Source organism: Cupressus sempervirens, chromosome 3 (assembly GCF_028749045.1).
Source record: "Cupressus sempervirens isolate cs-2001-9-10 chromosome 3, ASM2874904v1, whole genome shotgun sequence".
NCBI classification, from domain to species: domain Eukaryota; kingdom Viridiplantae; phylum Streptophyta; class Pinopsida; order Cupressales; family Cupressaceae; genus Cupressus; species Cupressus sempervirens.
The window spans coordinates 971,491,809-971,563,897 of record NC_143120.1 but is presented as its reverse complement, the minus strand read 5'-3'; the positions used below and the strand labels follow the sequence as shown (position 1 = coordinate 971,563,897).

At 37.0% G+C, this 72,089-nt stretch overlaps 1 protein-coding gene and 1 pseudogene across 2 annotated transcripts; both read right to left on the bottom strand.

Moving 5' to 3' along the window:
* Window positions 1–44,629: 44,629 nt before the first annotated feature.
* On the bottom strand, window positions 44,630–55,262 carry LOC149569982 (putative carboxylesterase 18). 2 transcript variants are annotated; one of them, XM_089822640.1, is made up of 3 exons: window positions 55,072–55,262; window positions 54,364–54,990; window positions 44,630–45,268 (listed from the first exon to the last, which is right to left on the bottom strand). In XM_089822640.1, exons 2-3 carry the CDS (start codon window positions 54,960–54,962, stop codon window positions 44,821–44,823), a joined length of 1,047 nt encoding a protein of 348 aa, XP_089678766.1. In that variant the 5' UTR covers window positions 54,963–54,990; window positions 55,072–55,262; the 3' UTR covers window positions 44,630–44,820. The 2 variants fall into 2 exon arrangements, with proteins under 2 accessions (XP_089678766.1, XP_089678765.1); XM_089822639.1 differs by having other exon boundaries at window positions 54,364–55,133.
* Window positions 55,263–68,045: 12,783 nt separating this feature from the next.
* LOC149569981 (dehydrodolichyl diphosphate synthase CPT3 pseudogene) lies at window positions 68,046–68,725 on the bottom strand (annotated as a pseudogene).
* Between the last annotated feature and the right edge of the window lie 3,364 nt (window positions 68,726–72,089).

Sequence of the window (72,089 nt, the reverse complement as noted above, 5' to 3'; positions counted from 1 at the left end):
TCAATGGTTCATTGATAGCCCTCATGAGCTCTGAGTTATGACCCTTGAAATATCGACCTCAAAATGCACTTAGAGCACCTTGGAGACTCGTTGGTACGAGGTGGCCGCGAACGATGGATGGTCTCCATGGCCAAAACAAGGGTGTCACTAAGGTTCACCCGCCCACCCGAAGCTAATGGCATTGGCAATTTGATGCCAAGATCAACGATTTCAAAGTTACGATGTGGTGCACCTATGAACTGAGGCACACTACGAGTTTTGGCACCGAGCGAGATCGATGTACCGAATGTAAACAGAATGTGATCTCTCAAAAATGAGATAGATTATTTTAGGCCTTAGCATCACCATCCTATAGCATTCGACAATTCATCGATAGCCCTCACGAGCTCCGAGTTATGACCCTCGAAAGATCGACCTTGAAAGACACTTAGAGCACCTTGGAGACTTCATGGTATGGGGTGGCTGGGGATGATGGATGGTCTCTGTGGCTAAAACAAGGGTGTGACTAGGGTTCACCCACCCACCCAAATCTAATGACACTGATGATTCAATGCCAAGATTAGCAGTTTCAAAGTTACGTTGTGGTGCAGCTATGAACTGAGGCACACTGCGAGTTTTGGCATCGAGCGAGATCGCTGTGCCGAATGCAAATGGAATGTGATCTCTCAAAAATGAGATAGGTTATTTTAGGCCTCAACATCACCATCTTGTAGCATTTGATAGTTCATTGATATCCCTCACGAGCTCTAATTTATGACCCTTGGAATATCGACCTCGAAAGGCACTTAGAGCACCTTGGAGACTCCTCGGTACGGGGTGGCCATGGATGATAGATGGTCTTCGTGGCTGGAACAAGGATGTGACTAGGGTTCACCCAACCACACAAAGCTAATGATGCTGATGATTCGATGCCAAGATCAGCGATTTTAAAGTTATGTTGTGGTGCACCTATGAACTGAGGCACACTGCGAGTTTTGGCATCGATCAAGATCACTGTGCCAAATGTAAATGGAATGTGATCTCTCAAAATGAGATAGTTTATTTTAGGCCTTAGCATCATCGTCTTGTAGCATTTGACAGTTCATCGATAGCCCTCATAAGCTCCAAGTTATGATCCTCGAAATATCAACCTCGAAAGGCACTTAGAGCACCTTGGAGACTCCTCGGTACGGGGTGGCCGCAAATGATGGATGGTCTCCGTGGTCGGAACAAGGGTGTGATTAGGGTTTACCCACCCATTCGAAGCTAATGGCACTGATGATTCGATGCCAAGGTCAGCAATTTCAAAGTTACGCTATGGTGCACCTATGAACTGAGGCACACTACGAGTTTTGGCATCGAGCGAGATCGCTGTGTCAAATCCAAATGAAATGTGATCTTTCAAAAATGAGATAGGTTATTTTAGGCATCAACATCACTGTCCTATATCATTTGACAATTCATTAATAGCCCTCACAAGCTCTGAGTTATGATCCTCGAAAGATTGACCTCGAAATGCACTTAAAGCACCTTGGAGACTCCTCAGTATGGGGTGGCCACAAATGATGGATGGTCTCTGTGGCCAAAACAAGGGTGTCACTAGGGTTCACCCACCCATCCAAAGCTAATGGCATTGATGATTTGATGCCAAGATCAATAGTTTCAAAGTTATGTTGTGGTGCACCTATGAACTAAGGCACACTGCGAGTTTTGGCATTGAGCGAGATCATTGTGCCGAATCCAAATAGAATGTGATCTCTCAAAAATGAGATAGGTTATTTTAGGCATCAACATCACTATCTTGTAGCATTAAATAGTTCATCGATAACCCTCATGAGCTCCGAGTTATGATCCTTGAAAGATCGACCTCAAAATGCGCTTAGTGCACCTTGGAGACTCCTTGGTACGGGGTGGTCGCAAATGATGGGTGGTCTCCATGGCTGGAACAAGGGTGTCACTAGGGTTCACCTGCCCACCCAGAACTAGTGGCACTAATGATTCGATGCCAAGATCAACGGTGTCAAAGTTATGCTGTGGTGCACCTATGAACTGAGGCACACTGCGAATTTTGGTATCGAGCGAGATCGTAGTGCCAAATGCAAACAAAATCTAATCTTTTGAAAATGAGATAGGTTATTTTAGGCCTCAACATCACCGTCCTGTAGCATTTGACAGTTCATCGATAGCCCTCACGAGCTCTGAGTTATGACCCTCGAAAGATCAACCTCAAAATGCACTTAGAGAACCTTGGGGACTCCTCGGTACGAGGTGGCCGTGGAAGATGAATGATCTTCGTGGCCAGAAAAAGGGTGTCACTAGGGTTCACCTGCCAACCCAAAGCTAATGGAATTGACAATTCAAATAGTTCTAGCTGTTAGGAGTTAGATTTTGAAAAGTTGTCAATAAAATTTCAAAAGTTGCTAAGCAACTTTTTGCAATTTTTGTGCTAAGACAAGTTTTATTGCAAATTTGATTGCAAATGGACTCTACAAACTCCTAGGGACCCTAATAATGTTTTAAACATCTAGACATACCTAAAAAATATGGAATTTACCAAAAATCCACTTTATTGGACCAATTGATGGCCAAGGCTTATAGTTGCACCATGGGGTCTTGTGTCCATTACAAATGTGGATGGTCACAGGAAGATCATTAGATCTATCCCTAGACCTTATTACATCAAGAAAAGAAAAATGATTAGGTGCTTTGCACTAGTGTTCCCTGTATGTGGGCCTAAGGGTTCAACACTAATGGGTGATGTTGAACCACCTTGGTAATGACTAGTTCATTTGGAGAGGCTTGAGACTGCATGCAAAGAAATTATTATCTATTTTACTCTTGTTTCAAGGGGTGGGCCTAAGAGCTCAACATATTAGAATGATGTTAAATCACCATATTAATGAATAGCTCATTTGGAGATGGTAGCTAATCAAAGCTTAGAAGATTATTTTTATAGTATTGTAAAAGTTTTTTGTGAGAACCTTGCTACTAAAAATTCAAAGTATATGCAATTTTCCCAATGATTCTAAGCATGGTAACCAATGGAGGAAGAGTTGGCATGGTTGTAATAATGCATGGTAACCATGATGAACCAACGAAAAGGAGAAACAGTATGAACTATGATGCACTTGAACATAAAGATGATTATGGAGAGGATCAAATGCAACATGTTGCTTCAGTCCCAAATGTTGACAATATACAAGTGATGCAGAGGATAGGGTGATGGACCCAAGTAACAACCTAAAATGAGTAAATTTGTAACAATGTGCCAAGTGACCCTTCTAGGTCCTAATGGTCAAATCCCACAAATGGTCAACTCCAAGAGGTTTTAAGGCTTCAATGAGTTTGTTTTGACATATTCACCATGTTCCAAGACATATTCACCATGTTCCAATGCTTACCCTTGAGTTTCAATATTTTTCAAGCTAAAATGCACAACATGCCAAAATGTTGTCTATGCAACTTTACAATTTTGTGGTAGTAGCAAGACAAATAGGTGGATAACTTCTTCTTTTTTCAAAAGAATCCTTGAATAAATGGATTTTTTGGATACCCTTTATCCTTTCACAAAACATATATAAGACTTAGATACCCTTCCTTTGGAAAATATCAATGAACTTTCACACTTCTCATGTTTTTTAACAATGTAGAAAAGATGCATTTACAAAGCAACCACTAGAAGGACTTAAGATCTAGACTCCAAACTTTGCATAGGCTCCTAAAATGACTTCAATTAGACAAATCCACTATCAGTTTCAGTCTATGGGTTCCCTAACCCCAAAAGTCCCAATTCACCTTCTCAAAACCCTTGTTCCTAAGGCATCACCAATCTCACATGTGTCAAGCCTTCTTGGACTAATTCAAAATTCAGACATCTATATTTTATCACCATAAACATGAATCAACTCAAAAACACTACCATCTTTAAGGAAAATTTCTTCCTATAGGATTGTCCCCTCACTTTCAACCCTTGTTTTCATCCTTTTATGTTTGGTGGCCACCAATTATTCTGGTTAGTTGATCATTTAAGGGTTAGAAGACATTATACATGTTAGGAAAATGGAATTCCATGAAGAATAAGGTAAGCATTTCATGGAATGACCATGATTAGATGAAAAAACTGTCAAAATGCTTATGAGAAGGATTGCTACAGCCAACAATCAGCATGTTAGATGAATAACCCTTCAAAAACAAAATCAAAACTTGGTCCTAATCTTCCTTATAGATCTTAGAAGATTCCTCAATGCATTAGAATATCATAAAGTACTCAGAAACTCCAAAGAACCTTCAAATTGCTATTAAAATCCAAGCTTTTTTATTCAAAATTCTGAATCAGTCTATACATATTGCCCTTACAATATGTATAAACACTATTTATAAGTTTCGGGGGATGGTTAATAACCCCCTCAACCACCTCCAATCGGTTTCACTTCCTATTCCTTTATAAAATTTAAACTATGGAGTTTCCCTCCAAATGCTCATGTAGTCGTTACATTCAAGATTTGAATTTTCTAAAGCAATAAGCTAAATTTTAAGTGACTTATTGAATGTTTCAACTTATTAAATGACTTGAGATTATTATGAGACCTTATTAGGACCTATCTAATGACTCACTTACCTTATGCAAACCTAGACATTACTAAAATTCAAATCTCATGGTCCTTTACAACTTTTCAATATGAAAGTCTTTCAAAACATTATACAATATTATGACTCTGTATGCTTTCAAATGCCATGATTGGTTGCAAAATGGAAGAAATCAAGTATTCTAATTGTTCATCCATACTTTCTAGATTTTTCTTAGTTGATTAGTTTGATAAAAATAGTTTTAATAATCATAATGTTAGCTTTATGTCAAATAAGGAAAAAGCCAAACTTGTAATAAGATATCCGCAAGCAATTATCTTTCATATAGTTATAAATGGTCTTAAAATTGTCCTTGTAGCCTTGTATCACATGCAAATATGATTTGCAAGAACTTGTTCAATATCTTCCTCTTATAATTCCTTACAAAGAACCTACCAAAATACAAATTAGAATGTGCAACTAATTTAACCTGTCTTTTTCATTATTACAAAAACCATATACAAAAAAATTTCACGTTTTACATCATAATACATCATAAATCTTAGAAATTCTCCCCAATGCCACCCCCCCCCTGCCCCCCGAAACTCTTCGTGATGTACCTACATTCCAATATCATAAAAAAATTAGTAACTTATTGTATTAAACAAGATAATCATTAGTTCATTGAATCATTATGAAGAAAATAACATAAGAAGTAAATATACCTAGTCAAGTGTTCCAATAGGGTCCTCTCTTTATTTTAGGGTCTCCAGTAGGGCTTCATGATTAGCATTAGCAATAGTAAAAAGTTCTTTTACTTTTGGTTTTCATTGATGCTTCAACAATGTTACATTTGTTGCTATAATAAGATGAGAATATATGAGAATTATTTTGTGCTTCTGATAGTCTTCAAATGCAGGAATTATGTTCCTTCTAAGCATGTATGTCCGCAGCCATGTTCCAGCGACAACCACTGAACCAGTAGGATATGTGAATCCATCATCATTTGTGACTGGTTGTGCAAGTTTTTGTTTACCTCTTACAAAATGTGCTAACCAATAATCAAATTTCTCATCATTCCCCTGTGATGCAACCAATGCAAAGACATGTCCTGGCTGAAGTAGATCTAATAGATGGTTATGCTCAAGTGAAATTTTCACGTCATCATTTTTGATAGAGGGTATGATAGACAATGGAGTAAGATAATTTGGATCCCATGTGTCCACCCACTCACTTGACTCACACTGATCCCAATCACGCTGAAAACAACTAGAACAAAAGTAAGCTAGCTATCGTGTCCAAATGGTCCATGTACTAGAATCAAAGCTCCAGAATGAATGCATTTTTTATGAGTCTCTCACTATAGCACAATATAATCTATCAGCTAAGGACCCTTCCTCAACCAACCAAAAGAACCTACATACCACTGAATCAAGAGTCCCGCCTTGTGATAATTCTAAACTACACCAATCAACAATGCTATGAGCATCAAGAAGCTCTACTGCTGAAATCTTTAGTTGCTCCTTAACTAGAGCTCTCTTCACACATGCCCTTGCTCCATCATGTTCCCCTTTTCCATGGCTGGACTCAAAAAAATCCAAATATGAGGCACCCCTCTCTCTACGTGCATCCTACACAACCAATAAAACATGCGAACATTCTTGAATTGACCTGTACTGTTATCTGACCAAATGATATGTCTATCCAAAGCAATTGCATGCTCATGTAAGAAATCAAAATAATTCTCGAAACAATGTTGCACAAACTCGTGAGAGTGAGATCTATTATCACTCATATAAAAATGATACTCTCTAATAATCTTTTGATTATCATCTGCACTATCTGGGGCATGTCTATATGTTATGTGAACAAAAACAACAATCTAAATAGAGTTGTAATACTGAGATTGTGTCTCATTTTGAGGTTGCAATGTGTAGTTCTTAGCAAAATCAACAACTGATATAATAGTGCCAATGAGAAAAGTCTCCTTGCACATTCTAAATTGTTCATCCAATCACTGAGATCTATGACTATGTCTTGCATACTTGTAAAAAAGATTTGCCTTGAAATCTAAAATAAAACTAGCCACGCTGATATCTATTCCAACCAATTCACATCTAGAGCTTTCACCTTTACTCTTCAATGTATATTTCACCATTTCATATACTTTTTTTTTCACTATTGTCTTTTCAAGATCTTGTTCACACACCTCATGGAAACATGTGTCAAACTTGGATTAGCCACCACATTCTGAAAACTTCTCATTTAAGCAAGCATTTCTATAAAAGAAACAACCATCAACTGTATGACATAAAAGTTGATCTAGCAAGTCTCTTGATGATTTTGGAAGCCCACTAGCAGCACAATCCTCCAACATTTCTTTACTATGCAAAGTAGAATGGATGGAGTGTAATAGTTCATAATGCATAGAAAACTCAACATGATATTTGTAACAACATGTATTTTGAATTTTGAGTGGCACACAATAAAATGGCTTCAAAGATTCAAAAGCCCTTTGTGATATATCAAGACTTGGATGACTCTCTCTAAATTGTTTGAACAACATAGTTTGACTTACCTCCAAATAGTGTTTAGGATGTGGCATGTGGTCTCTGATGCCAATTCTCAACTTTAACACATCTTTAGCATTGGGTGATGCTCGTGAGTTAGAGTGTCAAAATTGTGTAATTTCTTCCTTCACATCATCGAATAGCTTCTTATCAAAATGTTGAAGTCTCCCAACAAATGCACATGTTTCATTTTGAAGAGGATCATCAATTTTCTCTCGTCGACTAAGTGTTCTTCTCAAAGTAGTATGATTTAAATTCAAATCAATACAAGTTTGTCTCATATATCTACCCTTTCTCAAATGATGACTTACCAAAGAGGTTGTAATAACCCTTCGAGTAGCTTTGTTATCTTTCTACCTACTATTTTCCCCAATGCTATAGAGAGCACTGAAAATATTCTTCATAATAATGGTGTTTCTTTCCAACTTTTTACTGACACAAATCTTCAATTTGGAAAGCATAGATCTCATATTTTGCATCTTTAATAAGTGCATAAAAAGCTAACATTGTTCTACCACTGTCTTGTTACCAAAAAACATCTTATATAGTCTTGAAACCCATAACCGAATAGTTCTTTCTGATTTTTTCCCTTCCAAACTAGTAATAATCATTTCATCAATTTCAATTATCCATTTTAGTGTTTTAGAACCTTCATGTCGATTATAATTGGGAGATATGTAAGGTTCTTGTGCGTTAGGTTCTTGTGCATTGTCATGTTTGACATGGTCAATTATGCAATTTGGGTTATGACTTGGTAGCATTTCGTCTTCAAAAATTTTATTCTCTACCTTTTCAATTTCGGCATTATCATTTTCAATAGGTACATTTTCATTCCCCAACTGGACATATTCATTATCTAACTCTATGATTTCACCTTCAACTAATTCATCATCAACTTGACTGATATTTAACATACCTTGTCTTTTTCTTCAGTGTTCCATTTTGTCCCTTTTCCTATATGCCACAATGTTTTCATTGGATATCTTCCCTTTGCATTTAGCCTTTCGACGATTGTTGCTCCCCACTCAAATGATAGTATCGAACACCTAGGGTTATATTTTTTTAAAAAATTCAATTGGTTGGGCCCCAAAAAGCAACTTTTTGTAAAACTTGTAAAAAAATTGAAAAAATGATGTTGTCGCGTTTGTAGGGACATGGAATATGTTGGAAATTGATGCCATTAATATCAGATATCCGATATGCCCCCAGGGACTTCTTGGAGGGAAAATCGAGTTTGTGAGCTAATAGTTTATAATTTATCAATTATTTCACTTATATTACTATGTAAAAATATAGTATAATATTATATATATATATACAATAATGTAACGTAAAGATACAACATATAATCTATTAATATATTATGTTATTCTTATTATAATATAAAAATATAATATATATTATTATATTATATTATTATTATTTTTTCTATATTTTTATTAAATATAATAACGTAATATATATATATATATATATATAATTATTATAATCTATAATATATTATTATTATTATGACCTATGTTATTAATAAAAAATAATATATTATCTTATTAGTATCATAATCTATAAATATTATATTATATATATGTCCCTAGGGGTCCTAGGACCCCTAAGGACATATTAGAATTGTTCTTATAGGTCAAAGGGGGTCATAGGGTGACCTATGACCCCCTTCAACCCATTACATGATGACATATGTCCCTAGGGGTCCTAGGACCCCGAGGGACATATTAGAATCATTCTTATGGGTCAAAGGGGGTCATAGGTTGACCTATGACTACCTTCCACCCATAACATGACAACATATGTCCCTAGGGGTCCTAGGACCCCTAGGGACATATTAGAATCATTCCCTTCGACCCATTAAATGATGACATATGTCCCTAAGGGTCCTAGGACCCCTAGAGACATATTAGAATCATTCTTGTGGGTCAAAAAGGGTCATAGGTTGACCTATGACCCTCTTCGATCCATTAAATGATGCATAGGGACATATTAGAATCATTCTTATGGGTCCAAGGGGGTCATAGGTTGACCTATGACCCCCTTCAACCCATTACATGATGACATATGTCCCTAGGGTTCCTAAGACCCCTGTGGACATATTAGAATTGTTCTTGTGAGTCAAAGGGGGTCATAGGTTGACCTATGACCGCCTTCGACCTATTAAATGATGACATATGTCCCTAGGGGTCCTAGGACCCCTAGTGACATATTAGAATTATTCTTGTGGGTCAAAGGGGGTCATAGGTTGACCTATGAGCCCCTTCGACCCATTAAATGATGACATATGTCTCTACGGGTCCTAGGACCCCTAGGGACATATTAGAATCATTCTTATGGATCAAAAGGGGTCATAGGTTGACCTATGACCCCCTTCGACTCATTAAATGATGACATATGTATGTAGAGGTCCTGGGACCCCTAAAGACATATAAGAATCATTCTTGTGGGTCCAAGGGGGTCATAGGTTGACCTATGACCCCCTTTGACCCATTACATGATGACATATGTCCCTATGGGTCCTAGGACCACTAGCGACATATTAGAATCATTCTTGTGGGTCAAAGAGGGTCATAGGTTGACCTATGACCCCCTTCAACCCATTACATGACAACATATGTCCCTAGGGGTCCTAAGACCCCTAGTGACATATTAGAATCATTCTTGTGAGTCAAAGGGGGTCATAGGTTGACCTATGGCCCCTTTTGACCCATTAAATTATGACATATGTCCCTAGGGGTCCTAGGACACCTAGCGACATATTAGACTCATTCTTGTGGGTCAAAGGGGGGTCATAGGTTGACCTATGACCCCTTTCGACCCATTAAATGATGACATATGTCCCTAGGGGTCCTAGGACCCCTAGCGACATATTAGAATCATTCTTATTTGTCAAAGGGAGTCATAGGTTGACCTATGACCCCGTGCGACCCATTAAATGATGACATATGTCCATAGGGGTCCTAGGACACCTAGGGACATATTAGAATCATTCTTGTGGGTCAAAAAGGGTCATAGGTTGACCTATGACCCCCTTCGACCCATTAAATGATGACATATGTCCCTAGGGGTCCTAGGACCCCTAGGGACATATTAGAATTGTTCTTGTGGGTCAAAGTGGGTCATAGGTTGACCTATGACCCCCTTCGACCCATTACATGATGACATATGTCCCTAGCGGTCCTAGGACCCCTAGGGACATATTAGAATCATTTTTGTAGGTCAAAGGGGGTCATAGGTTGACCTATGACCCCCTTCAACCCATTACATGACGACATATGTCTTTAGCGGTCCTAGGACCCCTAGGTACATATTAAAATCATTCTTGTGGGTTAAAAAGGGTCATAGGTCAACCTATGACCCCCTTCGACCCATTACATGACTACATATGTCCCTAGGGGTCCTAGGACCCCTAGGGACATATTAGAATCATACTTATGGGTCAAAGGGGGTCATAGGTTGACCTACGACTCCCTTCGACCCATTACATGATGACATATATCCCTAGGGGTCCTAGGACCCCTAGGGACATATTAGAATCATTCTTGTCGATCACACAGACCCATTACATGATGACATATGTCCCTAGGGGTCCTAAGACCCCCAAGGACATATTAGAATTGTTATTGTGGGTCAAAGGGGGTCATAGGTTGACCTATGACCCCCTTCGACCTGTTACATGATGAGTTATGTCCCTAGGGGTCCTAGGACCGCTAGGGACATATTAAAATTATTCTTATGGGTCAAAGGGGGTCATATGGTGACTTATGACCCCCTTCAACCTATCAAATGACAACATATGTCCCTAGGGGTCCTAGGACCCCTAGGGACATATTAGAATCGTTCTTATGGGTCAAAGGGGGTCATAGGTTGACCTATGACCCCCTTTGACATGTTACATGACAACATATGTCCGTAGGGGTCCTAGGACCCCTAGGGACATATTAGAATGCTTCATATGGGTCAAAGGGGGTCATAGGTTGACCTATGACCCCCTTTGACCCATTACATGACGACATATGTCCCTAGGGTCCTAGGACCCCTAGGGACATATTAGAATGCTTCATATGTGTCAAAGGGGTTCATAGGTTTACCTATGACCCCCTTCGACCCATTACATGATGCAATATGTCCCTAGGGGTCTTAGGACCGCTAGGGACATATTAGAATCGTTCTTATGGGTCAAAAGGGGTCATAGGGTGACCTATGACCCCCTTTGACCCATTATGTGTCAATATTATATTTAACAATTATATTATATTGTATATTTTAATATAATAATAATATATTATTAGATTATATAAGAATAATAATCATATATGTTACTAGATGATAGATTTAATAATAATAATAACAATATATATTATTATATAGAATATTTTTTTCATATAATACTATTATATATATTTAATAATAATATATATTATATATATCACTATATTATATTTAGTAATAATAATCATATATATTAGTATAATGTAATAATAATAATAATATTAATGTTCACACATTCACAAAATATATGATTTCTTCTAAAATTGTTTAAAGATATTGTTTTATGTTCATTTCTGTTTAAATTTGTTTCCCTCCATATTTAAAATAGAAAAAAACTTGCCTTTTGAAATTTCCCACCAAATAGGTATTGGAAGTCACTGAACCTAATCGGATATCTGAGTAGACCTAGTATTTACCAACCCTACCCGTTCAACCCAAAAAACGTGTTTGAGGAGGGTTGTAGTGACACTCAGACTTCGGGTAGCCATCTGACAATGTTATTTATATCAAAATTGAATGAAATGAAAAGGGTTTTTTAATATCGCTCTCGAGATTCCATCGATATTATTTCTGTCAAATTCTGAGTTTGATAAGTGTTTTTTAGTTAATTATCAATGAAGATTATTGTAAAGTGTTGATTGACATACTGATTGAAAAATAGCTATAACTTTCAAACGGTATAGCATTTATCTAAAAGTTGTGTCACATTCTATGCTTCGCCTAGTATAAGAATTTTTTTTTTTTTTTTAATTTGGTAAAATTTTCTATTAGTTAAGGTGGTCAAACACAGGAGCTTTTTTTTTTGAAAATGTTGTGGTAGAAAATTCATATTTAATTATTTATTTGGAATAAAAATACCAAAAAATATGTGTCACATTTGGGCAGGAGTCTACTTTTTATATCTATAATTATATTTAAAAAATATTATCATTTGATTTTGATTAAGGTGGTCAGACATACACCTACTTCTTATTTTCACCCTGAAATTTTTGTAGTACTGCATTAAAATCCAAACTTTTGACCAATCAATTATTTTTTTCTCCTGATAAGGCCTAGTAGTTTAGAAACTACATTCAATTTCCTACAGATTATTTTCTTACAAATTTTTGATATAAAGTCCATAACCACTTTAAAATTATGTGTCAAGTTGACATAACCCTGATTTACTAATTTTTCACTGCCACTTAAGGCCATAGTTTGGTACACCATGATCCTGCACATACCCACAAGCATCCTGCAATCACATAGTCAGTATATGTTTGAAGTGTCTAGATAAGAGGTTTCTTTGTCAAGCGTCCTATAAACCACTATTATGCTGGAGAAAAATAGAAATTCAAAAGAAAATGCTTCGGAGGAAACTATTAGTCAAACATAATGATAAACTGAAATCTAGAAAACTGTATTTTACATTGTTGTTGCAAAATTTCGTACGAAATCATGCACAGGCCTATGCGAAGAAATGATGTGCACCACATAAGAAACCACGCGATTATGCACTTTTTCATGTGAGGAAGTGTAGAGGAAGAGGGAAATTCTTGAGTTCTTTGTGTGAAAATGATATTTCTCGCACTAAAATATAGAATTTTTTATAGAGGAATGCGACATAATCATTAAAAAATTAGAAAATAGAGCAGATGAGGCCATAAAAAATGATTTATGAGCCCCACAGTGGGCACCAAAAATGTATATGTGAATTGTGGGCCTTAAATCCTCATACACACTTCAAGATGGTCTTTACCTAATAGATCATCCTGGAATAAACATTAGATTGTTCATTCGAGTAATCCAACAATGTGACCTATTGCCTTCTAACTAGAAGGATTTTGTCTTTTCTCTCAGAACAAGAAGCGGGCAACTAAACCTCTTAGTATGAAGGATTTTAATAAGAACTATATGAGAATGCAACTATTCTATATGAAGAACATGTATTTAAGCTAAGAAATGAAAGAACATGTTATTCTAAATGAATGCATTTTAATGCTAGAATGACATTGCAATGCAATGAAAATAACAAGCTATGAATATTATGAGAAAATGAGTACACAATCCAGCATAAATTCGATACTTTCAACTTTCAATCTTTTTTTAATGAGGAATTGAAGACCTCTTAAATACAATTCTAGAAATCAACAAACAGTCGAGATCGATTGGAATGAACGATCAAGATTGAAGATGAGATTTAGTTGAAATGGAAACTTCCTTGTGCAGATGAAGTTAGTTGTTTTAGATGTGAATGTGATGAAGAGTTAACTGAGTTTCACATGAGTGTGAGAACAAGTTAACTAAGATAATTCCAATTTGAGAGATAGTTCACTCAGAGTTTCCATTTTGGAACTGAAGAGAAAATTTGAAGAGATTATTTAATTTAATAAAATGAAATATGACCTTAGAAATGTATAAACTTTAATTAATTGAATAATTAAATTCAATAATTAAAATGAGGACATTATTAAATTAAATAGATTTAATTCCTTTGTATTATTAGCTACAGAAGTAATTTAATTTAATTAAAATATGAACACTTATAATTAAATTAAATTTAATCAATGGGTTTAATGTAGCTAATTTGAGTCAATACTTTAGGAATTAAATAAAGAGTGTGGTTAATGTAGATTAGGGTTTTCTACATCTGACACTTAGGTCAAGTAGTGAGTATCAGAATTAGAATTGCCTAGTGAAATAAGACTTAGGAATGATTGAATAGACTAGAATTGGTTAACACAACAATGTGCCAATTTTGGGGTATTACAATGCCGAGCTAGTGAAGGCCAAGCGATAGCACAACGAATTTTTTATGCCGAGTAATAGTATGTTGTTAGTGTCGAGTAACATAGTTTTACATTTTTGTTTGGAATGACACTAAAATCTATGTTAACCATTTTTTATCAAGCTGGAAGTGTGTTTTGGAGATCAAGGAGTTGATTAAGGAGGTGATTACACATTTTGTTGAGGATCATTAATCCCTAGGAAAGGGATTCCACCAATTAGAAAATTGGAAGGTCTAAATGACAAAAGGATTGATTCTAGATCATTGATTTGGATCTAGAAGGTTCACCCAGTCATTTATTTAAGGAGGACTATGACCTAATTCATATATAGAAACAAGGTTGTTGCATGTGTTTGAAGTGTGAAGGATTGGATGCATACAAGAGTGAAGGTAGATCAGATAGAGTGTAGAGACCGAGCAGAGCAATGAAGTGCAAACATAGACATGTATCAGATCAAAGAGGTGATCAATGGATGGACATAACAAATTTGTTAGCACCATATTAGTGAAATCCAAAGGAGCAAGTACTAATACATTATAACATGTGTAATCAGGGTTTAAATCTCTTAATAGAGTGGTCCTAACAGACCTTCGAAAATCTCTTAATAGAGTACTTACTTAGTTGTGAGGCTAAATCCTTTAATCAAGGTAGACTAAATACATCTTGTAAGCTCTTAATAGGGAAGACCCCTCATAGGATAGATCATGAGAAGTGATCAAACTCGTAACCGTAACAGGAGAACTTTATTGTTGCAGTAGTGAAGATTTGTTTGTACAATCCCCACCACAGTTTTACCTTCACAATGGAGGGTTTCTATGTAACCAAATCTTTGTGTTTATATGTTATGAGTTACTTTACATGTTTGTGAGTTATTGATGATATTAGATGCTAGATCTGATTATGCATTGCAGTAATTGTTCATTTAGTTTATGATATTGTTGAGATAAGGGTTTACGGTGAAGCTATCAGATTTGATAATTGTTTGAAGTGTTAAAGGTGTATAAATCTTGATTCACTCCACCCCCCCCCCCCCCCCAAGCATCTCACTTTCCCTATTAGATTTTCAACAAAGGCTAGCATAACATATACTCCAAGTCATCAACAGACTAAAAAATGGAGTATAAGGCATCACATATACTACAAGTCATCAGTAGTCTAAAAAATGAATTATATATATTCTAGATTAGAACACAACATTAGTTTTAGTGCATGTGTAAATAGTCGAAATAAATGTCAATAAGTAGCACAACAATGATATGATAAAACAAGTCAACCTCAGATTAGGTCTTATGTCAAAATTTCAATAATGAAGAAATGTCATAATTTGTTTGTAGTATAATGCATGTCATTTAATTTTTTACATCATAAGATTGATTTCCATATTCATGATGATGATTAACAAACAAACAAGTTTCTATTATATGTTTAAAAAGAATCAATATGGTTTACAAACAAATGTTATTTTCAAATGGGTTTTTCCCAATTGATCACAACTTTAGGGAATAGTCAAATATTGTTAAAAAATTTAACTAACTTAGTACTTTTTGTTTTTGTTTTGACAATTGTTTACATTTAAATTTTTAATTACACATTTTTATTTAAATACAACACTTTTAAGTCAGGTGAAATTAATTAATATCTAAAAATATTATGAATAGAATAAAAACAAAATAATATTGAATAAGAGTATAATGTTAAAGATATCATTATCATCTAGGTATTTAAATTTATTATCAATTCACTGAAGAGTTATTTGGACCTTTCTTGGTCATATGGGCCTATGCTCTCACTAGTCAAACTAAGATCCAACCCTCAATTCGTAAGTCACATTCTATTTTGGGAGATTTTTTTTTATAAATATATGATTCCAATTTAGATTAATTATCTTATAATTTTAAATTTTATTTAACTCATCCTTTTATAAATCATAGATAACTTTAAAGTTTTCTATAAACTTGAGATTAAGATTGTATCTTCAATTTTATTTAAGAGTATGATACTAAAACAAGATTAATATGGTATATTTAATTTTGTTTGTATTATGATATTAAAACTCTTCAAATATAAGATATTTATCTGAATTAAGACCTAATTCAAAAAAATACTTGTTTAGAAAATAACACATTTAAAAATATTTTAATATTAAATTTTAATTTGGAAAATTTCCTTCTAAATATATTTTACATTTATGATCATTATGAAATTAACTTTGTTTCTAATTTATCTTAAATTGTTTGTCTTTAAATAAATTAAAACTAATTGGCAAGTCCTTTCAATCTTGGTTTGCTTTATCCAACTCTAGAATATTTTTCCACCTTTGTGATTATTGAAATATAATTGTCAATGAAAGATTTTAATAATATCCACAAGGCCAAAGTAGCCTATGGGACCCCAAGCTAGCACATACCCTCAAGAAAGACAAAGAGAGCTTAAGAAAAGGTCCAAGACAAGCCTCCTTTCCATATGCAATGCATTGCCTGGTTGTGAATTGCATGATAACCTTCAAACATTACTATCACATAGAGTTTTGATTGGTGAATGTTAGACTCACCATTGAATACTTTTCTTTTTGACAATTTCATAGTTTACCCATTAAAACTATGTATTTAATTGTTTAATATTTAGATATATATATTTTTAAAAAAGATTATATTTGTTTGTCCTAAGATTGTATTAATTATACTTTTTTATGTATGAGTTTGTTAATAGACTCTTAGTTCATTGTTCATTGTCCTTAATAAATCCACCAAAAAATCATCTTATTACTCATAGTTATGATTCAAGTAGAATTTCCTTTACTATGCTGAAGGTGTACTATACTAAGGAAAACAACTTAGGATTGTTGATCAAAAGTTGAAATTCTGTAAAATGCCTTGCAAGACCATTAAAATGATCTTGTTCATAGATTAGTTCTCCATCATTTTGGTGGAGTCTATTTGTCATGAGCTATTTTCGTTCCACTTTTCCCTCCATATATGACGTGTTTGATAAGGTGGTCATTGGGTGTCTATTTTACAGTTTCATGAATTATCTTATCAGCCACATTTTGGTCTTATGGGGCCATTTGTCTCTGCGCTATCAAATCCTTTATGAATGCATCTGTTCAATGCCTCCCCCCTTCACTTTCCCTTGAATAAACTGAATCATTCTATTTTCCAAGTGAGTCTTATTATTAATAATTATCTCTAACATAAATATGAATAAGTTTTATAACTAATTTTCATTATTAACTATAACATAAATATGAATGAGTTCTAGAACTATTTTTCATACTCTACATGTAATGTCCCATTTTTTTGGAAGAGTTAATTATAAAGTTATCAATTTAAAAAAATATATATTACAAGGTAACTTTATATATTAAACAAAAAATCTTCTAGAGGTTACTGGAAGAAGCGGAGAAAAAATTAACAAGGAGGTTGACCTATCGAGGAAAAAAAGAATAAATAGGCGTTGAGGGCTCATTGCCTATCATTGAGATTTATTATTGATTTTTTCTTATGTGCATTGTGGAGCCTAGGGTTTCTGCAAGTAGTCACAATTGGAAATTGAGAACAAATACTCTCAATTGGTACACAATTTTGAGGGTGTGAAAGATCACCTAAATTATTTCAATTGTGGGAAGGATATTTCAATCCTTTTACTTGTGCTTAATTGCTGGTTTGGAGTTTCAAGTGGAGTTGCACTTTCACCATATCATCTTCCACAATCAATCTCCAATATCTTATCAATCTAGGTTCTTCATTTCAATTTGTAGTTGTAATAAGTTCTCAATTGTATAGAGCCAGTTAGGGTTGTCTGTAATGTGCCATGTCATAATGTTTCAGTGCTGAAAATTGCCATAGCATTTGTAAAAACATTTGGTTTTCATTAAATGAATACATTGGCACTATTATTTCCTTATTTTAGAAATATACTTAGCAGTGTATTAAATTTAGGGTTTTGTTTAGTGGCCTATTGGAAAGGGTCATTATAGTGGTATTAGAGCGATTTCCTGCTAGCCTAATAGGGTTTATGTAGCCAATTTAGTTTACAAAAGAAGCAACAAAACTGAGAATATGGCTGAGAGACATTCAAAAAGCCCACCCAGAACTATGCATGATGATGAGACTTTACAACATCAAGAGAGGCTTCTACAGTCAATAGAGGCAAGTGCATAGGAAATGATGGTTATGATGCAACATTTGATTGGGGAAAATAGGAGAAATAATCATAATAATGACTAGGATTATAGGAGTATAGCAGGATCACAACATAGGACACGGTCTGGAATAGCTGACAGACTCACATGTCCTACATTCAGGGAAGAAAGTCCAGCACGCACACCTGATGCTATGGTAATAGATATTGTAGATGAACTCCGAAAAGCAAGGAATGAGTCGGATTCATTGCCAAGATATGTACAGGAAGTATGGACTTTTGATAGTCACTTGAACTACAAAGCTGCCAAGCAGAAGCAAGTAGATAAACATAGTGAGTTGTAACAAGTCACCAACAAGTTGGTATTACCCACATTTGATGGCAGTGGAAAAATGACTGCTTATGCTTGGATTCATAAGGTGGATACTTTCCTATCTCTGAAGACTATGATAGAATTTGAAGCACTCAAGTATGCCACTTTACACTTAGATGGGGTAGCACATGATTGGCGGACACATGGCATGATTAGATTGCAACACAATCAGGTAACCACTTATTAGGAGTTTGTGGATAGATTGATAGAAAGGTTTGATAAAAAAAATCATAAAGTTTATTTGTGGGAGTTAGCCCAATTGAGACAATCAGGAGGCTATTATCATTTGTTCACCCCGCCAAGATTCAAATTTCAAATGTCCAGCTCGTCCAACGGCTAATTCCCAAAGTTAATATTATTTTAATGCCTAAGCCTTATAACATGGTTTCTACAGCCCGCAGGTTCTCCATCATCAGATCTAAGGTAGATCGACAGTTGGTGCTATGTCACTTTTTCGAAGTTGCACGGCGGATAGCATAGCGAAATCGCGCCCTGGTGACACGTTACCATGGTGGGTCCGCGAGGCAGGTCATTCAAGGTTCTTTGGCAGGTCAAAAAGGTTTTGCGGCACTGTAGGCGCTATGTTGCTATCATATGTTGACCGAAAAATCTTCATAACGACATAGCGCCTAGCCGGCCGGAGGGTGCTTCGAAGGTGAGTCCCAGTGTTTGGCAGGCAAGGTTTGCGGTACTCAAAAATGTTTACAGTGGGCCGGGCGAATTTGTGGTTCATGAGCCAAAAAGTTTCAAAAAGTGGCAAGGCGCCATGGCACCAACGAAAAAATCACGAGTTTTTCGTTAGCGACATAGCGCCTGGTTGACACATGGCGTGGTCAAGATTAAACAATACCAGAATCTACGAGGTTAGTGCTTCGAAGGCCAATAGGGAGGTGCCAAGTGTATGAGTCATAGCATATGTGGTTCACGGGCCCAGCAATTTTTAGAGGGAAGGATGTGCAGAGTACGAGGTGGTTCTGATCGTTAGATTAAGATTGATCTACGATGGGCACCATCACGCTATGGAAAAGCTGCACAAGATTTATGATAGCAAGTTGGCTCTTGGAGGACACGTGTCCTCATGGGTCCAAGTTTGGAGGCGCAGGAAATACAAACAGTTGGCATGTGGCCGGTTCCCATTGATTGATACATTGAGGGGCAATATCTATCTTGCTTGCCGTTTGATTTTAGGTCAGATCAACGATAGGCGCCATCTCAATATGGTGAAGTTGCGGGATCTTTGCCATAGCGACATAATGCCCTTCTACCACATGGATCAGCAGGGCCAGGTCTCACCAAAGTACGCCAGGTGTCATTCAAGTGTGGTGCAGTTGCTGAGGTGGCGTGAGATATGATGGGCCTGGGGTAAGGACAACACAGTGGTATGACGAGTCTTCATGATCATCCGAGTTTAGGCAGATCAACGGTCGGCGCTATCTCGCCATTGGAAGCTGCATGGTGGATACCATGGCGACATAGCACCCTGTTGACACGTGTCTCACTGGCTCAGCTAAGGTTGACGGTTAATGGCTGGAAGTCAGAGCAATCATCGCAGTCAACGTGGTAGTTAGTTTTGATATTATGGCTAGATGGTGGAAAGGTGGCGCAGTTAGGTTGAAACCACTAGGCGTTATGGCACTATCAGGATTTTTCAAAGACTTTTCAATAGCGACATGGTGCCTAGTCAATATTAAGGGTGGTCAAACGTGGAAAAGATGTACAGAATGACAGAAGGAAGGAATGTGATTGGCCTGTGTGGCCCAGTCAACATGTGGAGCGATTTGACCTCACTGACCCTACTGATTCATGAACCAAGAAATGAAGGTAATCGATTTTGTTGTGTGATCTGATCTTCGTGATCAATCCCGACCTACCCGGAATGAATGCAGAATGAGGAGGAACACTCTACCATCTCAGTCGATCCAGCTACCCAGTCAGAACATCGATAGCACCATTTTCAGTCCTCTCAAAACACGTGTTGCAAAAAAAATCAAATTTTCTTCAGATTCCCATGATTGTCCTCCGCAAGACTTAATGGCAGGTAGCTGCAAGGTCACTTCAGCTGGAAAAGATCTTAGTTATGCCTGAACTATAAAGGCAGATTTTGTAGTTTTTGTAAGGGGGACCTTCTCTCTGATTTTTCTCGGCTATTGCTCTAGTGTAAATTCCCCTGTGCCTCTGAACTGTCTGATTCTCTACTTATCTCCTTCAGCCATTGGTATTAAAGTGCAAGAATTCTTTGCCTGTGCCATTGCTTTGTGGAAATTTGTAATCTACATGACTGTATCTCTGTCGACCTGTGAATGATATATAAGTGAACTTCTTCCTTGTGTCATTCATCTTGGTTTTCTGATCTATATGTGGTTATTTGATTAAAGCAAGTCTGAATGTGTATATCCTTAGTTTCATTCTAGTTCAGTAGTGGATGTATGGGCAGAGATTGGTCCGAACACTCTATTTTGGTGCATCACCTCCTTAGATTAGAACTAGGTAGATTTTCTTTCGTGCTCTCCTTCTACCTTTTCCTCTCCAAGAGTAGTTAGGTGTGCCCTGATAGTAAGAGGAAGCTGACCTTCTCCGGAGACTCAACCTTGCAATTCAAGTCCCACAGCTTGGAGGTTGTTTCCATGTTTCACTAGGTTGTCCTCGCGCATAGGCCTTGGACAAGGGTGCAAACCTAAGTGACAACAGTTTTTGGCACGCCCGATGGGACACTTTTTCAAACAAAATTTAAAGTCTACTGGCGTCAAGAAGAAAGAGTTTCAAAGATTAATGCTGAAGAGGTAGTGCTGGCTTTAGTATTCAAGCCTTCAAGAGGCTGATCCTTCAAAGTACTTGGTGACTCTAAACATCAACAAATCTAGTTCCAGACCAAAGCTGCAGTGATTCATGCCCAGAGCTGAAACAAGGGCATCTTCTAGAGGTAAATTTCAATATCAAGAGCTTTCTCTTTCAAATCCTAGAAGAAGGAGGACTAGAACTTCATTATCACCAGTTAGGGGTGTAATAACAGTCAATATACCTGTAAGATTTGTCTCTACTCCTCCTGTTGTTCGAACTCAGTCTAGATTGCCATCAACACTCATCAATAGAACACTTGTTTACATGGCACAACCAAGAGTTCATACTTTTGCCACCTTTAATGGTGGAAGTCCTCTATTGTTAGCCCAAAGACATGATATACCAGTATCTGCACTCAAAAGTATACCTGATTTTACTGGTGAAGCTTCCATCTCCCCTTTATAGCATATCCAAGAAGTAGAAAATGTCTGTAACATTCATGGTATTACAAAGGATGATGTTCCTGTCAGACTTCTAGCCTCATCTTTAAAAGGAAAAGCATTATAGTGGTATAGAGGCTTAGCTCATGGTTCTATAACTGATTGGGATGGACTAGGAGCAGGATTATGCAAACATTTTGAGGATAGAAGTGACCATCTATCACTTTTAGAGCAGCTAACTACTATAAAAAGGGCCCCCCATGAATGTATGACTGATTTTAATTATAGATTTCAAAAGACATGGGATAGAATACCTACTTCGGTGAAACCTACCCCTAGTAATGCCTTCTTGCATTACCTTAGAGCTTTTAACAGTGATATTGCCACTACAATCCAAACTATGGGAGGAGATACCTTGCCTAATGCCTATGAGATAGCCATAAAAGCTGAGAACATCTTGATACAAGGAGGAAAGTTGGCTCCAAGGCCCCCTATCCCTTTCTTTCTTGATATCCCAAATCATCAACCGGCAATGGCCCCTCTTCCTACAACTTCTACATCACAAGCCCTTACTCCAGTTCCCCAAGTTTCCACACCCTCAAATGGGATAGATGAACTTAAAGAGATGCTCCAAGGTCTAGTGTTGAATACAAATAAGAGAGAGAAGACCCTAGATAAAAAAATTGCAAGAGCAGGGGAGGGATTTGAAAGACCAAGGAAAGAGATTAGAGGATAGTTTTTCAATGATACAAAAAATGAGTAACAAGGTGGTGGCCTTAGAAAGGCAGCAAGCTCAAGGTGGCAAGCCTCCCCAATTGTAATATCAAGCTTCAAATGGTGGTAGGCCTCCTAATCAGTGGAATAGCTCTTTTGATCAGGGTAGGCAAAATAGTCATGCTTCTGCTTCAAGTTCAAATCACAATAGAGCTATAGTCCCTCAAAATAACTTGGCCCAAGATCAAGATTTTTGTCTTTCTTGCAACTATTCTTATGTCTATTGCATGTGCCAGAAGGCAGAATCTTATTTGGTCCTAACTGACCAAGAACCTACAGCAAAGCAATCATACAAGGAGGATCATTCCAAGGAGGCCTCATATATTCAAGGACATGATGATTGCTCTTTCATGAATCATCAGATTGGGGAGCATTGTAATGTAAACCAAGATTCCATCGCTTATAACACAAGAAGTAAGAGGAGAGCTATGGAACATGCTGCCCCTCCTTCTCCTAAGCAGGCCTCAACTTCAAGTGTTGCACCTCATGCACATGCAACAAATGAACAAACAAGTACTTCACAATAGCAAAAGCAAGATTCTAGAAAGAAAGATGCAAGTGATCCTTATGTTGCCCCATCTCAACCTCTTATAAATGCAGCTCCCAAAGTTTCTACCAAAGTTCCTAATACACCATTCAGTGTGGTAGAGAAAATGAAGAAGACAAATGTGAACATTTCTATGTGGGATGTTGTTGCTACCATACCAATGCAAAAGAGGATGCTGCAGCAAGAATTAGAGAAGATTGAACCCAAGGATCAACCATCTATCATGGAGAGTGCCACAAGTCTAGTACAACCAGCAGGGGATGTGGAGACAAATAAAAAGGTTAGACCTCCTCCATTCTATGTTTCTCTGATTATAGGGGGCAAATTAGTCCACAATTGCATGATAGATTCAAGGGCTAGTAGCTCAGTAATGCCTAGGTGTGTTGTTGATGCTTTAGGAATGAAATATGAGCCCATTGTTAGGGATGTGTTACAATTAGATGATAGTACTATCAAAACTGTAGGTATCCTTAGGAATGTGGAGATGGCCCTACATGCATGCCCTGGTTGCACTATGATTCAAGACATATCTATTGTTGAAGTCAAGCCCTATTTTGCTATCTGTCTTTCAATAGACTTCACTACTCAAATTAGTGGATTCATATCCACTAATTGGTCATATATGTCTTTCAAGACTAGATATGGAGCCAATGCTTCAATCAGAGCGGAACCTCAAGCCCTTCATCACACTGAATCCTATACCCCCAACTTCATCAATATGAATTGTTCCATTTTAGAAATGAACGAAAATGACATAGTAAATGAGCTTGCCACTTCCATAGCGAAGATTCCTGATTTCTTCTTGGATGAGTGGGTAAATTCATATCAATTTGAGCCTATGTTAGAGACTCTTGAGACAGGCCTTAGTACATATTGCATAATAGAGAAAGATGTTCAAGTTCTTGATCTTGTTGGGACTAATGATGATATAAATGGAACATGGAGTATGTACTTTGATGGATCAAGGAATAGAAATGGATCAGGGGCTGGTGTTATGTTGATCTCTCCTGCACAAATAAGATACTACTTCTCCTTTAGGCTCCAATTTAGTTGCACCAATAATGTGGCCGAGTATGAATCCCTGATTCAAGGCCTCCTACTTGCCCAAAAGAGAGGAATTCAAGCCTTGAGAGTATATGGGGATAGTGAGTTGGTAGTTAACCAAGTGAGAAGCCAGAACATCACAAAAAATGGCTTGCTCAAGTCTTACAAACACAGAGTCTGGGATTTGCTTGAGGGCTTCAATGCATTTAATATTCAGAGTATTCCTAGGAAAGAAAATAAACATGCTGATAGACTTGCATCAATAGGTGCATCTTATGATGTACCAAGGAATCTTGAGGAGAAAAAGAACCAACAAATAAAGGTGGTAGTGAGGCTAGCCATCCCTGACAACAACACTCATTGGCAGGTGTTTGATTCTGATCAACAAATTGTGAGTTTCTTGCAGAATGAGGCAGAATTCTCAGATAGAAACTAGTCAAGACTACAAGATCAGTATGGTTATTAGATCATTCATCTCAATTCTAACAAGTTTCCCAAGGGTCTCATTACCTTGGAGAGTATCTTTAATCCTGATGATCGAACAAGAGGCAAAGGAATGAATCTAGCTGCAGAAAAGGATGACCATGCCCCAGTTACAATTGCTGATGGAAAACCTCTGAATATGGGGAAGGTATGTTTTGAAACTGAGCAAGAAAACTTCATTCATTTATTTCAAGAATTTAATGATGTATTTTCTTGGACATATGATGACTTAAAAGGGTTTGACCCTAGTTTGTTTCAGCATACCATAGATTTAATTGATAAGGCCAAACTAGTAAGGTAAAAATAGAGGCTAGTGAATCCTAAGATTGAACCTCTAATGAGAAAGGAGCTATCCAAGTTGATTGAGGCTAATATAAATTTTCCCATCAAACACTCATCATGGGTAGCTAACCTTGTCCCTGTAAGGAAGAAAAATGGAGAAATCAGATTGTGTGTGGACTTTAGGGATCTTAATCAAGCTTCTCTTAAAGATCACCATCCTCTCCCTTCCATGGAGAAAATTTTGTCCAAAGTCAGTGGGTCAAGGAGATTCTCTTTTCTTAATGGGTTTTCTGGTTATAACCAAGTGTTGGTTAAAGAATCTGACAGACATAAGACAACATTTACTACTAAATGGGGCACCTATGCTTATTGCAAGATGCCATTTGGAATAACAAATGCAGGTGCCACATTTTAGAAGGCAATGGAGATGGCCTTCAAAAAATTAATTGACAAGTTTGTCTTAGTATACCTTGATGATATAACTATATATTCAAAAAATATAGAAGATCATTTTGGTCATCTAAGACAGGTATTTCTAAGATGTAGAGAGTTTAGGGTTTCCCTTAACCTAGCCAAGTGTGTCTTTGCTACAAGCCAAGGAAAATTATTGGGACACATTGTATCTAAGGATGGGTTGACCATTGATCCAGAAAGAACAAAGGCAATACTTGCCCTTCCTCTTCCTAAACACAAGAAGGGGCTGCAAAGTTTCCTTGGTAGAATAAATTTTGTAAGAAGGTTTATTCCTAATCTTGCTACCATGGTGAAACCTCTTACAGCTATGCTTAAGAAAGGTATGGTCTTCTCATGGACCAAGGAAGGGAAGGAGAGTTTTGAAGAGATTAAGACAACCATAGCCTCAGCCCCTACTCTCATGAACCCAAATTTTGAATAAGATTTCATCCTCTACACTCTGGGTGGTGAGTCAAGTATCTCTGCTGTCTTGACTCAAACAAATGACAAGGATGAGGAGCAGCCCTTAGCCTTCTTTAGTAAAGGGCTCAAAGAGTATGAAGATAGGTACAACTTTTTTGAGAAGCAGGCCCTTACGGTCATCAGAGCCTTGAAGAAATTCAAGCACCTCTTGTCCCACAATAAGATCCATTTGTTGGTGGCCCATGCCAGTGTAAAGGACTTCTTGTTAAGAAAGGATATCAGTGAAAAGAGAGATGGATGGATCACTAAGGTAATGGAATATGATGTCGATATTCAGATTACCAAGCTGGTAAGAGGGAAAGGGTTTTGCAAAGAAATGTTATCAGGCTAGGATTCAGATGAAGAGGCTGCTATAGTAATAATAGAGCAACAAGAGTTAAGAAACATTAATGGCCCAAGGAGCTGGATAAATGATATGAAGAGCTTCTTATCAGGGGATGGATACCCTCAGGGATTGGACAGAGCTAAAAGAAGACAATATAGACTGCAGTCCATTCCCTATGTTGTAATTGATGGTATCCTATTCAGGAGGGATTTTAATGGGACCTTGTTGAGATGCATTAAAGAGGATCAGGCTGAGAGGATGATTAAAGAACTTCATGATGGCCCTAATGGTGGCCATTTCTCTGCAAGAACAACTGCCATGAAGATCATGAGGGCTGGTTATTATTGGCCATCTCTGTTCCATGATTGTTATGGATATGTGATAAAATGTGAGAAGTGTGCTTTCTTTTTAGGCAAACAGAGGCTTGCAGCTCTCCCCCTACGTCCTATTCAGGTGGATCAGCCCTTTACCCAATGGGGGTTGGATTTTATAGGCCCCATTAGTCCTCCATCTAGTGCAGGTCATAAATGGATTTTGGTTGCTACTGATTATTTCACTAGATGGACAGAGGCAGTTGCCTTGAAGGATGCCACAGAACCATCAGTTGTTGAATTCCTTGATGGAATTGTATCTAGGTTTGGTGCTCCTTCTACTATCATCTTGGACAATGCTAAGTCTTTTGTTGGAACCCAGATTTGTGCATGGGCAATGAATCACAATATTTACCTGAGCACATCATCAAATTACTATCCCCAGGGTAATGGTTTGGCTGAGTCTTCCAACAAAAATATGATCAGAATCATGAAGAGGACAATAGAAGACAATCAGAGGGTTTGGCATAAGAAATTAAGAACTGCTCTGTGGGCTGATAGGATAACACCCAGGAGATCTGTTGGGAATTCACCTTTTGTGCTGGTATATGGTAGGGAGGCCAGACTACCAATCTCATTGGAATTCCCATCCTTTGAGTTATCTCATCAGCTTGAATTGATTGAAGATAGTGCCATGTCAGTAAGAATGGCAGAGCTAATTGAGTTAGAAGAGAAAAGAAATAAAGCTATGCAGACCCTAGAGATACATCAGCAGCAGATGAAAAGGAGTTTTGATAAGAAAACTAGGGTCAGAACCTTCAGAGAAGGAGATTTAGTTCTAAAGTGGGATGCAGATAGGGCAAAACCAAGAAGACATTCCAAATTTGACGCACTATGGAGTGGCCCCTATCTGATTTCCAGTTGCAAATAGGCTAATGCATTATAGCTAAGTAGGCCAAATGATGAAGTTTTGCCCATTCTAGTCAATGGGATCTATCTGAAGCCCTGTTTCTAAAAATTTGGGAATCCATGTACATAAGTAGTTTAGTTTCTTTTTTGTTGTTTCCTGCTTTTCAAGAAGTGCGCGGGCACAACTGTCTCCCTATGAGGTAGCAGATTTTGAGGTGTCTCAGGTTGCAGAGGAAGTTTTGTTTTTTGTTTCCAGTTGCAATTGCAATTTTTTCAGGATTTCATGTTTTGATCTCCTCACAGAAGGGTTAGGGTTTCACAGTATGCACAGACCCATTTTTTGACTCCATAGCCCAATGGATACATGAGGCCACTGGTCATACACATAGCAGGCTTGTGTCCCCTGTGAGTCACCATAAATGTTATCATTTGTTCGCCCCGCCAAGATTCAAATTTCAAATGTCCAGCTCGTCCAACGGCTAATTCCCAAAGTTAATATTATTTTAATTCCTAAGCCTTATAACATGGTTTCTATGGTTCGCAGGTTCTCCATCGTTAGATCTAAGGCAGATCGATGGTTGGCGCTATGTCGCTTTTCAGAAGTTGCACGATGGATAGCATAGCAACATCGCGCCCTAGTGACACGTTACCATGGTGGGTCTGCGAGGCAGGTCATCCAAGGTTCTTTGGTGGGTTGAAAAGGTCCTGCGGCACCGTAGGCACTATGTCGTTATCATATGTTGACCAAAAAATCTTCATAACGACATAGCACCCAGCCGACCGGAGGGTGCTTCGACGGTGAGTCCCAGTGTTCGGCAAGAAAGGTTCGCGGTACCAAAAAATGTTTATGGCCGGTCGGGTGAATATGTGGTTCATGGGCCAAAAAGTTTTAAAAAGCAGCAAGGCGCCATGGCGCCAACGAAAAACTCATGAGTTTTCTGTTAGCGACATAGTGCCTGGTTGACACATGGCATGGTCAGGATTAAACAATACCAGAATCTGCCAGGTTGGTGCTTCGAAGGCCAATAGGGAGGTGCCAAGTGTATGAGTCAGAGCATATGTGGTTCACGGGCCCAGCGATTTTCAGAGGGAAGGATGTGTAGAGTACGAGGTGGTTCTGATCATCAGATTAAGATTGATCTACGATGGGTGCCATCAGGCTATGGAAAAGTTGCACGAGATTTACGATAGCGAGTTGGCACTTGGAGGACACGTGTCCTCGTGGGTCCAAGTTTGGAGGCGCAGGAAATATAGACAGTTGGCACGTGGCCAGTTCCCATTGATTGATACACTGAGGGGCAATATCTATCTTGCTTGCTGTTTGATTTTAGGTCAGATCAACGATAGACGCCATCTCGCTATGGTGAAGTTGCGCAATCTTTGCCATAGTGACATAACGCCCTTCCGCCACGTGGATCAGTAGGGCTAGGTCTCACCAAAGTACGTCAGGTGTCATTCAAGTGTGGTGCGGTTGCTAAGGTGGCGCCAGATATGATGGGCCCGGGGTAAGGACAGCACAGTGGTATGACAAGTCTTCATGATCGTTCAATTTTAGGCAGATCAACGGTCGGCGCTATCTCGCCATTGGAAGCTGCACGGTGGATACCATGGCGACATAGCGCCCTGTTGACACGTGTCTCGCTAGCTCGGCTAAGGTTGATGGTTAACGGCTGGCAGTCAGAGCAATCATCGCAGTCAACATGGTAGTTAGTTTTGATGTTATGGCTAGATGGTGGAAAGGTGGCGCAGTTAGGTTGAAACCACTAGGCGCTATGGCGCTATCAGGATTTTTTGAAGACTTTTCAATAGCGACATGGTGCCTAATCAATATTAAGGGTGGTCAAACGTGGAAAAGATGTCCAGAACGATGGAAGGAAGGAATGTGATTGGCCTACATGGCCCAGTCAGCATGTGGAGCCATTTGACCTCGCTGACCCTGCTGATTCATGAACCAAGAAATGAAGGTAATCGATTTTGTTGTGCGATCTGATCTTCGTGATCAATCCTGACCTACTTGGAATGAATGCAGAATGAGGAGGAACACTCCACCATCTCATTCGATCCATCTACCCAGTCAGAACATCGATGGCACCATTTTCAGTCCTCTTAGAACACCTATTGCAAAAAAGATCAGATTTTCTTCAGATTCCCATGATTGTTCTCCGCAGGACTTCATGGCAGGTAGCTGCAAGGTCACTTCAGCTAGAAAGGATCTAAGTTATGCTTGAACTATAAAGGCAGATTTTGTAGTTTTTGTAAGGGGGACCTTCTCTCTAATTTTCCTCAGCTATTGCTCTAGTGTAAATTCCCCTGTGCCTCTGAACTGTCTGATTCTCCACTTATCTCCTTCAGCCATTGGTATTAAAGTGCAAGAATTCTTTGCCTATGCCATTGCTTTGTGGAAATTTGTAATCTGCATGACTGTATCTCTGTCGGCCTGTGAATGATATATAAGTAAACTTCTTCCTTGTATCATTCATCTTGGTTTTTTGATCTGTATGTGGTTATTTGATTAAAGCAAGTCTGAATGTGTATATCCTTAGTTTCATTCTGGTTCAGTAGTGCATGTATGGGTAGAGATTGGTCTGAACACTCTATTTTGGTTCATTACCTCCTTAGATTAGAACTAGGTAGATTTGTTTTCGTGCTCTCCTTATCCCTTTTCCTCTCCAAGAGTAGTTAGGTGCGCCCTAACAGTAAGAGGAAGCCAGCCTTCTCCAGAGACTCAACCTCGTAGTTCAAGTCCCACAGCTTGGAGGTTGTTTCCATGTTTCACTAGGTTGTCCTCGTGCATAGGCCTTGGACAAGGGTGCAAACCTACGTGACAATAGAGGCTTAGAACAATTTATCAACAACTTCCAAAAGCTTGCAGTGATGGTGCCTGACATTTCAGAAAGGAGGCTAGTCATTTTATTCATAGAGGGATTAATTGAACCACTCAAGGGGTGGGTAAAGGCCTTTGATCCTCCTAAATTATAGGAAGCCATGAAGAAAGCCTGCAGTATGGAACTTGCAGCTCCAGCAAACCGGTTTAGTTCAAAGGGTTCTTCATCATTTAGAGATAACAAAGGGGAATTTAGCAAGGGTAAAGAGGAGGTTAGTGACTCAAAAGGCAAGCTAGCTACACCTTGGGATAAGGAAACACTTAATGACCTGCATAGGAAAAAGCTATGCTTCTTTTCCAAAGGTCCTGATGACTTTGGTCATGATTGTCCTATGAGGCCTAAGGGGAAGGCTAACTGAGCGATGTGGGCTTATTACGAGGGTTCAGATTCAGACAGCTCAAAGCACCATGATGAGGATCCTAATGAGGTAGAGGGTGAACAAGAGGTAGATAGTGCTGAGAAAAAAGAGGCTCTAGAGATACATTTACAGGAGGCACATCTGTCTAGTATTCAAAGAGAGGGATCTTTCAGATTTCGGGGAGTCTTGGCAAGACAGAAGGTTATTACTCATTGGATACAAGTGCCACGCATAATTTCATTGATGTACAATTTTTGGAGAGGCATGGACTCATTACTGAGGAGTTCGAGGGACTGAGAGTTAAGGTAGCTGATGGATATACTCTTCATTGTGATAGGATGGTGCGAGATCTACCTTTGCGCCTGAACAACTATGAGTTTAAGGCAGACTATCATGTGGTCAACATGGGTGACATGGACATAGTACTTGGGATGCAATGGCTACATTCTTTGAAGGAGGTTACCCTGAGATTGGAGGATATGGAGATACAATTCGTGGTGGATGGCAGGACTCATGTGCTGAAGGCTATCCGTAATGGTGATGTCAGGACTATCTCATTTAGGCGGTTGGAGAGATTAGCCAAGCATAATAATATAGAGTGGGTGGCAATATGTGCCTTGATGCCTACCCAGGGGGAGCAACATAAGATTGAATATCATCCAAATATTCAGAAATTGAGAATCAAGTATGGGAAGGTATTTAATGAGATTCCACTAGGCAGGCCACTAGACAGAGGTATTAAGCACATTATTGAGCTGGAGGAAGGTGCTAAGCTTGTCATGATCACACCATACCAACACCCAAAATGACTCAAATATGGGATCAAGAGGACCAGCAAGGATTTGCTAGCGATGGGACACATCAGACCAAGTAAGTCACCTTTTGCATCTTTTGTTGTTTTGGTAAAAAAGAAGGATGGAACTCTACGAATGTGTATTGATTACATGGTGTTGAATAAGAGAACTATAAAGAACAAGTATCCCATCCCATGCATCGATGAGTTGATAGACAAATTGCATTGGGCTTGTTATTTCACAAAAAATTATTTGAGATCAGGCTATCACCAGATCCGAGTTTGAGAGCAGGATATTGAAAAAACTGCTTTTAGATGTCATTATGGGCATTTCGAGTTTGTAGTCATGCCTTTTGGTTTGACTAATGCACCTGCCACTTTTCAATCCACTATAAACAAGGTCTTCCACCATCAGTTGAGGAAATTTTTGCTAGTATTCTTCGATGATATTTTGATCTATAGCAAGACATGGCAGGAACATTTAAAGCACTTGGAGACAATATTGAGCATTTTATAGAGGGAGTCATTGTATGCCAAGGAGTCCAAATATGATTTGGGGATGACAAAATTGTTGTATCTTGGACACATCATTAGTGCAAGAGTGTGAATGGATCCTGAAAAGATTCATGCTATTGTTGATTGGCCACCACTAGAGAACCTTACATAGTTAAGAGGATTCCTTCGTCTATGTGGATTCTATCACAGGTTTGTTAGTGGCTACTCATGACATGCAACACCCATGGCAGATTTTCTGAATAAAGGGGCATTTGTGTCAACTCGGAAGGCATAGGAGTGTTTTATGCGATTCAAGGAAATAATGACTACATGGCCAGTATTAGCATTGCCTAATTTGACAAAGCCATTTGAGCTTCAATGTGATGCTTCTGGAGAGGGAGTTGGTGTTGTACTCATGCAGGACAAGCATCCTATAGCTTATGAGAGTAGGAAAATCAGAGGGGCTAAGAGATCATTTAGTATATATGATAAGGAGATGTTGGCCATCATGCATGCCATGGCCAAATTCAAACAGTATCTTGTGGGCAACAAATTTTGTATTAAAACTGATCATAATAGTTTGAGGCACTTTTTGGGACAGCGGGACCTGAATGATCATCAGCAGAAGTGGGTGAGTAAGTTACAGGAATATGATTTTGATATCACATATATTAAGGGGACACAGAATATTGTTGCAGATGCTTTACCCCGTAGGTGACACCTCACTTCTATGATTCAGATATCAGAGGATTGGCGACACTTAATTGTAGCAGAATATGCCAAAGACACGTAGGCTTCTGCTATAGTAGAGGGAACAACAACTGACACTAGATACACTCTCATAGATAATTTGATCATTTACAAGAATAGGACTTACTTAGTCCTAGGATCGAAAGTGAAGTAGTTGATTTTGAGAGCATTCCATAATTCACCTACAGCAGGCCATCCTGGGTATTTCAAGACTTATAAGTACAGGAATGATTCACTTGGAATGGACTTAAGGCTAATGTTTTGCAGTATGTGTGAGAGTGTCATGTTTTCCAGCAGAACAAACAAGAGCACACTTATCTAGTAGGGCTCCTACAACCACTTCCTATTCCTAACAGGAAGTGGGAGTGCATCTCTATGGATTTTATTATGGGCTTGCTGGTGGATAGGCTTACAAAATATGCTCACTTCTTCCCTATCGCTACTACATACTCAGCAACTCAAGTAGCCGAGGTCTTCTTCAAGGAGGTCTTTAGATTACATGGTTTGCCTCAGAGCATTGTGAATGATAAGGACAGCTTCTTCATGAGTCACTTTTGGTAGGAGATATTTCAGTTGTGTGGCACTGAGCTTACACCTAGTACCAGTTATCACCCGCAAATTGATGGTCAAACAGAGATTGTAAACAAATGGGTGGAAGGGTATTTGAGGAATTATGTGGTAGATCAACAGTGAGCTTGGGTCAGATGGATATGTCTCTGTGAGTATTGTTACAATACTACATATCATATGACTATACAAATGACACCCTTCATGGCACTTTATGGTTATGAGGCACCTAGTTTCTTAGATTTTTTGTTGGGAGACAGTCGAGTACCCTGTGCAAGTGATCTATTATAGGAAAGTAAGGATATAGTTGCTAGTCTCAGAGACAACATTGCTAGAGCTCAGAACGAGCAAAAGCAGTATGCAGACAAGAAGAGGACTGAGCGTAGTTTTGAGGTAAATGATATGGTTTACCTCATGTTGGAGCCATATAAGAAGTCCACTCTCAAGAAGAGTGGTGTAGAGAAACTCAATCCACGCTATTATGGACCATTTAGGATCATCAAACGAGTGGGTGAGGTGGCTTATGAGTTGGAGCTTCCCACAAATAGTAGAGTGCACAATGTGTTTCATTTATCGCACCTCAAAAAGGTGTTTGGTCAGAATGTGATGCCTTCTACAGTATTACCTCCCTTGGATGATGAGGGGAAATTGATCTTAGTGCCAGAATCCATTCTGGATAGTAGAGAGAAGCAGCTTCGCAGGAGAGTAATCAGAGAGTATGTAGTTAAGTGGAAAGATTTACCTGTTGAAGATGCTACTTGGGAGGGAGAAGTGATTTTGCAGCATCCAGCATTAAGATTGCTTGAGGCCAAGCAATTTTAGGAGGGGCAGACCTGTAATGTCCCATTTTTTTGGAGGAGTTAATTATAAAGTTATCAATTAAAGAAAATATATATTACAAGGTAACTTTATATATTAAATAAAAAATCTTCTAGAGGTTGCTGGAAGAAGTGGAGAAAAATTAAAAAGGAGGCTGACCTATCAAGGAAAAAAAGAATAAATAGGCATTGAGGGCTCATTGCCTATCATCAAGATTTATTATTGATTTTTGCTTATGTGCGTTGTGGAGCCTAGGGTTTCTGCAAGTAGTCATAATTGGCCATTGAGAACAAAAACTCTCAATTGGTACGCAATTTTGAGGGTGTGAAAGATCACCTGAATTATTGTAGCTGTGGGAAGGATATTTCAGTCCTTTCACTTATGCTTGATTGTTGGTTTGGAGTTTCAAGTGGAGTTGCAGTTTCACCAGATCATCTTTAGCAGTCAGTCTCCAATATTTGATCAATCCAGGTTCTTCATTTCAGTTTGTAGTTGTAGTAAGTTCTCAATTGTATACAGCCAGTTAGGGTTGTCTGTAATGTTGCATGTCATAATGTTTCAGTGCTGAAAATTGCCATATCATTTGTAAAAACATTTGGTTTTCATTGAATGAATACATTGGCACTATTATTTCCTTATTTCAGCAATATACTTTAGCAGTGTATTAAATTTAGGGTTCTGTTTAGTGGCCTATTGGAAAGGGTCATTACACTACAATCACTCAATTCCCAATATATGTTTTGATTTGTATAAAGAATGGAGATAATGAATATTATTCTTGATATATAAATATATTAAAATAGAATTTACATTTAAATCTATTATATATATATAAGATTAGATGAAAAGATATAATAACAAATTAAAAATATTTTTATACTTGTAATATTGATCTTATATTATTTATTATCTTAATTTTAATTCTTATAAATTGATTGTCAAATTATTTCTCAAAACATTAAAACAAAATCTATTTATATATAATTAATTATGAAAACAATTTAATAAAAATTATAATTAAGATAAGATTATATAGAAACAAATTGTGTTTTGATGTCAAGTTAATTTAATAAGGATAAGTACCAATAATTAAATTTAAATATAAGTTTTTAAAATAAATTTAAATTTAAATTAGAATTTCTTAAAGTTTATTGAATAAAATAAAATAAAAATTTCAGCTATTAATTAGTAATTAATTTTATTTTTAAAATAATAATAAATAATTATTTTATGTTATTATTTCTTTTTAATATGAATACTATATAACATAATATAATATAGTATATTATAATATATACATAATAAATATTCTATATATTTTTAAATGTATGAGACTAAGTATATTCATTATTTATAATATTCAAACTTGACAACACATTATTAAGCCAAGAGGCTTTCTACAGTGAGAGCATTCGTCAATGTAAACAATCTAGCATTTTTAAAAAAATTGATGTGCAGCTAGCTGTTCAAATTAACATTACTGTTAAAAAAATTATTATATATCTCTATAGTTACAAATTATAATATATTCTTTTAGGTTTATAAATGGCTTTAATTAATACATTATTCCAAATTCTGGATACACCAAGCGTTACTCCATGGATGGCGTGAAAGGTAGCGTTAACATGCACAGGAGATCCAACCGCTGAGTACCCTCCTTGTCATTATTATTTTGCTTCAGAGAAACGAATTGCTTCTTATTATCATCATTGTCTTTAAGCTGCTTCCCTTGTTTGAAATTCGTGTTGGTGTCCACAGATGCAGAGTCCTAAATGAGATCGCTGGATCAATTACTATTGCTACTGCAAAAATCCTCCCACTCAAATGACAGCCGCCAAGGAGGCTTTGAAGTGACCGCCTCGATAGTCGAAGCAAGAAAGGGTTTCTTCTTGTCTACCATGGAAATACAGCTAAGCTCCTCCTTTATTGCATCGATTCATTTCAAAATAGCAAAGAATTCCTCCACATTGTTACCTACCATGTTGATTGATAATAAGATCCTTCAGAGCACCTTTAATAGTTTTGTTGAGTCTCCAACATTCTCTGTTTTGTTTGCATAATCCTAGCAGGCCAAGGACATTTGCTTAGCCAACAAGTCAAAAATATGCTTTCCTTGGAAATAACTGCTGCCAAATATTATGCAAGCAATGATGTTTGAAGTTAGAGCCTTAAGTTCCTGAGCTATGTCTACTTCTTTATCACTATTTTCTACTAATTTCTCCCATTTCTGAAGTATATGGGTGCTACTCTCTATCATGCAAGAAGACATATCCTTGAGCTTATTAGTGTGGAAAGATGGATTTACGATCTGCCATTGACGCACCCATTTATCACCATTGAGATCCACCAGATCATTTCCAAATAGTTCTTGATTTACAGGATCCCATTTTGGGTTTCCATAATTCACAGGTTTTATTATTTTTATTCATGAGCGATATTTGCAAATTTTTTGGAATTGAAACGTTTGATGACCTCATTGCATTTGATCATTTTGACACCGTGCTGCATCAAGTCACAGTAAACTGGCGCAAAATTGTCTGGAAAATTCAGCGGGCTCATTTGTCAAAATAACATCATAAAATTGATTTTAATTTCCATTATATAAATTTTATAAAGAATCTTTTAAAGAATTTGTGAGTTTGTATAAAAATCTTATTTATAGCCTTAATTTGAATACGATCACCACTTAAATAACATAGCAATTGGTCAACTCAAAATTAATTTATAATTTTAAACAATTTGAGAGATATCTTTCTACATGCACCTATTTTCAATTTGTCTCAAAATATTTAAGAAACATCTCAATATATTTAAGAAACAAAATATTTAAATGTCACCCTAACCCTAAATTTTAAATGCCCATCCCAAATGTTAAACCATAAATTTTAAATATCAAGCCAAGTTATAATATTAAATAGTAAACTCTCCAATCTTGAATGCTACACTCCAATTGCTAAAACCAAATTCACATCTAAATATGGATGTATATGAGCAATGTTAGTATGCTAATAGAAACCAAATTTAAATAAAGCTTCTACAAACTAAACAAAATTCATAAACTTCAAGATAGACTAAGATGAGCTCTCAATTGAAAATATGAGCCATTAATGGGCTCTCTCAATGAGAAGCTCTCTTGTTGAGTAGCTTTGTCTAAATAGATAGGATGTATGCTCAAGCTTATGCTTCAAAAAGGGCTTCAAATAGAGTTGGAATTTGGGTGTGAGTGTATGGTTTTGATGTAAAATGGCTTCTCAAAATGGCATTATGACTTTACTTCATGGATTGTGTTATTTTGCAAAGGGGAAAGATCCAATTTATAGGCAAGAGACTTGAGGGATTGAGGGCTAAGATGCAAGGATGGGAAAAAGCTCATGGAGGGCTCAGATTGCATGAGAAGAGAGCACATGGATTATGCTTCCTTATAGCCAATCAAGGAGTGACACATGTCACATGGTGAGAGGATGGAGGAAAGGGGAAGGATGAGTCAACAAAGGAGGCTCAAGGGATAAAATCTTCATAAAGACCCTCATAATGACTTGTAAGAGACAAAAAAAAACTTGTAATAGTCATTTATGGCCTAGTGGGCTTCATAAAGTTTTATGGTTGAGATATTTTGAGGGTGATGAGAGAAATTTCAACTTGGACTTGATTAGGAGGGTTTTAAGTTTGCTTAGGCTTGTGCAAATGATTAGAGGATGGATTAGGATGGTTTAGGATTAGCTTAGGGATAGGCAAGTGGATGGCATTTAATGAGGGTGGGTGAAGGAGGAGATATTTGTTAACTTTGGCTTGGGTTAGTAATTCTTAACCCATGTTTAGGGAATGTGACAAGGTTAGGAGGGGATTAGGATTAGGTTTAAAGACATCTTCTAGAAGAGTCTAGACTTTGGATGAGGATAAAGACTTTCTAGAATAGTCTAGAATTTCCTAAGATGAGGATGAAGACTTTCTAGAAGAGTCTAGAACTTCTTAGGATGAGGATAAATTAGATTTTTAGGAAATAAATAAAGTTTTATTTATTTCAAGGGTTTGGGTTGAGGAGATATTTATTAAAACTTTTTTAATAAACATGAGGATTAATATTTAATCTTAATTAAATATTTTGAGTTGGGATTAGGGGTAGGAAATGATGGGATTAGCCTTTAATCAAAATTAAAGAAAGATTAGAAGATTTTGGAAGAGGTTATTGGTCATAAGGAAATTGGCCAAGTTTTGGGCAAAAAATAAATTTTTTATTTATTTTAGGATTTTTGGTCAATTTATTAATTAAATAATTAATAAATAAGGAAATAATGTTTAAATAAGATTTAAACATTTTTGAGAGGGATTCCTTAATTAAATATTTTTAATTAAGATAAAGGGATTTAATGGCATAAAAATTAATTAATTAATTAATTAATTAATTAATGATGATGTCATCAGGACTTTTTCAGAAAATAAAAATACTTTATTTTCTAAAGGTTTTTAGGTGTCTACAATGGAATGTACATCTTATATGATAAATGATAAAGTTACTATGGAAACATTCTATTTTGTTTCAATATTCATTGAATTGATCAAATAGGAAGCTTTTAAAATATAATAGAAATCATTTTAGAATTAGAAAGTATGGATGTAAAAAATAAATTAAGAAGAAATAATAAAATAATAAGTAATATTAAGTTTTTAAGTACATTTTTAACTTGATAATTAAAAAAGCTCTTTATGAAAAAATAGAAGTTTCATTTTTAAGGAATATTTATGGACATATTTGATTTAGAAGATATCAGAACCACTTAATCAATTATAAAGTTTGAGTTTTAGTAACTAATTTTAAACCTTAATTTGAACACCATCACCACTTAAGTAACATACTAATTGGTGAACTCAAAATTAATTTTTAATTTTTAAACAAGTTGAGAGATATCTTTCTAGAGACACCTATTCTCAAGTTGTCTCAAAATATTTAAGAAACATCTCAAATTATTTAAGAAACAAAATATTTAAATGTCACCCTAACCCCAAATTTTAAAAGCCTATCCCAAATGTTAAACCTTAAATCTTAAATATCAAGCAAGTTATAATATTAAATAGTAAACCCTAATCTTAAATGCTACACCCCAATTGCTAAAACCACCCTCACATCTAAATATGGAATGTACATTTTATATGATAAATGATAAATCCTACTTGAAACCATAGTCCTAAATGGTAATAGAAAATGATGAAACATAATGAACCCTAATCCTAATAGTAAATTTTAAGCCCTAGCTTCAAAACTATTTTTTATAAGATAAAATCCTAATCCTAAATGTTAAACCATATTACTAAACCTAATTGATGAGATACACACACACCACACTCCACACACATAGAGAGAAAGGGAGGGAGGAGGGGGGTGTAAATTAGAGCCAAGAGATGGTGATACACCACAATAAATCTTATGGTAATGTAAATAGAAGGCAATAGATAAGATAGAGCTCAAAGAGGACGATAATTAGAACTTAGAATTCACATAAATAGTGATAGGGGATGGAAGATGGGAGAAGGGTAATTACATAGGGACGTGTGTGAGATATGGTGAGAGACATGAGATAGAATTAGAGGGTAAATAATGAGGAAGTGATGGAGACCAAAGGGATGTGTGAGAGAGAGAGATGGAGAGAGTGAAATGAGATGTTGAGAGTAGTGAGTAGAGAAAGTACGTAAGAGGTTGATTAGGAGGAGAGGGAGAGAGGGGGAGAGGGGGAGAGGATGAAGAATAGAGAGATGGTGGAGATGGGGGGGTGGAGGAAGATATAGGGAGGGGAGGGAGATGGAAGAAAGGGAGGTGATGATGGGCAAAAAGATGAGGTAGACAAAGGGAAAGGGAAGAGTGAGAGAGACAAGGTAGAGAGTGAATGTAAAGATTCATAGATATGAGATAGATGAGAGATGTAAGAGACATGTGGGAGTGAAGAAATATAGAGAAGGTGAGAGACATGAAGTAGAGACAGATGGTAAATAGAGAGAGGAAGGCAGGGGGGTGTTGAGAAATATGTCAGAAAAAGGGGGAGATAAGGGGGAGAGGGTGAAAGATATGAGATAGATATAGGTGGAAATTAGGGGGGAGATATGGTGAGAGGTGGGAAAAGGAGAAAGAAGGAGAAGTGGAAGAGGAGAGATGAAGTAGACAAGGAAAATGAGGGGGCAAGATCAAATAGATCACAAGAAAGAGTATCATTAGGGTTCAAGATAGATATGTATGATGAAAAATGAGAGTAATTATGGATCGAGAGAGAGAGAGAGAGAGAGAGAGAGAGAGGGGGGGGGGGGGAGTGCAGAGGCTCTACATTATAAGGGGTAGAGTGGGGGGGGCGTTAATTATAGAATGGGACATGTGAGAGTGTGTGTGACAAGGGGATGAGGGTGAGGCATGAAGTAAACACTATGCAAGAGAGCAAGAGATAAAGATACACAAGACAAAGAGAGTAAATAGTAATAATAAGAGGGGACACAATAGAGGGTATGGGGTGGCATGAGAGACACGAGGTAGACATAGAAAGAATGTGGGAGATAACGAGATATGAGGAGAGGACATGAGAGTGAGATAAGAGGAAATATGGTGAGAGACATGTACAAGAGATATTGTGAGAGATAAAGATACATGACTGAGAGATGTAGGGTAGATATAGAGGGTAAATAGGGGGAAGAGATTGTGAGAGGAGGGAGAGGAGAGACTCAAAGAGATTAATGATGCAAGGAGGGAGAGAGATGATGTAGAGATAAATGGTAATAAATAATAGGATGTGGTAAGTAATGGTTGAAATAGGAGAAAGGGAGAAATGAGGGAAGGAATAAGGTAGAAGACAACATTGAAGGGGAGAGAGATGAGGTAGAGAGAAAGAGAATAATTAGGGCATCAAATTGATGGAAATGATGATGGGGGGAGGAATTTTGGAGAGAGAGGGGGGGGAGAGAGAGAGAGGAATTTTGGAGAGAGAGAGAGAGAGAGAGAGAGAGAGAGAGATGGTAATTAGAGGGAGGAGATGGTAATATGTGGTGGGAAACATGAGAAAGGGAGGAGACGGGAAAGAGAAAGAGAGAACATGGAGAGGGAGAGATATGAGGTAGAGAACAAATAAGATAATTTGAGAATCAGAGAGAGAGGGGGGAGGGGATACTTTGTAATAGAGTAATTAGCATGTGACACATATGAGGGAGAAAGAGAGAGAAGAAGACCCAGAGGGTGAGAGAAACAGGCTAGGGATATATGGTAATCAAGAGGAATAGATGGTGAGAGGGGGAGGGAGATAAGAGAAAGAGGGAATATGATAGGGAATAGGGAAGAGATGGGATTAATATAATAATTAGGGCATAGGATAGATGGACATAGTAATGGAGGAAGGACGATAGGATACTGATAAGTATGGGGGGGAGGGAAGGGGGGGTCAAGTAGGAGAACACATACTGAGAGGAGGGTCAGGAGAGAGGGAAAGAGCATAATTATGGGGGGAGATATATGTATTTATATGTTCAGGAAAGAGAGATGTGTGTGTGTGTGTGTGTGTGTGTGTGTGTGTGTGTGTGAGAGAGAGAGAGAGAGGGGAGTGGGGAGGCTCTACATTATAAGGGGTGGAGTGGGGGTGGTGTAATTATAGAATGGGACATGTGAGAGAGAGTGTCACAAGGGGATGAGGGTGAGGGATGGAGTAAACACTATGTAAGAGAGAAAGAGATAAAAATACACAAGAAAAAGAGAGTGGATAGTAATAATAAGAGGGGACACAGTAGAGGGTATGGGGGGACATGAGAGACAAGGTAGACATAGAAAGAATGTGAGAGATAAAGATACATGGCTGAGAGATATGGGGTAGATATAGAGGGTAAATAGGGGGGAAGGGATTGTGAGAGGAGGGAGAGGAGAGACTTAAAGAGATTAATGATGTAGGGAGGGAGAGAGATGATGTAGAGATAAATGGTAAATGAGGGAAGGAATAAGGTAGAAAGAGACAACATTGAAGGGGAGAGAGATGAGGTAGAGAGAAAGAGAATAATTAGGGTTGAAATGATGATGAGAGGAATTTCGGAGAGAGAGAGAGAGATGGTAATTACGGTGAGGAGAAGGTAATATGTGGTGGGAAACATGAGAAAGGGAGTGATGGGAAAGAGAACAAGAGAACATGGAGAGATATGAGTTAGAGAAAAAATAGGATAATTTAATAATTAGAGAGACGGGGGGGGGGGGCAGCAGGGATACTTTGTAATAGAGTAATTAGCATGTGACACATATGAGGGAGAAAGAGAGAGAATAGGACCCAAACGGTGAGAGAAATGGGCTAGGGATATATGGTAATCAAGAGGAATAAATGGTAATCAAGAGGAATAGATGGTGAGAGGGGGAGGGATATAAGAGAAAGAGAGAATATGAGAGGGAATAGGGAAGAGATGGGATTAATATAATAATTAGGGCATAGGATAGATGGACATGGTAATGAAGGAAGGAAGAGAGGATAGTACTAATAAGTATGGGGGGGAGGGAAGGGGGGCTTAAGTAGGAGAACACATGCTGAGAGGAGGGTCGAGAGAGAGGGAAAGAGAGTAATTATGGGGGGAGATATATGTATTTATATGTTCAGGAAAGAGAGATGTGAGAGAGAGAGTAAGAGACATGATGTAAATATATATTAGGTAATTAGGGGGAAGCAATGGCTAGAGGGAAAAGGAGATGGAAGAAATGTAGAAGGGGGAGTGGGGAGAGATAGAGGTAAATATAGAAAGAGGAAAATTGAAGCCCAAAATAGAGGGCGGGGGGGCGGGGGGGGGAAGGTTGGGGGGGGTGGAGGGGGGAGAGAGAGAGAGAGAGAGAGAGAGAGAGAGAGAGAGAAGGGGATGACGGTAAGGCATGAGGTATACATAGTGTGAAGGATGAAAGATAAAGAAACACGAGAGAGTTGTTGAGACTTTAATTTAATGATTAATAAGCAAACTATGTATTATAAAAGTTGAAGCCTTAATAACACTCTAACTCTTGATTTCCTTAAAGAAGTCCCACTACGACCTTTGCTCTATTGCAAATAATTATCTAGCTTTAGGGATAAAACTTATGCTAACACTAATGCAAACGGAAACTCTAATCTCAATCCAAAGTTTAATTCTAAGTACTTGAATAAAAAATATACATTTTGTTCATACTAATTATTATATATGTGGTGAATTTTTTTTTTTTTTAAATCAAAGGGAATCTATTACATTAAGTATATTTTTTAAGTGAACATCAAAATTATATAATGTATTATAAAACATATTTTATAATTATTATTTATTCCAATAGATTAATAACAATCATGTCTTTCATTCTTCTGTCGCGAGTGATACTAGCTTATATATATCCTATATATATAAAATAAGCCGAGAGATATCCTTCTCGATGTGCCTATTTTCATAATCTCATTCAGTGCAATAGGCGCTTCAAGAAGGATATCTCTTGGCTTATTATATATATATATATATATATATATATATATATATATATATATAAGCTAGTTATAGAATAATTAAAAGTAATATAAATTACACTAATTTATGAATTTTTTTAGTTTATTGAATTATTGAATTATTCAAGTATAATCATATTTTTTAATGATTTAAAAAAAAAAAAAAATTTATGAACTATATAAATTTATTATTTATTATTAGATAGTAGACATATTTATTAAATAACAATTAAAATTAAATAGTTATGATGGTTAGTATCATGGTTAAAATTAGGATTTTGATTACCATTCATGATAAGGGTTGAGGTTTACATCACCCTTACAATTATCTTAGGATAGTTATAAATATGATTGTAAAGTTTTAAACTAGGTATAGGGTTACAAGTAAACTCTACAATTTGGTCATGGTTAGAGTTTGATTGGGTTTAGAATTTGGATGATCTTGTCTAGAATTACGATTAAATATTTAGATTGGGGTTCTAAAACTGATTTGGGTTAGGGTTCTAATTAAGGTTCTAATGAATAGGGTTCAAGTTGACAATTATTATTAAGGTAAGAGACTACATCATTTAACTGTACTGCTTTTTAATTATTTGTGTACCTTTTAATGGTCCATGGCCAACTCACGATGTTGCCTCTTTTTCCACGGTACCCATTGCACCCTAAGATGCCATTGCTAGTTGAATAATTATGTAGAAAGGGTCTATGAAAAACTGGTCAGGCATAACAAGCATCAAATAGAAAGGTTCACAATGTCATATTATATTGCATTGTTGGCATCAACACAGAGGATTATTCACGCTAGTTTACCGCCACAAAGTTCAGAACCATTTGAAGTGGAATGGAAGAAGTCAAATCTGAAGTCAAATTGCCAAAAGTTAAGAATATCACAGACTGAAACTCTTATTTCTTCTTCAGTCAGTCGAACTCAGTAATGCTTATTTATTTTTCACATTACCTGAAAGGCATCAAGATGGAAGCCAAATTTTGAGAGGCCAGGAAGCTGGAAAAATATCATGAAATTTATTGACTGCATCTTCATTAATAACAAGCGTCAAGGAAGGATCTGTTTACAACGATAAAATCGTTGAGCTAAGAATGGAACATTTCACAACCTGGAAGTTTTCATTTCTTAATCAAGCAATCCAGTTCATCCATACATCTCCATACACGGCGCCAATAATGTAAAAACCATTTACTTTCCACATTTTCTGAAGAAAGCACTGAGATCGGAGATGAACTTTGAAGACCCAGGAATCTGGAAAAAAAGATGAAATGTATGGACTGCATCTCCATAGAAAAAAAGCTCCACTTCCTTGTTGATCTTCCTTAGATTGTCCACATATCTGAGCTGCCAATCTTGTAGTGGGTCATGACCTCCTACCACCACCAAGAAGGGAGGGAAAGAGAGGTTGGATATATCGGGAGCATTGGGCCCAAACACATTGGCTGCAGGGTGGTCCCTGTTAGCACCCTCTGGAAGGAAGGCCTTCCAATGCCAATCTGAATTGTCAATTGAAACAATTGGTGCCCCAACAAGCCTCAATTCAGAGGGGGTCCTTTCCTCCCCACCAAAGAATGGCTGTATCAGCACATTCCCCACTACTTTCAGAGGGCTAATTTCTTCACCAGATGCAGCAATCCTGTAATCAAAAAAAAAATTATGTTCAATATTCTGTTGAAATGGCCCGGCAGTTATTGGTTCTTTTAGCACTCACGATTCATACTTCAAGGATTAGTCATTTCGACAAACAATTAACTACCAGACACTGATGGCCCTCTCTATAAGAGTTTAAAGTGTTAACCTTTTATCAAATACTTGCCATGAACCAGACTAATCTTATACAACGAATAATAATATGGGCAAGAATCAGTAAATGATACAGTTGCAAGAGAAACTATAGTATGAACTATCCAGTTTTATGGGTGATCAAATGGAAAAAAAAATTACAATAGCGCAATATTAGAAATGGAACCTGTTGATTCGTGCCCCAGATTTGGATTATTCAAGCGTCCATTTTCAGGGACGGTGGGAATATGGGTGCCGTCTTTCCTTTTATATAATCTGCTGTGCGATTTACTTAGGTCAAGATTCGAGGATCTCTTTCCCAGCTAATCGACAGACCACCATTCTCCCGCTGCGCGCATTAACTCCCATCGCCTGTGATTTGGTGACTGGTCCCTTGTCTGCGATCAGGTCGTAACTTGTGGAGGCGCCCGAACTGTCGGCAGCCGACCCCGCTGGTTGCAGGAGTGATTGAAGCTCACAAGTGGTTCCAAATCCGCGTTCCCCTTCTGTAATCCAATCTCAGATTCGGTGATAAATCTGCAATTTGCTCAATCTTGATGCGATCACCCTTCCTGTTGGCTTCCTATCTGCCGTCCAATCTTGATGCATTCTATTGATCACGTAAACTCTAAACTGCTGTTTCGGACTGGAAAGAGAGTTTCACATTTCAATTCTGCCAGTACTCAGGATTTCAAATCGTCATCCTCAAAATAATCCGAATGCGCAAATAATCACAACATGAGATGGCTGAAGACCACCTCCAATGTGCAACCCTTCGGAAGATATCCCACCTCCTCAGTTATGCAGATCCCAGGGAGTTCTCGTTCCCAAAGATCTAATGGGAATTTGCAGACTGAAGACCACAAATTGCTCCAATATGATAAATAGAGAAATCCACTTAATTGCTTGCTTCAAAGAGAGCCCTATGTCCTCTATTTATTTCTTTGCCGGGAAGTTTCTGGGAATTATCCGGAACCTTCTTGCACTACAAATATTAACTTTACAAAATTAAATAATTGACTTTATAAAGTTAGAATACAACCTTTATTTAATATTCGAATGAGTAGGCCCCGCTTATTATTTGGAAGACAAAATCGACCCTCTCCCCATAATTATTTGCCTACGAGAGTCAATGATAGGCAAATCCCCTGTTATAATTATGTTGCTAAGAGAGGGACATGACAGTCCGCCCTTCCGGATATTGCTTGCCCTCAAGCAATCTCAGAGCTGGATGCTGCAAAATGGTCTCATTCTCCCAAGTAGCATCTTCGACTGGTAGATCCTTCCATTTAACCAAATATTCTCTGATTACTCTTCGGCGGAGCTGTTTTTCCCTGCTTTCTAAAATGAATTCCGGTACCATGACCAATTTCCCTTCATCATCCAGAGGCGGCAAGACTGCAGAAGGTATCACATTCTGTCCCAATGCCTTTTTGAGACGTGATACATGAAACACATTATATACTTTGCTGTCTGCTGGAAGCTCAAGTTCATAAGCCAATTCCCCGATTCGTCTACTGATCCTGAAAGGTCCATAATACCTGGGTTTAAGCTTTTCTGACCCACTCTTTTTGAGAGTAGATTGTCGAAATGGTTGAAGCCTTAAGTAAACCATGTCGCCCACCTCAAAGCTTCTCTCCGTCCTCTTTTGATCTGCATATTGCTTATACTGATTCTGTGCTCGAGCGATGTTATCACGTAGAGAGCTAATGATATCTTTACTTTCTTGCAGTAATTCCCCAGCACGTGGAACTCGAACATCACTCATTAATAAGTCAATGAAACTGGGTGTATCATAGCCGTACAGTGCTCGAAAAGGTGTCATTTGGATAGACATGTGGAAAGTGGTGTTATAGCAATATTCACACAAATAAATCCATCTTACCCAAGCCTTTTGCTGATCGGCTACGTAATTCCTCAAGTAGCCTTCCACCCATTTGTTTACTGTCTCCGTCTGTCCATCAGTTTGCGGGTGATAACTAGTACTGGGTGTGAGCTCAGTGCCGCATAATCGAAACACCTCTTGCCAGAAATGACTCAAGAATCTACTATCCCTGTCACTGACAATACTGCGGGGTATCCCATGTAACCTGAAAACCTCCTTGAAGAATACTTCGGCTACCTGTACTGCAGTATAAGTAGTGGTGATGGGAAAGAAATGAGCATATTTTGTTAGCCTATCCACCACCACATAAATGCAATCACGTCCTTGAGCCTTGGGCAATCCGGTAATGAAATCCATGGATATGCATTCCCACTTCTGACACGGAATGGGAAGTGGCTGTAAAAGCCCTGCTGGAAAGGTGTGCTCCTGTTTATTCTGTTGGCAAACGGAACACTCACGAACATACTGCAAAACATCCTTCTTAAGTCCCTTCCATGTAAACCGTTCTCGCACCTGTCTATATGTTTTAAAGTATCCGGGGTGACCAGCTATAGGTGAATCATGAAGAGCTCGCATAATGAACTGTTTCACCTTCGATCCTGGGACTAAAAATATCCTGCTCTTGTAGATAATCAATTCATCCACAAGTGTGTACCTGGTATCAACAAGGGTCCCATCAACTATCCTTGATGCCCATGAATCTCGGGCATATTCTGCAATAATCAGATGCTTCCAATCCTCAGAGATTTCAATCATTGAACTAAGATGTGGCCTGCGTGACAAGGCATCTGCTACCACATTCTGTGTGCCCTTAACATAAGATATATCGAAGTCATATGCATGTAACTTACTGACCCATTTCTGCTGCCTATCATTGAGATCCCTTTGCCCGAGGAAGTATCTTAAACTGTTGTGGTCAGTTTTTATGCAGAATTTGCCACCTACTAAATACTGCCTGAACTTAGCTAGTGCATGCATGATGGCTAACATCTCTTTGTCGTAAATGCTGAATGATCTCTCTGGCCCACGGAGTTTCCTGCTTTCATATGCAATTGGGTGTTTATCCTGCATTAAAACAGCCCCAATACCATCTCCTGAGGCATCACACTGGAGTTCAAATGGTTTCGAGAAATCAGGCAATGCTAGTACCGGACACGAAGTCATGATCTCCTTGAACCTGTCAAAACAAGCCTGTGCCTTTGCTGTCCAAACGAAAGCTCCCCTCTTAAGCAAATCGGTTATAGGAGCCGCGTGTCGTGAATATCCGCAAACAAATCTGCGGTAGAATCCACATAATCCAAGGAATCCCCTTAACTGTGTTAGGTTCTCAGGAGTAGGCCACTCTATAATAGCACGAATTTTATCAGGATCCATCCGTACACCTTCTCGGCTGATAATATGACCTAAGTATAATAACTCAGTCATTCCCAAATCGCATTTGGATTCTTTGGCATACAAGGATTCTTCTTGCAAAGTCTTCAATACTGTTTCTAGATGTGCCATGTGCTCCTGCCATGTTCGACTGTATACCAAGATATCATCAAAGAATACCAACACGAATTTCCTCAGCTGATGATGGAAGACCTTGTTCATGGTAGACTGGAAAGTAGCTGGTGCATTGGTCAATCCAAATGGCATTACTACAAACTCAAAATGCCCACAGTGGCATCTGAATGCCGTCTTCTCAATGTCCTGTTCTCTGACTCTAATCTGGTGGTAACCTGATCTCAAATCAATTTTACTAAAGTAGCATGCCCCATGTAGTTCATCTATTAGTTCATCAATCCGTGGAATGGGATATCTATTCTTAATGGTTTTCTTATTCAGCATCCTGTAATCTATACACATCCGTAACGAACCATCTTTCTTCTTAACCAAAACTACTGAGGAAGCAAAAGGAGACTTACTAGGTCTGATGTGTCCCATTGCGAGTAGCTCCTTGATGGTTTTCTCTATCTCATCTTTAAGCCTTTTGGGATGCCTGTATGGAGTAATCATGACTGGTTTAGCGCCTTCTTCCAATTCGATGATGTGCTCGATCCCTCTATCAGGTGGTGTTCCAGGTGGAATATCGCTGAATACCTTACTGTACTTTTCCCTCAATATCTGTATGTCGGAATGATATTCTGTCTTAGGTTGTTCCTCCTATGTAGGCATGAGAGTACACATGGCTGCCCATTCAAGATCCTCATGTCTCACCAATCTTTCCAATCGTCTAAGAGAGATTGTTCGGATATCACTATTCCGAATAGCTCTCAATACGTGCTGCCTCCCATCTACTTCGAACTTAATCTCCATGTCCCTGAGTCGGAAAGTAACTTCACCCAATAGACGTAACCATGTCATTCCCAAAACGATATCCAAATCACCCATATTGACCACGTGGTAATCCGCTTTGAACTCATAATTATTCAGGCGTAAAGGCATGTCTCTGACTATCTTGTTACACTTAAGAGTGTATCCGTCAGCAACCTGTACACGAAGACCTTCGAATTCTTCTGTCTTAATACCACGATGCTCGACCAATCTTGCATCAAAGAAGTTATGTGTAGCTCCGGTATCAACTAATGTAATCACCTTCTGTCCTGCTAGGACACCACGTAACCTGAAAGATCCTTCCTGTTGAATGCTAGACAAACGCCCTTGCTGTAGATGCAATTCAGGTTCTTCTCTCTGCTCGGACTTTTCTTCCTCAGATTCTGAACCAGTATGTTCATCCTCTTTTGCCGTACCGTCGGAATCTGATCCCTCGTAATATGCCCACATAACTCTGTTGGCTTTCCCCTTTGGTCGCAAGGGACAATCATGATCCCTGTCATATGGACCTTTACAATAGAAGCACAGTTTCTTCCTTTGCAAGTCATTTAATGCTTCGGTATCTAGGGATGTGGTAGATTTCCCTTTGGTTTCAACGCCTTTCCCTTTATTTTTATCAAACCTCCTATTGTCTTTGAAAGAGGTAGTACTTCTGGGAGGGAACCGGCTAGAAGGGGCTGTAAGTTCCATACTTCGTGCTTTCCTCATGGCTTCCTGCAGTGTTGGTGGATCAAATGCCTTAATCCATCCCTTGAGGGGTTCAGACAATCCTTTTGTAAATAAGATAACTAACCTCCTCTCCGATACATCTGGTACCATGACTGACAACCTCTGAAATTCACTAATATAAACCTCGATATTGCCAGTCTGTTTTAATTGTGCAAGGTCGCGAAAATAAATTTCTGGATCCTTCTTATCAAAACGTTCAACTAATCTATCCACGAAGTCCTGGTATGATGTTACCTGATTGTGCTGCAAGGTAACCATTCCATGTGACCACCAGTCATGAGCTGCGCCTTCCAGATGCAAGGTAGCATATCTGATGGCATCTATTTCAGACATAGGCCTTAATGCTAGAAAGGTGTCCAACTTATGAATCCAAGCTTGTGCCGTCATCTGACCACTCCCATCGAAGAAAGGCAAAGTAAGTTTACTGACAGCTCGTTGTAACTCACTTTCATGACTCCCTCTAGGTCTTCGATTCTGGCGACTATTCCTCATATGTTCTCTTCTTTGGTTTAGATATCGATCAAAGTTTAATAACTCACGCACATGCGGGGGTAATGCTTGCCATTCTGCTGTAGCAGCCCTAAGTTCATCCTGAAAATCTTCTGGTGCATCATCTTCTCCTATCTCCTGAGCCTCTTCCCTTAGGAAGTTGGGACGAGTAGGCCTATTTGCTGTCCATGATCTGCGCCTAGGAGCACCTTGTGATCCTGCCACACTCCTATCATCGTGATCAGATGTGCCTCTTCCTTGATCTTGAATCCTGGGCTGAATAACTCTTTCCATTATGGTAGTCAAAGCCTGCAGTGTCTGAGTTATTTCTTGTTGTCCGTTAGTCATGGCTCTGTAAAATTCTCTGGTTTCATCATCGTCGACTCTGGGAAATCTTGGCGGACTTTGTCTTTCACCCATATCCCTGTCCTTGAATATAACTCCAGCAATTAAAGTACTTTTACCCAATCAGGATGGCAGGACTACTGCTCTGATACCACTGAAATGGCCCGGCAGTTATTGGTTCTTTTAGCACTCACGATTCATACTTCAAGGATTAGTCATTTCGACAAACAATTAACTACCAGACACTGATGGCCCTCTCTATAAGAGTTTAAAGTGTTAACCTTTTATCAAATACTTGCCATGAACCAGACTAATCTTATACAACGAATAATAATATGGGCAAGAATCAGTAAATGATACAGTTGCAAGAGAAACTATAGTATGAACTATCCAGTTTTATGGGTGATCAAATGGAAAAAAAAATTACAATAGCGCAATATTAGAAATGGAACCTGTTGATTCGTGCCCCAGATTTGGATTATTCAAGCGTCCATTTTCAGGGACGGTGGGAATATGGGTGTCGTCTTTCCTTTTATATAATCTGCTGTGCGATTTACTTAGGTCAAGATTCGAGGATCTCTTTCCCAGCTAATCGACAGACCACCATTCTCCCGCTGCGCGCATTAACTCCCATCGCCTGTGATTTGGTGACTGGTTCCCTGTCTGCGATCAGGTCGTAACTTGTGGAGGCGCCCGAACTGTCGGCAGCCGACCCCGCTGGTTGCAGGAGTGATTGAAGCTCACAAGTGGTTCCAAATCCGCGTTCCCCTTCTGTAATCCAATCTCAGATTCGGTGATAAATCTGCAATTTGCTCAATCTTGATGCGATCACCCTTCCTGTTGGCTTCCTATCTGCCGTCCAATCTTGATGCATTCTATTGATCACGTAAACTCTAAACTATTGTTTCGGACTGGAAAGAGAGTTTCACATTTCAATTCTGCCAGTACTCAGGATTTCAAATCGTCATCCTCAAAATAATCCGAATGCGCAAATAATCACAACATGAGATGGCTGAAGACCACCTCCAATGTGCAACCCTTCGGAAGATATCCCACCTCCTCAGTTATGCAGATCCCAGGGAGTTCTCGTTCCCAAAGATCTAATGGGAATTTGCAGACTGAAGACCACAAATTGCTCCAATATGATAAATAGAGAAATCCACTTAATTGCTTGCTTCAAAGAGAGCCCTATGTCCTCTATTTATTTCTTTGCCGGGAAGTTTCTGGGAATTATCCGGAACCTTCTTGCACTAAAAATATTAACTTTACAAAATTAAATAATTGACTTTATAAAGTTAGAATACAACCTTTATTTAATATTCGAATGAGTAGGCCCCGCTTTTTATTTGGAAGACAAAATCGACCCTCTCCCCATAATTATTTGCCTACGAGAGTCAATGATAGGCAAATCCCCTGTTATAATTATGTTGCTAAGAGAGGGACATGACATCTGTCTTGGAAAAGTCGGGCATTCTTTGCTATGAATCCAGGAATGTAGATATGCTAAAAGAAAGTATAAATACTGGTAATTTTTGGTTCATTATATCCATCAAAATTGAAACACTTGACAAATAATTGTGGGCTATGATGAATTCAAACTGCAAGTACGGTTCTATTTGATACGTTTTTGGGAACAAATCTGTTTGATAAGAGCCTTGTCTCAGCTCACATGGTGTAGAGGTTGACTTTATATGAAATGCATGAATCTATGTCCAAAATGATACCTGGAGAAGACCATTAATGTTCTAGTAGTCAACCCCTTAATGGAGATGACCAATAAGATGGCCAGTAATCTAATTCATCCATTAATGCTGCAACGGTTGTAATATAAAAACTGTGTTAATTCCAGTAGATATTTGATGAAGTTTTTCTGTAATGATTAAGGAAGACATCACGGTGAATCTCAAGGTTGCAATAAGAGCTTACCCCATCAAAGTAAGAATAGTACTATCCTGAGATTTCAAGGCTGGCAACTTAATTTTTTATCTTTTTTAAAATAGTACTTGTGCAGAGGTATCTCCACGATCCAGCCTATCCTCAATCTGCCCTTACCTTAATTTATCTTACTATAAAATTGAGGTTAAAAAGGTATGAGTAGGGGTAAGACAATCTGCAGAAACCATGTAAGTCCGAGTCTCACAGTTAAAACTGCAGATCAATGGCTAACAAACCCCAACTCATGCCAACTCCATCCCTCATGGAGAGTAAGCTTCAACAACTATAGTGTTAGGGTATGATTTGATACATCTAGGGGAAGAGATGTAGTAGCTGTCAGAGGTCAAATGATCGTAAGGATTTCGTAATAAATACTTCAAAACTATTGCTTTTGAAAAGTTTTAAAAAATGATAATACATGTACTAATAGCTGATAACACATGTACTAATTGCCAATTACAAATGTATTAATAGTTGATCATATTTAGCTTTCTTGATTGCTGACTGGTCCATTTGTGTCAAAAGTATTGTTTTTTTGTTTTGTGAGCAGCTATGGCAGGGTGAACATGATGGGTGTGAGACAAGTGTTTTTAAAATGACAATTTTCGACCACTTCATACTCCACGGTCTCTACAGGTGATGTGTCAAAAGTATTGGTTTTTTGTTTTGTGAGCAGCTATTGCAGGGTGAACATGACGGGTATGGGACAAGTGTTCTAAAATGACAATTTTGGACCATTTCGCACGGTCTCTACAGGAGATCTATAAATGCCCAAATGTTAAAACCATAGCTTTAAACTCTTGAATCACCTTTAGAAATACATCAAAGAAGTCAACATAATTTGACTTACCATTGAAGAGATCTAGAGATCTCTAACGAGGTGTCTACATAACTTTATCCTAAAGCATTCATCGCAGTGTAGTAGCCTGTAGCACAATTTATAGTTAGCCTGTAGCACAATTTATAGTTTAAAGTAAAAAAGGGACATTTAATAATGTTATGGTGTGTGTAGTAATTATGGGAACGAATGATGTTACTAAATTTCCATTAATATCTCTTCTGACAAACCCCAGTACAGGATGAAACCAATTGGCTCAGATAGATCTACGCCCAAATAAAATCGCAAATTTCGAAGAAATTAAAAGTAGCCAATCAAATTATCAAATATCAGACTGGGGATAAAGCTTTAAATGAGTAATTCAAAAAATCAACGAATTGAGAAGGAAAAAGGGCCATGGAGCTGTCCTTGCCTGCAAGCCAGATGATGAACAATATTTGCCCCAGCGCTGTCACCCATGAGAAAGCACTTGGAGAAATCAGTCCTAGCGGGAAGATTGTCCCTTCCGTCTGCACTCCCCGCCCACTTAACAGCTGCAAAAGAATCCTCATAAGCAATCGGATACTTATTCTCAGGAGCCCTTCTGTAATCCACGGACACCACAATCACTCTCCGTCTCCTCGCCATCCGCCTACAAAACACATCATACATCAGAAAAGAAGGCGTAAGCGACGAAAACCCTCCGCCGTGAAAATAGAAAACGATCGGCAACAATTCGTCTTCTTCTTGGCGATTCGAACTGGCGATCTCCTCAGGAACAAAGATCCGCACCCACACGCCTGTGTGCAAGTCAATTACAACGTCTTTGGTGTAAACCCCACGATCGGGCTTAGGATTAGCTGCTACCCTGTATTCCACAAAATTCATGAGCCCGCGGTTAAATGTTCCGTTTTTCCTCCTGGCAAAATCATTCACGCGTTTGAGAAAACTGCAGACAATTCTCATTGAGAGGGGAAGCGAGGCCTCTTCTGTAGCAAGCCTCGAAATTGAGCTTTCATCTTCCTGCGCCATCTTCAAATTTTTGTCCCTCTGCTGTTCACTGCAAATCATACAAAATGTTTGAGTGCTTCAACTCAATTTATAGTTTTTTTGAAAATAGAAGGCAGTAATCAGACTGTACTGCGAGAAAAGAACATCCCCAGTGCACTGAAAGCTTCCAAAATGAAGCAACTAATTCCCCATTAAAGCAGCCATTAAAAACACTGAAACAATAGGTCAGCAAGCCAGCAAATCGGGGTCCATTGCATAAAGCCTTGATTTTGCCTGTTCCCTCCATATTTACATGTGCAGCCATTTATTGTTATTGTGTTTGGTAGATTCATAACACGTTGCAGGATTAATGGATGCTACAAAAGTCTTCGCGGGCCTCTCGCTATTTTTACCTCTTCAATTTTGGATAATGTGAATATATTTGTTTTTCCTAATAAATTTTATAGGTGCACGTGTATCGGTTCCTAAATCTTCTATTGTAAAAAAACTAATATCCAATTTTCTGAAGCTGATTGTGTCAAAGATTATTATCGTTCACATTTTGGAATTTAGTTTTTTTATTTATTTCAATTATAAAATTAAATTAAAATTTTAGATCTAATTTTTTAATATAATTTAATTTTGTGAAATAAAAATAATAAAAAGTCAGACTAATTATAGTGAATATTTTAAGTCTTATTGTTAAAGCAATTTATATTATTATTTTGTCTTTTATTTCAGTCATATTATAAAAAAATTGAATGTACCTTAGTTGATTTTAACTCTCATTAATTCCATGTACACCTAATTCTACAACTATTTTAATTTAGTCATTATTACAAAACTTTATATAGGCCACAATTTTTTTGTAAATGCACCAATCCATGTTATAAGTAAAGGTGTATTTGACAAATGTGGCTAAACAATTGTACCTACATTTCCATTTTTAATAGGAAACAAGTTACAACTAGATTATCTACTTTTAAAAAAAAATCAAAATCAAAATTAATGTTTACAACTACTACCTAGATACAAGTAGCCCAAAATAAATGTTTCTTGTGTACATATGCATATGCATTTACATAAACATATACATATGTCAAGTATGTATCTCGAAATGTGATATTATAAATGATGTAAGGCAAGGGTTCCATGGAGGGGGCTTGAGCTCTATTTTTGTGGAGTGGGAAAAGTTTATGGAATCTTTTCTTATAAACTAGGAGTTCTGGCTTTTTAGCCCTCTCAATTTGAGCGAGTGAAAATGGGGTGGTGCTAGAAATAGCCCCATCAGCTCAGAGATCTTTCTAACACGTGTCAACAATTGCTCATTATTTTCTACCAAAATTATATAATAAATTTAAAATATTAGACTATATTTACTCTAAAATTCATAGGACCTCTAGCTTCCTTAAATTTAGGAGCTAAAATATTTAAGCTGAAATAAGTTTAAAAAAATTATGGGACTACTCACAATTAAATATTCCTAAAAAATCTTAGCGACCACCCACTTTATTTTGAACGAAGCCCCTCTCCGTGAAACCTCATCCTAAGCCTCCTCATATACACATAAAATGATGCAAGACAAACTCTATTTCAATCTAGACACAAGGAAACATAAGCTTAGCCAATAACTCATGCTCTCATGGTCAATGCCCACTAACTACACAACCAAAAAATAAATTGTTTATAATTTTATCTGGACCCCTACACACACATTTCTCCAAGGCCAATACATATTCATCAATTTTGGTTTATGCATTTATTTTCTCCCTTAATAGTAGATACATCTTTTATATGCCTTTCCAACCCCCTACCATTTAATTAGATTGGAATCAAATTTTGTAAAGTATTTTAAATAGATTTTATTTTCCAAGATTGAGACCTTTACAACTTTTAAGTTAGCAAGTTGATGAATGTGAAATTGCCTCAATTGACCACTTTTGTGATTGACTCTATTGTTATTATCTTATCTCCCCCTCCTTATCCTCTATGCCTCTTCTTTTGGATAGACAATGATACCTCTACTCAACTCTTCATTTTCCTTGTGTGGCATTAATATTTTGATGAATGAAAATTATTAATTTGCATTCTTATTTGGCTTCCTTACCATTTGTTTCAATAACTCAATGTCATTCATTTCTCTAACTTCTTTCTTTGAAATTATGAACATATGATAATTACAAATTTTCTAAAACCATCAATGATATGCATACCCTTAATATAGGTCATACTGATGGCAGTAAGTGTTGTGAGTTTGTCTTTATTCACCTAAATTCATTTGTTTGAAAGTTTAAAAAAAAATCTACATGACAAATCCATTTTGTGTAAATCTAACAATAATTGTATCCAAAGACATCTTTGAGGCAATCTTCAAATTGTTCATGAATCCTATGTGTACTTACACATTTGCATACATTTATACTTGGTGGTTGTAACCACAACATCTAACAAAGAATATAATCTTTATGATTTGATGGGTGTTCATGCCTTAAACCAAAACTTTCACTTAATAGACCAACGAAAAAAATTGAAGTTATATTTTAATGTGCTTGTCATAGCCAGTTAACCAAAAAATTAGAGCTACCAACACATGAAGACAGGCTAAACAAACTAGAAACTAATTAAAAATCCAAAGCACAAAACTATGAAAAAAAATGTTGATGTCAAGTCAATTGTTGATACACCCAGGAAGCTCTTGCATCTTAAAACCAAATATAATGCATAATTCAATTCACCATAAATTTATAACATAGCTAGAAACTACATTTTATTATGGCTGATTCATTCCTACATATATTCAACTTTCAAATCAACAACCACAAATCAATGCATTTATATTTCATGTACAAATGATTTTATAAGAGTGAAGGATCAATGTCATTTTCCTTATGTATAAGCACAAGATGAATTATCCCTTGCTCTCTCTAAATAACCTTTACAAAATACAAAGCTTAGGAAGGTGACCTTTTCATATTCCTCAAATATTAATGTAGATTTGTTGGTCCCAACAAGCACTGAGAGAGGGGGTGAATCAATACTGCCCATAAAATCGCTTAAGCATCTAACTTTTCCAACTAACCTTTCTACTACGCACTCCATAGCCGGTCTCACAATAAATGCAATAACATAGAAATAAATAAACTCACACACAAAAGAATTCATCCACACAAGACAAGTATTTTGTACATGGAAACCCTCGATGTGAGGATGAAAACCATGGTGTGGATAATATACCCACTAACCCTTATAATGCATGTAAAGGGGTGCCCTATTAGGAGCTATAAATGCTTCTTCTAAAAGCGCATCTTGTTAGGAATGCCTACAACCCATTAGAGTTACAAAAGCCTATGAAATCTACTTGGTTAGATGATTTACAAGCCTCCTTCTAATAGACACCTTGTTAAAGGATTTGTACAATAAGCTTCCTAATGAAGCTAGCCATATCAGGAGCTTACAAATAGATGCAAGGATAAGAAATCATTCTAAGTGTTTTGACCTCTAAGAGTAGCACTGACTTTCCATGTAGATCTTTGTTTCATTCTTTGAAGATACTTTGACCTTTCTTCTTACTTGATGAGTGTTATGTTCTCACCTCTTCCTTGGTTTCCTACAACAACCTATAGTTGTTGTCTTTTACTCCACTACACTTGCTTATATTATATTCCATTTTTTTTAGTAGCAACTATCTCAACAGTTCTCTCTCCTTTCTTTTTGTTTCAAGCATTATTTTATCAATGTCAAGGCACAATTACCTGTGACCAAAGTGTCTCACACATTCTCGAATTCAAATTTCAAATTCCATGCTTACTTCATTCACAGGGGACCCATGAACCCTATGCTTAAGGTCTAGAATTGTAGCATTGTTAGTCCTTTTGTGAGTCAATGGTGGCCTGATGTCCTTTCCTGCCATGTGTCAATTTTCTTTAACCTTTTATCACATCGATGGTGACTTATCATGTTGATGGCTTGGATCAACTATTACCCATATCCGACTTCATGTGCCAATGTAAGTCTGCTAGAGTGTATGTCACTAAGTCTCTTGACCAGTAACTATGTGATTCCTTCTCAATCTTTTTTCTCTGACTAGTTGTCACACATTTTTCCAATCAAATTATTTTCCCCATCAATGACAACACATAATGTTGCTTTCATTTTTCACACCAAGGGTGCATGTGGGGTCAACAATCTCCCCCTTTGGCATTGATGGAAAAACATTATTTACAACCATGCTTCCTACTCTAATTTGTGAAGTTCCTTTCCCATACCTTCGCATATACCAGTGGATGGTGTTGGTAGATGAACTTGGGAAAAATCTATTGGAAGGTTCCTCAACAATTTTCTTGGCTTTCTTTATGTCACTTTTGTTACTCTTGTTTTTTTTTTTTTTTTAATGTTGTTGTCCATGTGCTTCCTTTTTTTTGTATTCTCCATTGTGAATTGTCTCTCCCTTTTTGATGTTCTCCCCCTTTGATATTCTTCCCCTTTTTGATATTCTCCCTTCCTATATATTATACTCACTTCCTTTATATTCTCCCCCTTCTTGTCATCAATGCCAAAGGGTGTAGTGAGGTTGTCACCGATTGTTGAATATGTCTTGGTAATGACTTTGTATGGCAACAAAATGGGCATTCCAAGATACCTTCAAATTTGTGAGATAAATAATATCACTCTTTAGTTCACTTGGAAGTGTTTCTGACTCACTTATGCTATTGTTTGGGAGTTTGTTTATTCTTATGTAGATATTTCCAATGTGTGTTTGGATGATGTTTATCATTAGGGATAGTTTGCACTATGTACTTCTACCAATCTAATAGCATTCTTTTCATGTTCATACTTGAGCTAATGGATGAGATATAATGTCCCTTGATTTTTGGAAGAATGGTCAGCTATAGGGTCAGTGACTATATTGTAGCTATTTTCTAGATGTTGCAACTCTTGTTGAGCTTGATGTTGTTTTTGGTCTAGATTGGGTGCGAGCGCGCATGAATTTGATGACTTCTTCATGATTGGTGCTGAGGCCTACAAAGTCTCTTTCATTTTTTCTTTCGCTTCCTATAGTGTGACTTGATGGTGTCTAATCAAATTCTGCAAGGTGTCTACTCACTTTGCCTCAAGCTTCTTCTCAACCAGTGCTTATACACTTCCTTGGTAATTTTTGACCTTGTCAACCAATTTGGAGAGTTGGTTGATGAGATTTGTATAAGGGACATATTTGACATCCGAGGCTACTTTTGTAATTATGTTTCTTGTGATTACTAGAGTTCTGGCCCGTTGTTTCTTCTTCAAGTGTCACTTATAAGTGTTGATCTCTTCTAGATCCATGTCTTTTATCATTTCTTTCTTTGCAGATATGAATACATCAAGTTCTTCTTTTCCTTCTATTTCTCCAACATCCTTCTCATAAAATTATCCTTCATCTTATGAGCTAGATGATGATGAGAATGATGAGGATGATAATATTGTCATATGCCTCGTTGACTTTCTCTTATTTCTCACTTGTTCTCTTCTTGTTGTTTTAGATATGCTTGGTGCTCTCTTTCTACTTTCCTACTCATGTATCTTTCTCTTAGATACTCTTGATCTTGATGACATAGGTTTGGTTGTAGCTCCTCATCCTTCTTTATGTGGTTCTACTTCTTCTTTGCCTCTCTTAGATGGCGATTTCACATCCTCTTCCATTTTTGGGGACATCTCTTCCAAATAATCATCATCTGGTATCTAGACTAGAATATGTGATTCATTTTTATTATCATTCTCCTTCTTTAGTGATGAGTCAACACATATGGTTGTAGTCATGATTGTCTTGTCTATCTACTATTTAGTCATATCTTATGGTAGTTGAAATCACTCCTTTGGTGTTTTCTCATAAGCTTGCAGAACTGGTGCGGCAACTATTGGTTGATCATCCTTCTTTTCTTTATTCTTTTATGCATCAGTTCTCTTGGGTGTAGTCAACCTTTGTTGAGTCACTTTGCTCATTTCTAGTCCATCTTTTTCCGATACATCTTCCTCCCTTTGAGTACTAAAATTTTCTTGCCTCCATTCCTCTTTTCTTCCTTTTACTTCAAGTCTTGTGTTGGCTTCTGCCTTTGCTTTGTTTTCTCTTGTATTCTTTGAATTAGTTGGTTTCATTCCACTTCCTGGTATATGTTCTCTCTCCAAGTAGACATCAATATCTGAAGTCAATTATTTTAGATGTTGATTAATGTTTTCTCTTGCCTAGTTAATTCAACGAGTTATGAGATCTATTATACCTCTTGTGCTATCATATTTTCCTTTGTAATCCTTTATTAGTACTTTCTTTTGAGACTCATTTATCTTTGGTCTCATCTTGATTAAGAGATCTTCCATCATTTTCTCATAGTCATATACTCCAGTACCCCATTTATCCTTCAATATCTTTTTCAAATATTTGGGTAATAATTTTAACCCAACATCATATGGTTGTCTTTCTATTTTTACTAAGCTAGTTAACATAGCATTTCTTTTTTTTAATTTTGTTTTCCTTTGTGAATTTTGTAAATATATTCTTAAGAATAGTATAATTTCGTTATTCTTTACAATGGTATTCAGAATATCACTGATAGGAATTAGTTTATACTTATTCTTTCCTTTCTTAGATGTTGGTGATGGTTCTACTCTTTCTTCCTCAATGGCTTCTATGATCACTGCTTCTCCAACAACATCATCTTCAAAATATGGTTTTTCAACCTCAAGTTAATCTGCGGATGATTCTTTCCTCTCTAATGCTTGATTTATACGAGGGGGACTTGTTGCCAATTCATCTTTCATCTTCTTAGTGCTCATTATCTTGGATGGTACTTCTCTTAATAGATTGGGTTCTTGACTCTTAGTTGCTCTTTGTGAAGTAGTCTTATGCTGTGTCTTTTGCTCCAAAATTAACATGTTTCTTATTTTTGTGCAAGTACCAAACCTTGAAAAGATTGAGATTTCATTTGAAGGTAATAGCTTTTCTATATAGGGTATGGCCTCCTCACCCCTTACTTCATACTTCAAAGGTGTCAACTATAAAGCTTTTTGTTGAGTTGGGCACACAATACACTTATCTTTGCTCACCAAAAAGAAGACCTTGTCTTTGTAGCTTTCGACCAGACTTGAGGGTATCCTTTCTCTTTAGTTCATTTCTTGTTAGAAAATTTTAAAGTATTCCCACAGTATAGCATTCTAATCTGAGCTATGACCGATTGGTCTTCACTCTACTTGATGCTTGGTGATCTTGGGAATTCAACCCTTGATTTGTTGTCAATGATCTAAACTAATTTGTCAGCAATGTTCCCTTAAACATTGTTCTTCTTACTAGTGTGGCACATCTTATAACCTAACACCATCATTGCGAACCTTAATTTAGGACTTGGAATGTCATTTATAGTGCAACACATTCCATCTTGTGTTGTCTTCCCTCTAGTCAATGAAGTTGCTTGCCTTACCGAGACAACATTCATTGACAAATCAATGTCAAATGCATTGAACCCAGTTACCTTCTCAATTAGGGCTTTTGTGATCTTGTACGGTTTGTCTAACCATACATATTGTTTGTGAATTATACTAAGAAGAAACCTAACCCATTCCTCATCAAATAAATTGGGTATCTCTACCATTCTAAATAATGTAGAGTCCACCAGATCTTTGTGTTCTCCTTTTAGGGCTTCTTCTAAGAAGAATGCATCATACAAATCTCTTATCTCTATCTTGCCAATATCTTGTATCTCAACTTCTAGGTATGCACTCATGTCTTATGTGAGCAAGATGTCATCGTGCAGAGATGATAGTGTTGTTTCATCTTTAACATCCTTCTCTTTTGCTATGATTCCTTTATAGTTTGGATGAGTGCTTTGTTTGTTGTTAATCTGGTTCACCTTATTAATTTATTCTATCATTTCTTTTGCTTGATTCAAGATTCTTTGTTAATCACTAAGATGGATTCTTCTTTCAAATGATATGTTTGCAGTCTTTTCTTGTAAGATCTTAGGGTTTTGTAATATAAGGGCACTAGTAATTTCACAAAGAAAAGTGTTGAATAATTCTTGATCCTTGTATTTATGTCATAGGATTGTAACATTAGGGTTACAATAGTCGAAAAATGATTTTCACCTACCTGGTGATATATGCCATTATTGCTTCAAGTCATTCTACAATGGTTACTTTTTACCATCTTGTTCTTCCATCAATGAGTTACACATTCTTTCAATGTCAACACTCCTTCTGTTCGTATGTATAACTACCAGTTTTAAATTAGGAGACCGCTTTGTCATTATTTTTCTTTATCTTCAAGCCCCTCTAAGAGTAGTGATCTTAGTCAATTTATGAGGTCTCACCACTAGCCGATGATTTTTCAACCTCTTCTGGCTTTGTTTCAGCCACTTCACTCTTTTTCATCCACTTGGTGGTGAAAGCCTTTTCTAGTTGTTCCATGATCATGATCTTCTCCTTTCTAACTGGGGACTTGTTCCCTTGTCTTCTATTGCATCTATAGTCCCTTTTGATATGATCTATTTTGTGGCAGATATAACAGGTCATTCATGTACCTTTCCATGTTCCAATACTGGTGTTGAGCTGTTGTTTTGCATGATGCTTAATGAAAAGAATCCTTTCAAACTCCTCTCTTGAAAATCTAATCCAAGAATCAACTCCAAGGTTTTGGGTGATCTTGTGACCTACTGGAATCTGCTCGGTTGAAGATAAATGTGAATGTTCACAAGGAGGCTTTTACTGGTTCAAAAACTTCAGATAAGATGTAGAATCTACTTGCTTTCTCAAAAGAATAAAACACACAAAAGAAATATATTTTCTTGTTTTTTTGTTTTTCAATGAATGCAATCTAACAATGCAGCTACATGAACTCCTAAATTAACCAAGTGTTTATAAAAAAAATAACAAAGACAAGGTAACAAGAAGTTCAAGAAAATAACATGAAAAGTAAATCCTAATGAACATAAACTATGGAAACAACACGTCTCTGAATTAAGCTTTTGAAAAGATTGGTAGGTAACCAATGAAAATAGGAAGGCTTCCTTAATTCCACTGATGCAATTGTCGATGGGAATATAATAATCGTAAGATATTTCACTTTTCATCAAATCACAAGGCCACAAAGAGTGTGTTTATGCAAGACAAAAAGTTGTGTAGGAATAATATGATGATCTCTTCTCAAACTAAGTACGTCAGCAGAATTTGTATAACCATAGCAAACACCAGACTTAAAAGATCACACAACCAAAAATATTGCAACAAAACCTTTGGCTCAATTACACTTCATGAACATACATCTATAAAATATAACACACTTAGGCAAGAATCACTTCATCCATATTTATATCATTAAATGGATGTGTGAGCCTTTACATGTCTTGAAACAAAGAAATCATGAAAAAATAAGAAGAAGAAAGCCTTTAGATGATGTAGGAGTGTTTGGAAGTGCCAAAAATAGAAGCTCCATGTTCATTAGGCATCTATAGGAGTTAAACTACTGTCAAAATGCATTTCTGATGCATGGAAAGCTCTAAATTTAGAACTAGTAGTTAACTATCAGTGCACCTCTATCTTGCTCAAAACTTTTAAATCACCACTGAAAAAGTGCACTTGCGCACCTAGCACACCTGCGTAGGTGCACACCTTAGAAGAAGGTTCAAAAATACAAAATTTCACCAAGTGTCAAAATTGAAATTCTAGCTTCTGGGTTTTGTTCTCCTTTATACTAGAGCTACATCTGGGTATTTGCCCTTGAATTTCTCAATAATCTCAATGACTTGAGCTTCATCTAGAAAATCTAAGGCTTCATACTTATCTTTCACCTTCTATTTGTAATTTCCCACCTCGATGTGAGTATTTGCAAAATCTCTGAGTTTCACATCTAAATCTAACAATGCTTCTTCCATTTTGAATGCTTGCCTGATGTCATCATCATTAGAGGCCTCCTCAAAGGTCTTTCAAAATTTCTCAACAACTACTTCTATAAGTATCAATTTCTCCCTTGCATCATCTTCAAAAATATCTAAACACAAGTTAATGTTTCTCTAATCCAAAATTTGCTCTTGGGCTTGGTCCTTAAGCTTATGAATCTTTGCATGTAATGTTTCCATTACTTTATTACCATCTACAATCTTCTCTATCCAGTCATCAATTTTATCTAACTCCTCCGCTATATATACATCCATTAGAATTTGATACCTTTGTCCTTTGATCAACTGTAGTGCTTGAAGGTCCTTGCCCCAGGTATGCACTTCATCCATCAAACCAAAATCCTGATTCAAAATAGCTACAAACTTATCTAGATTATTCTGCATATGATGTAATAGCTTAAGATTTCATTGAATAATTTGTACACCTTTCTCTTCAAAAATTTCTCTCCACAATTAACAAGCTTTCAAAAATTGGTCAAGTTGTACACTCTTTATACCTTTTGTCCAATGTTGCATTCAAAGTTTCCTCGGGATTTGCAGGATCTAGAGGACCAACGACTTTGTTTAGATATCCTTTAAGGATTTCATTCTGTCTTCAAAGTGTTAAAAATTCTACCTCATCCTATTCTAAGTGTTTAAACACTTCTTTCATTCTCATTGTCACCATTAACTTGGCAGTGTCCAATGTGGGCTTTCCAAGCACAATCTCTTTGACCTGATAATCCCTTGGAGTCAATTCTTCAACATGTGTATATAGAGGAGGGATAGCCATGTGTGCAAATAAGTCCTAGTTCCAATCACTCATAATGAAGGCTAATGCACATGCATCCTTTGGTGGTCACTCGAGTCTCCTAAGAACTTAAATCAATTCCATCTTATCCTCTTCCTCAATAGTGAATTGTTGTCTTTTATTTCTTATCACCTCCTTCATTAGCCATCTTGGGATATGCTCCATTAGAGATATTTCTTTTGAAGTCGAAGGAGTTCGCTCCTTTATCCCCTTCCCCTTATCACTCCTCTCCAAAGTCTTCTCCTTTTGTGAGGGATCCACACTAGGAGTTTCTATATCTATGGAGTCCACGGTCCTCACATATGTGTCTTAAGAACCCTGCTAAGGATATTCAGTTATTTTCCCTTCTTTCGACACTTCATAGTCAGATACTTGATGTGGCTCTTCCTCTTGTTCTACTTGGATTTGTTCTTCTTCATTATTTGGTGGTAGAGGAGTAATAGAACCTTTATCCACACAAAATGTGACTTTTATGGTGGAATTATTTCAGGACCTCGTAGCTCAGGTGGCAATTGATTCCAATCCTCCTATTGAGGTTGATTGGTTGGAGTATCCACTATCTTGTCTCCCACCAATTCAGTGTTGATAGGCATGAAATCAAAATCTGAAATCTTAAAGATGTTAGTCCCCTCAACATCTTGCTCATCTATCCATTGTTGCATTTCATCCTTCAAAGTTGTAGATTGAATAGCCTGCTCAAGAATGGGTGGAAGTGTGATTGTGGAGCTTCTTCTCCATTCCTCCTCTGTGGCTCTAGAAATCCAAGTCCTCCGATTTAAAGGAAGGTTATCCTCTTTGTCCTCATCATCCTCTTCTTCTTCTCCTTTAGGGATAACTTCTAAGACTGATGGGAAGGGAATTGCTCTCCTATTCACCTTTTGTCTCCTCTTGATCAGAGTCTTAATCTTTTTTTTCTTCGGAGTAGAAGGGGAGGCTTGTACCTTCTGTTGAGGTGGAGCTACCTCTTGTACTTCCATTTCATCTCCTCCTTGCCCTTTTTCAGCTAGCAATACTTGAGGATTATCCTGGGCTTGTGTTGCTTCCACATCCTCTAAACCTTTTGTATTCTCTCCCTCAGGCTATGGTGGTGCTTAAGAGACTCCCTCTTCTTTTGGGTTAGCTTGTTTGGGAGAATTCTTCTTCCTCTTTCCTTTACCCTTACCTTTTTGAGCCCTATAATACCCAACTTCTTTGTCAAGTTGGTGTACTATCTCCAGCCTCATTGGGGACTGAGCTGTGAATGTAGGTATTGTGACCTTAGCTCCTTGACCTTTTTCTAGGTGGGCTTAAGCGTGAAAGACCACTACCTGAGGCATTGGATCCAACCTAAAAGGCCTTTTTATCCAATTGTTTGTCAATTTGATGACATGCCTAGCCCTATGATTAATGTCTGCATTTTCTTCCTTATCAACTTAGCATTCATGATAGGTCTATCACCAATCTTGTCCCTACTGAACAATGGATCAAGGCCATCTTAAGTATCTTTTTGCATAATCTTCAAAGGAACCTTTATCTTCAAATATTTCTCTGCCAAATACAGAGTCATCCTACAATAATCCCTTATATGGATATTGTAGTCATCTATTACATTCATCTAGTGGTCTTCACACTAGTGCATTTAACCCTAAATTTTGACCAACTCTTTTAAATGGCTTGGTTGGTCAATTATAAAGGCAACTTTTTGTGTTTTTTTAATAACATGCCCATGTTGGTTGCAATTGCGACCAATTATGTGTATTTTGTGTTGGTCTCAATTTTGATGCACATGACAACATAAAGACAAAGAATAAGGGCATAGAATTCACATTTCACTTGATTAAGTCAGTATCAAGGGTTTCACTTGAGTGCCATTCTAGCATTTCACGTAGTGCGAAGAGGTTGAATCCTCAAAGCAATATCAATACACATATCTTACATGAATTTTGGAGGCCCCAGGCAGTTTAAAAGTCCAATCTAGCTACCCTATCAATAATTTCTTGGGCATTGAGCAAGTCATCGAGAAGAAAGCACGTTCAAAAGTGCAACTTTGGCAGAGATGAGAGACTTGAATAACTTGTTGATTTTGTGTTTGAGGAGGGGTAGAGTATGAGGGCATAGTGGAGGGCATTTCACTTGAAGGCATAATGGAGGGCATTTCTATTGGAGCATCATTCGAGCATATAGGGCCACTTGAAGACTTATAGCCATCAAAGGTAAGGGCAAAATGCAACATTATAAGAAGCCTAGGGCTACAACAAGGTTTGGTATCATCTCTTGAAGTTTTTACTGCTAATTGGAAAAGGGTTTTAAATTGTTGACTTGCTTTTTTGGGCAATGAATGTTAAAAAGGATTTCTTCCACTACTTGGGTATGCTATTTGATCATAACAAGCTTTTTTCTCGATGAAATAATGAAGAAGAAGAGTTGAAAATTAAATTAGACTGAATAGTTACAATCTAAGATGCTTCCTAGGTATTGCATAGATGCAGTATACAAATGCTTTGCAATATCCTCTTCACTAATCTTCTTTCCATCCAAACCCCTTCCCTTCAAAACATCTTCAATAGCCTTAGCAATCTCCTGAGTACCAGTATAAGGAGCACATATGTTCAAAATAGCCTTATCATTATTCCTAGAGAAAGCCATGGCCCTTTCTGTTGATTCTCTCACATTCTAAGCAAAAAGAATGATATCTCCTATAAGTTGAACCCTAATTCCATACTTGTTAGTTCCACGCTTTCCTTCTCAACAAGAAGATCAAGCTTCTCCTTCATTAAATTCATAAGTGTCTCAACTTCTTCCTTTGAGTGCTTGAAATTCTCAATATTGAAAGCATAAACACTCACACATTTTATACCAATTTCATAAAAATCTCTCAAAGTATGCATCAAGTTGTTATACCCATATTCGTGGCCCCTACATTTTTGCATATTTCTATTCATTGCATATCTCCTATTGCCATCCATTATGATTGCAACATGCTTTGGAATAGGGCCTACTGAAACAGACCATAATAGAAATCTCCTAAACAATTATCTCATTGAATTTGCAAGAAATGCAAAACTTTCTTGCAAGTAAGAAATATTGAAGGATTGGAATGTTGTTAAACTTGTCATCTTTGATTATGGGTGGCATTTCTTGATCATAATGAAGGAATATATAATAGTTTTTTCTCATGGGTCTTTAACTATGTACTAAGAATCATTTTTGATGGAAAAAATAGGGTTGGCTTATCTTATCTTTTAATTATTTTTATGAAAATTGGATTCTAGATCTCTCTTTAAAGTTCTATTATGTGTTGTTTTTAGCCTTAAAAGATATTACTGACAAATTTTTGATACCTCAACTAATAATTCAATCTACAACCACCATAAATTTCACTGTTCCTATTTATGTTTTGTGCTTTCTTTAATAATATTTTTTCACAAAATTAATGAGATAGGAAAATTTGGTTGATACCTAAATTATCATGAAACAACAAGATCATTGAACCACTACCAGACAATCTCATGTGTTAAATAGATATTGAGAACTTCACATGTTATGCATGTTCTATATCAATAGGTGACTTAATTTTGCACAAATGAATGAATTCTAGAAGTTTCACTGTGACTCACATAGAAATCATTTTATTAGAGGAGATGGGAAATGTCATTCATTATATAAAAATGAACATGGAGGAGATAACTATGGTGTGCATAGTGGTTAGCAAACATTTTCTTGGTGTAGATCAAATTTTACGCAAAGTATCAATTTCCTAAGAGACATCTCTTGTCAATCAACTTGCCTAACAATGCTTGAATTTCCTATAATTAGTCAAGAAAAGTGCTAAGCATTATTGAATATGTTAAGATCATTCTTATCAGATTATTTCTTCATGTTATTCTTCCTTAAATTAATTTGATTTGTTCACATTATTCTTCCTTAACTAATCTGTTATATTCTGTTGACCCATTTTGAGCTCTTGTTTCTTTCAAGCAACCCAAATTGATTAAAAATTGTTTTTTCTTTAACAAGTTGTCTTCAAGCCAATGCAATATGCCATCAACATGTCTAATTTGGATTCCCTTCCCTTAAAGGAAACCATTCTTCAATGCTCATTTATTTTTTAAATCAATTTTTGTACAATAAATTATGAATTCTTATTGGTTGGTGCCAATTTTGCTGTGAGTAAAATTGATTTTGTTACACCAAAAAATAGGAAAAAGAAAAAAGAAAAATTAGTGCTTTAATTTCCAATAGAACAAGTATTAATTTTTAGAAGCTTTAATTCAACACATATAGTGCTTTTTATGTCAAACCATCTCAAGAACACAAAAAAATAGAAAACAATAAAAACCAAAAACAACCATACTCAATTTAGTAGTTAGAGCCTTGAAGGCTTCTTACATGAAATGTTTGCTGCCTTGATAATATTGAAGACTAATCTACAAGATTTTATTGCCAAAAAATAATTCTAATACGATCCTTTGGTCTAAAACCAATAAACAATGTGGGTGATGAAGAAAGTCTTTGATCAACAAATATCAACTTTTTAAACATTATATCCAAAATGTTTTGTTCACGATGATCACTGATATAATAAATATTAATCTGTAACTGTAAGGGAAAATAGATATTGATCTACAAATATATGGATTGAATGAACAATTGCAATATCTGATTTGACTTTGGTAGAAATATTGATTTATGGAGATCATCAAGAATCTCGATCAAGCCATTGCAAGATACACATTGATATGGCATGGACTGATATGAATTTATAATATATAGAGAGATTGTATTGATCTAACTTTGATCATTGTGTTATAATTCAAAGATGTGAGAAGAATAGATGAGTTGTGAATATTAATTCTATATTATATCAATCAAATATAGAACTTTAAATCAATCTGAAAGTAATATGCTCATCATTGTTTTTGATGTTCATCAATTTTGTATATGTGATGATCCACTTTTTTATCCAAATGATGGCTTGATATAATGGCTAGTCTGAAGTTTTTTTATCGTTGTTTCTGATATTTAATCTTATTTCTTATGTGATGTTCTTGTTAAGATCATCCTCTCTGATTGAGGCTATATGCACATGCAATCTTTATTTCTTACAAATGGCGGATTACTTCCACCCTCCTTGGTTGTTGTAAGGCTCTTAGAGTCCTTAGTATGCTACTAAAAAAAGGTTTGATAACTAAGTCTAGATATTCATGTTACTTTGGGTTTCAATTTCAATGTTTCAAAAATTTCCAAGAATTAAAGAAAGTTTCTAAAGCCAATTTGTTTATGGTCATTTAAACTTGTTTTATTTTATGTTAATATTAAGAGTAAATGGAATTTATAGAAGCAGAAAGAACCATTTGACTTTGTATTTCTTTGTTTGTTTTGAAGTGTAATTTGCATGTCTTGGAAGTGTTCCACAACATAGATCTCCTTCAACAAAATTATCTAGGCTGGGCAATTGGTAACTTCTTTTCTTTCTATGGAAGATTGTAATTGACAAAATTTAAGACCTTTATAAATACTGTAATGAAGCTTTTAATGATATGATTTCTCATTGGATAAGTGGATTATTGAAACAAAAAGACCAAAATATTGTGTGTTTTCATTTGGGTGGCTTTGAAGATTAAATGTTATTTTAAAAATAATAACCTTATTTCTTGACAAGAGTATGTATATAACCATTAAAAATATCTGGAACTATATCTTGGATTAGAAATAAAATTAACATTCACATCTTTGTCTATTTCAAAATTTTGAACTATAATATATGATTTTGATATCCTTCACAATCAATGAATACCATAAATTTGTCTTCAACTCAATCTAGACTATTACTATACTTTCATTCTACTTCTTTTTACATCAACTTATCATGGAAATTATTATCAAATATTGATGGTATTCTTTTTATATAAATTGGATAAGTGGCACTAGTGGAAGTTAAATAATCAACAACTCTTTTCTTTTCAAAATAGAGTTCAAGCTTCATTGCATCAAAGTCTACTTAAATAATAGGAGCTAAGAAACTAAAGATAGTACCTATGCCTTTCGAAGTCAAGTTGCACTATAAAATTTGACATACAATACCAAATTGAGCATATTGATATTTTGACTGGTCACTACAATTCTTTGTATCAAAATGTGTTACAGAGCTAGTAAGCATTCTATTTCTTTTAGAAAGTGAAATTCTCTTACCATATGCAACAAGACATCACCTTTGAATTGATTTATCTAATGAATGGTCTTTAGAACCTTCTTGTTAAATTCACCCAAATCTAAGTTAGTTTTTTGGGCATTCTACTATCTTCATTACTTTTGAAGAACAAATATTAGTTTTGTTCAAGGTTAAGTGAGCTTTATTTGTCTCCAAGTTTGTAAAAATCATCCATGCGAAGTATGTGAAAAATACTTTGTTTGCGCTAGATGCTTCCCTATAATATTTGGATTTTTAGGTTCTCTAAGCCATATCAAAGTGGTTGTTTC

Bases quoted from the DNA above. Each gene is read 5' to 3' on its own strand.
- LOC149569982 (XM_089822639.1), bottom strand. From the start codon at position 55,001: ATGATTTGCAGTGAACAGCAGAGGGACAAAAATTTGAAGATGGCGCAG. The intron at 45,269-54,363 runs GCAAGGACAGCT...TTTTGATTACAG, and splicing joins GTTCATCATCTGGCTTGCAG to GATTGCTGCATCTGGTGAAG.